At 54.7% G+C, this 66613-nt stretch overlaps 6 protein-coding genes and 1 long non-coding RNA gene across 15 annotated transcripts in view; 2 read left to right on the top strand and 5 right to left on the bottom strand.

Annotated features, from left to right (window-relative positions):
- KEAP1 (kelch like ECH associated protein 1) overlaps window positions 1-8719 on the bottom strand; it is an 8914-nt gene extending 195 nt beyond the window's left edge. Inside the window, exons 1-6 of one of the 2 annotated variants that reach the window (XM_086699110.1) lie at window positions 8456-8719; window positions 5319-6004; window positions 2440-3125; window positions 1155-1360; window positions 702-878; window positions 1-541 (exon numbers count right to left, since the gene is read on the bottom strand). The exon at window positions 1-541 is cut by the window's left edge and continues 195 nt beyond it. In XM_086699110.1, coding sequence (XP_086555236.1) covers window positions 375-541; window positions 702-878; window positions 1155-1360; window positions 2440-3125; window positions 5319-5957 — 1875 coding nt within the window. In that variant the 5' untranslated portion in view covers window positions 5958-6004; window positions 8456-8719 and the 3' untranslated portion in view covers window positions 1-374. Of the gene's footprint in view, window positions 542-701; window positions 879-1154; window positions 1361-2439; window positions 3126-5318; window positions 6005-8072; window positions 8406-8455 lie in introns of those variants that run through there. The other variant, XM_086699109.1, reaches the window with a different exon arrangement.
- A 3818-nt stretch (window positions 8720-12537) lies between these two features.
- S1PR5 (sphingosine-1-phosphate receptor 5) lies at window positions 12538-17555 on the bottom strand. Of its 2 annotated transcripts, XR_015248534.1 has the most exons (3): window positions 17162-17555; window positions 14098-15615; window positions 12538-12805 (listed from the first exon to the last, which is right to left on the bottom strand). XR_015248534.1 is itself a non-coding variant. In XM_086699108.1 (2 exons), the coding sequence occupies exon 2, from the start codon at window positions 15595-15597 to the stop codon at window positions 14413-14415; it is 1185 nt and encodes a 394-aa protein (XP_086555234.1). In that variant the 5' UTR covers window positions 15598-15615; window positions 17162-17555; the 3' UTR covers window positions 13479-14412. The 2 variants fall into 2 exon arrangements, 1 of the variants encoding a protein (XP_086555234.1); XM_086699108.1 differs by lacking the exon at window positions 12538-12805 and having other exon boundaries at window positions 13479-15615.
- Window positions 17556-37319: 19764 nt separating this feature from the next.
- ATG4D (autophagy related 4D cysteine peptidase) lies at window positions 37320-44053 on the top strand. 2 transcript variants are annotated; one of them, XM_086699106.1, is made up of 10 exons: window positions 37324-37927; window positions 38475-38558; window positions 38640-38813; window positions 39110-39386; window positions 39462-39526; window positions 41446-41576; window positions 42459-42537; window positions 42614-42690; window positions 42774-42893; window positions 43490-44053. In XM_086699106.1, exons 1-10 carry the CDS (start codon window positions 37696-37698, stop codon window positions 43670-43672), a joined length of 1422 nt encoding a protein of 473 aa, XP_086555232.1. In that variant the 5' UTR covers window positions 37324-37695; the 3' UTR covers window positions 43673-44053. The 2 variants fall into 2 exon arrangements, with proteins under 2 accessions (XP_086555233.1, XP_086555232.1); XM_086699107.1 differs by lacking the exon at window positions 42459-42537 and having other exon boundaries at window positions 37320-37927; window positions 43490-43653.
- On the bottom strand, window positions 43699-52359 carry KRI1 (KRI1 homolog). Of its 4 annotated transcripts, none has more exons than XM_086699100.1 (19): window positions 52210-52359; window positions 52024-52097; window positions 51142-51247; window positions 50669-50777; window positions 50354-50408; window positions 50228-50277; window positions 49836-49932; window positions 49670-49747; window positions 49277-49407; window positions 48596-48722; window positions 48393-48488; window positions 48133-48303; window positions 47000-47075; window positions 46803-46894; window positions 46597-46723; window positions 46380-46510; window positions 45406-45470; window positions 45181-45279; window positions 43699-44590 (listed from the first exon to the last, which is right to left on the bottom strand). In XM_086699100.1, the coding sequence occupies exons 1-19, from the start codon at window positions 52301-52303 to the stop codon at window positions 44251-44253; spliced, it is 2118 nt and encodes a 705-aa protein (XP_086555226.1). In that variant the 5' UTR covers window positions 52304-52359; the 3' UTR covers window positions 43699-44250. The 4 variants fall into 4 exon arrangements, with proteins under 4 accessions (XP_086555226.1, XP_086555227.1, XP_086555228.1 ...); XM_086699101.1 differs by having other exon boundaries at window positions 46803-46891; XM_086699102.1 differs by having other exon boundaries at window positions 50228-50274.
- Window positions 52360-52787: 428 nt separating this feature from the next.
- CDKN2D (cyclin dependent kinase inhibitor 2D) lies at window positions 52788-55362 on the bottom strand. Its single transcript, XM_025916623.2, has 3 exons — window positions 55243-55362; window positions 54815-54970; window positions 52788-53739 (listed from the first exon to the last, which is right to left on the bottom strand). The coding sequence occupies exons 2-3, from the start codon at window positions 54953-54955 to the stop codon at window positions 53380-53382; spliced, it is 501 nt and encodes a 166-aa protein (XP_025772408.1). The 5' UTR covers window positions 54956-54970; window positions 55243-55362; the 3' UTR covers window positions 52788-53379.
- LOC147583778 (uncharacterized) lies at window positions 55337-65765 on the top strand. Its single transcript, XR_015248535.1, has 3 exons — window positions 55337-55622; window positions 56083-56205; window positions 65626-65765. It is a non-coding gene; the product is annotated as an uncharacterized LOC147583778 (long non-coding RNA).
- AP1M2 (adaptor related protein complex 1 subunit mu 2) lies at window positions 56748-65772 on the bottom strand. Of its 3 annotated transcripts, none has more exons than XM_025916173.2 (12): window positions 65639-65772; window positions 64335-64491; window positions 64038-64105; window positions 62462-62592; window positions 62202-62349; window positions 61973-62099; window positions 61152-61300; window positions 60999-61070; window positions 59012-59170; window positions 58055-58180; window positions 57581-57656; window positions 56748-57155 (listed from the first exon to the last, which is right to left on the bottom strand). In XM_025916173.2, exons 1-12 carry the CDS (start codon window positions 65678-65680, stop codon window positions 57133-57135), a joined length of 1278 nt encoding a protein of 425 aa, XP_025771958.1. In that variant the 5' UTR covers window positions 65681-65772; the 3' UTR covers window positions 56748-57132. The 3 variants fall into 3 exon arrangements, with proteins under 3 accessions (XP_025771958.1, XP_025771959.1, XP_086555231.1); XM_025916174.2 differs by having other exon boundaries at window positions 61152-61294; XM_086699105.1 differs by lacking the exons at window positions 64038-64105; window positions 64335-64491 and having other exon boundaries at window positions 65639-65722.
- Between the last annotated feature and the right edge of the window lie 841 nt (window positions 65773-66613).

The following is a 66613-nucleotide window of genomic DNA, read 5'->3' as shown; positions in this document are numbered from 1 at the left end:
CAAAGACACAAGGAACAAAAACGGGCCGACCTCGGCACCTGCTTTCACCCCGAGGGGAGGTGGCGGCTGCTGGTATGGGCCCCGGGCCTATTCTCAGGTAGAGGGTGCAGGGGCCTCTCTCCTGGGAGCCTGCCCTCATGCCTCCCCTGCCCAGAAAGGCTCTCTTGGACATTCCTGGGACTACTCTGACAGGCTCGTGGGTCCCACTCGGGCCTTCTTTTCTCTCTGCTTGTCATTTTAACACTGAGGCATCTCAGCCTCCCGTCTTGGAGGATAAGCATTTGCTCTGGCGCCTTTTCTTTTGCCCCTGTTTTTGTACAAAAACAACAATACTCTCAATCGGACCGTTTTTTTGCCCAAGAAACAAAAGTGGCTCAACAGGTACAGTTCTGCTGGTCGATCTGCTTTCGGCAGGGTTCCATGGTGACGGCGACACCCACGCCGCTCCGGCCGGATGTCATGTGGGTCACCTCGCTCCAGGTGTCGGTGTCTGGGTCATAACACTCCACACTGTCCAGGAACGTGTGACCGTCGTAGCCTCCTGCAGGGACAGCAGAGGACACAATCACCCCCTCTGAGGGCAGGGGAAAGAAAGAGGGGGAAGGACCCACAAGAAGCCTTCCTGCTGGGATTTGAGCCCACCCCCAAGAGACGGGGCTAATCAGTTTTCTCCACCCAGGTTTCCGCCCCCAGGGCCTCACCCAGAACGTAGATTCTTCCCTGGTGCACAGTAATCCCCAGGGCACTTCGCCGATGCTTCATGGGAGCTACAAAAGTCCACGTTTCTGTCTCCACATCATAGCGCTCCACGCTGTTCAGCTGGTCCTGACCATCGTAGCCCCCCGCAGCATAGATACAGTTGTGCAAGACACAGACTCCTAAACCGTACCATGCAGAGAGGGTGACTCCGGGGCCTGGCATTGGGGGCCTAGCCACCACCTTCTCGGGGGCGCCCTCCCCGCTCCCCTCTCCCGGGAGACCCTTTAGAAACAAAGCCGCGAGAGAAGAGCTTGGACTCGGTCAGAATCTAGCTCTTGTGTGTGTGCCACAGGGTTTGAGATCAAAACAGGAAGCCTTCCCCAGGCCTGGCCGAGTTTCATTCTCAGGAGTGGGAGGGTGTCCCTCCACCGTCCCCTCCCGCAGCCCCCACCCACCTGCCCCGCTTCGGATGGTGTTCATGGGTGCGATCATCCGCCACTCGTTTGTCTCTGGGTAGTAACACTCGGCTGAGTTGAGGCGGTTTGTGCCGTCAAAGCCCCCGACGGCATAGAGCAAACGGTTGAGGACAGCCACTCCCACCCCGATCCTTCGAGTCAGCATTGGGGCCACCAGGTGCCACTCGTCCCGCTCTGGCTCATACCTGCAAAGGAAGGACAGCGACAATGGCAGTCGTAGCTGACCTCGGGGGAACACGTACTGTGACCCGATATTCTGCCAGTTCTGTGGGCACTCGAGCTCTTTCATCCTTCTAGCTATTCTCTGAGGGAAACTGAGGCTCACAGCCATCATCTGTTCAAGGTCACGCGTACGTGTGTTGCATGCTGGTGGCCACACCCTGCCCCATGGCGAGGCCCCGTGCTGTTATGTGTCATCCCACCCAAACCGCACCCAGCCTGTTGGGCAGGTGGTCCCCACTGCCATCTCCCGTCACCTCCGGGTGACAAGATGGAAGCACAGAGGGATGATATGGCATGTCCAGGGTCGCCAAGGACGTGGCGCTGGGGTTTGACCCAGCCTTCTAAGACACCAGAATCCTAACTCTAGCAACTAGGCTACCACGCAGGATGGTTTTTGTCCAAGTGTGGGGCCTACTTAAAATTCCCATTGCCCAGCCTCACTCCGAGCCCACCACCGATGCCAGGTCTCCAGCAGTGGGCTAGGGAGTTTGTTTTAACAAGTGCTCCAGGTGAGAACTGTATCCTGGACCACACTTCTGCAAGAGGAGAGGGCAGAGGACTGGCTGTGCAAAAGCAGAAAGACCAAAATACTCAGCTTCTAAACGCAGGGTCACCATGCAGTTGTGCAGGTTGTGCACTGTACAAGGGTACCATATCCCAGGGGCACCTTCCACACAGAACACCTCGTACATCTGTTTATTATGGCAATTTTGAGGCAGATGGCAGCGAGGTGTCATGGTTTAATAAAATTAGCATTTTACAGTAACTTCAAAATCATAGAACTCTTTCCAGACCTGCAGAAAAAGAGTTGTATGGGTTTGTGACAGCCCTGTAGGCAATTCCCAGGCCCAGACACATCATCCAAGGTCCCTGACCCTACATCTCCCAGGAATTTAGCTTCACCTGGAGGCGTCCACTCCCTGAAGGTAGGGCACAGAGAGACAGGCACTCGACAACAGGGGAAGTCTCCACATCCCAATGGGTTGGGACCCGGTAGCAATGGGACCCTCAGCGTCCACCCACTCCGGGCCCTGCCACTCACCTCTCCACACTGTTGTGGTGGATGCAGCCATGGGAGCCACCCACGGCATAGATGTGCCCGTCGATGACCCCAACCCCAATCCGATTGCGCGGCACGCTCATGGGGGCACAGGGTGACCACTGGTTGGTCATGGGGTTATAGCAGTCCAGGGCACTGGAGTCGGTGTTGCCGTCGGGCGAGTTGTTCCGGCCACCCACGGCATACAGCAGCCCGCCCACGACGCAGCCCGCCAGGCCACTACGAGGCACCTGCAGGTCTGCCAGTCGGAGCCAAGTGCCATCGCTGGGGTTGTAGGCCTCCAGGTAGCTGAGCGACTGGCGGAAGTAGCCGCCGGCGGTGTAGATGAGCCGGCCCACTTTGGGCGCCCGACAGGGCATCACCTGCGTGGGCTTGTGCAAGGTCAGCTCCTGGAAGATCTTGACCAGGTAGTCCTTGCAGCGGGAGTCCGCCTGCAAGATCTCGCACTTCTGCAGCTGCATCTGCAGGAAGCGGGGTGTCAGCGAGTGGCATCGCACAGCCCTGAGCAGCGCCTGCACGTAGAACCGCCGCTGCTCGCAGTCGTACTTGACCCAGTTGATACAGGCGTGGAAGACCTCGGACTCGCAGCGCACGTTCAGATCGTCTCGGCTGATGAGAGTCACCAGCTGGCAGTGGGACAGGTTGAAGAACTCCTCTTGCTTGGCCACCTGCAGAGGGCATTACCGTGGCAGGCTGACTCCCGCGTGCCGCTCCCCTGAGCCCGCCACGGCGGCGCGATCTGGGGGACACGCCTCTCAACCTGCCTCGGACAGTCTCAGTTGCCAGTTTGGTAAAACGGGGATTTGAACGGTATAAACTTCACAGGTCGCGAAGATTAAATGAGCTGGTGCCACACATGCCAGGCATATCAGAAGTAGGCACTCAGGTAAACGGGCAAAGAGACGATGTACCACGTACCTTTTTGTTTCGTTTTGTGCTTGACCTACAAGTTTACCCGTTTGTTGTTTTTTTTAAACAACCTTACTTTTTCTTTGTTTTTAAGTTTCTTTTTTTTATTTGAAGAGAGACAGACAGTGCAAGTGGGGGAGGGGCAGAGAGGGAGAAGGAGACAGAGAATCCCGAGCAGGCTCAACACTGTCCGCGCAGAGCCCGACGCGGGGCTCAAACTCACAAAACCATGAGATCGTGACCTGAGCTGAAACCACGAGTCAGCCGCTTAACCGACCGAGCCATCCAGGCACCTCCGACCTTACTTTTTCAAAAGGGTAGACTGGCTAAAAGGGAAAAAGTAGCAGCACTAGAATGTTCTAGAAAAGTGTAGGCTCTGAAGAAGAAGGCTGAGCTACAATATGGCCCACTACTTTCTAAGTAGGTGACTTGGGCAAATACCTGAAATGCTCCAGGCCTTGGTCTTCTTCCTCTGTAAAGGGGGTTTGTGTTAGCAGCTACCTCACAGCCGGGCGAGGTAGCCAACTATATAGTAGGGTAGACAGGGCCCCAGGCAAGTATTTCTTGTCAGGTACCAGTCTATAAAAGCAATTTCGGTCAGCCCACATCAGCAGGCCCCCAATGCTCTGGTAGGTACCCCAAGCCCATGCAATCCCTTTAAAGAAACATTATGCAAGCCTGTCGGAAAGCCCTGCTCACAGACCACCTTTCTGGAAGCCATAGGCCCTAGGACCAGTGCCAGAGGTCCACAGGGCATCTGGTCAACCCCACATGTGTGGTAGAAGGGAGAACATCTGTCCCTTAAGGGGAGAAATGGAAACCAGGGCACTATCTACCCCGGCTGATCCTAGCCCCTGGAGGAGGGCTTTGAACATTTCCAGGAAGAAGGGGCGCCTGGGTGGCTCAGTTGGTTGAGCCTCCGACTTCGGCTCAGGTCATGACTCACAGTGTGTGAGTTCGAGCCCTGCATCAGGCTCTGTGCTGACGGCTCAGAGCCTGGAGCCTGCTTTGGATTCTGTGTCTCCCTCTCTTTCTGCCCCTCCCCTGCTCACACTCTGTCTCTCTCTCAAAATAAATAAATATTAAAAAATTTTAAAGAGAAAGAGAGAAAGAAAGAAAAAGAGAAAGAAGAGAAAGAAAGAAAGAAAGAAAGAAAGAAAGAAAGAAAGAAAGAAAGAAAGAAAGAAAGGAAGAAAGAAAGAAAAAGAAAGAAAGGAAATTTTCAGGAAGGCACTCTAAACCACAGGACTCTCCAAGGCTTGGGACCTGGGGTACAGCCCTCTTGGGCCAGACCTAGGGGTGGTACTTCCTCTTAAGAGAGTTGAGAAAATCCAACGCTTTGAAGAATGGAAATCACTTAGAACCGGGGTTGGCCCAGCCAGGGCTCAACAAACACTTATGATTATCATCATCCCAAGGGCACAGCCACCAGTGGGTGCCACCCAAGAATTTGGGCTCATCACTGTGATTTTATAAGGAATCTGTCATTTTATGCTCACAACTTCCTCCACTCAAAAACGAAAATGAAACCAAGAACAGTGTAAGGACGACACTACGTCGACCAAAGAAAACTCGTCTAAGGGTCACATCTGAGGTAGGCAGCATGTCACGGGTGTTCCATAAATATCTGCTGACGGCCTGAAGCATCGGGCCCTGCTCCGCGCACCCCAGGGCTGAGCTGCTGTCATGTTCCCTGCATGGGAACGAGCTTCATGGGTCCATCTTCGTGGGTCACTGCCTTCCCTTGACCCCGGAGAAGTCAGTGACCCACGAAGATAGACCCATGAAGCGCTCACCTTCCTCGGCTGTTTCCCAGAGTCACCCCAGGTGTGTAGACTAGGACCCCAGAACCCTGTTTTTCTCCAGCTCCCTGATCTGACCCTTGTCCATCCGTCGCTGGTCCTTCTGATACCGCCCCCAAGCCCTGCCTTACGTCTCCCCCCACCACTCACCTCTCCGAAGTGCATGTAGATGTACTCGCGGGCTCGCTGGTGCAGCTCGGCACAGCCGATCTGTTCGGCGAAGTTGGCAATGCCAATGGCGTTGCTGGGGTCCAGCTGCTGCACCAGGAAGTCGCTGCAGGCGCGGACGACACTGTCGATCTGGTACATGACGGCGCCGTTCATCACGTGGAGCACGCACTTCTCACCCATGGAGATGGAGGCCGTGTAGGCAAACTCAATTAGGCGCTCCATGACCTTGGGGTGGATGCCCTCAATGGACACCACCTCCATGCCCTGCTCCCGCAGCCCGTTGGTGAACATGGCCTTGAAGACAGGGCTAGATGAGGCCAGCACCACCTTGTGAGCCATGAACTGGGCGGCCGGCGCGTCCTCGTATTTGACCTGCAGTGTGACATCACACAGCTGCTGGCTGAGCCGCAGCTCGTTCATGATGCCAAAGGCCTGCTTGGTGTGGTCCTCTAGCGTGTAGCTGAAGGTGCGGTTGCCGTGCTGGGAGGGCGTCACCTCGGCTTTGCACTCGGTGGAGGCGTACATCACCGCGTCCCCTGCCCCCTCGGGGCGCTGTGACCTCAGGGGAAGGAATCGGGTGCGGGCCCCAGCCCCGCTAGGCCTCGGTTCCGGCTGCATGGGGTTCCAGGTGACAAGGGACAACACCACCACGGGCACTCAGAGGCCTGGAGGAGGGAGAGCACAGGGCTGGGGCAGGGCCTGGGGTCGGGCCTCCTTTTATAAGATAAAGCGACTCCTAGACCAGTTTTCCTTCCCAAGCCCAGGTGAAGCAACGTCTGTTTGTGCTAACTGCCACATGGCCCCACCAGCCCAGGATTCCATCTTAAAAACACGGGTCAGGGGCGCCTGGGTGGCTCAGTCGGTTAAGCGGCCGACTTCGGCTCAGGTCATGATCTCGCGGTCCGTGAGTTCGAGCCCCGCGTCGGGCTCTGTGCTGACGGCTCAGAGCCTGGAGCCTGTTTCGGATACTGTGTCTCCCTCTCTCTGACCCTCCCCCGTTCATGCTCTGTCTCTCTCTGTCTCAAAAATAAATAAACGTTAAAAAAAATTAAAAAAAAAAAAAAAAACACGGGTCAGATGATGTCCCTCCCTTGCTCAGAATCCCCCCACAACTCCCCACAGCACAAAGAGTAAAACCAAACTCTTCAATGGCCTCGTAAGCCCTACGCAGTCAGCCTCCGTCCACCTCTCCCCTTGGCTCACTCTGTTCCAGCTTCCCTTCCCTTCCTAGATAGAGCATGTCTATTTTTTTTTATGTTTACTTATTTTTGAAAGAAAGAAAGAGAAAGAGCATGAGCGGTGGAGGGGCAGAGAGGGGGTGGACAGAGGATACGAAGCGGGCTCTGTGCTGACAGCAGAGAGCCCGACACGGGGCTTGAACCCATGGACAGTGAGATCATGAGCCAAAGTCAGTCAGATGGAGCGTGTCTAGCTCCTTCTTTCATTCTCCTCACCAACATTTACTGAGTATCTACTGTGTGCCAGGCGCTGTTCTAAGCACTGGAAACACAGCAGTGAGAAAGGGGCATAAACTGTGCCCCCTTGGAGATGATGAGGGATGGGCCATAAGTAAAATAAGCAAGAGTTGAGTATAAATTATGGTTATTTAAAAACAAACAAACAAAAAAGACAACAGCACTGTGATAGTGTGACTTGGGGCAGTTACTTTAAATCACGTAGTCCAGGGCTCTGTTAGAGCTGAGACCAGAAGGATGTACACACCAAAGGGATGGATGTTCCAGGCACAGGGAAGGGCAAGGGCAAAGGCTCAGAGGCAGGATGAGAGAGACAATCTGGGGACTCGGAGGAGGGTAATGAGACCTACTGACGACTAAAGGGAAGGCTTCCATGAAACCTGTGGAGTCTGGAGGGCCGGGCCATGAGCTGCCCTTCGGAAAGGTCCTTCAGGGAGAAGACGGGGAAATCTGCAAGAGGCTCCCCAGGTTCTCCATTTATCTTTCCCGGGCTCCGCGCACAGTCATCTCCTTCCTGTTTTATTTCCACCGCAGCACTTGTCAGAAACCGAAATGAGCTCCGAGCTCCGAGGCTTGCTCTGACGGATGGCCCAAGCCCCGGGCCCTCAGCCCCAGCGCTTCAGAAGGCAGGGAGCCCTGCGTAGGTCACGGTGGTGCCCACCCTCTCATGTGCCTCCCCCACGGCCTGCCCGGGGCCTGGCACTGCTCAGGGGTCAGTAAGCGAGTGGCTGGCTGACTGCCCGCTTCACTGTGCCTGCCAGAGCACCCTCCTCCACCGGGGCCCAGGGCGCCGCTTGACCGCCTCTCCCCGGCTGAGGCCCCTGCCCTGCCTCCTGGTCTTTGGCCAGTCGGTCAACGGTGCCCCTTGGACACTGGACACTTCCCCCCCAACGAAGCAGATAAGTGGGGGACTGCGCATGCCCTGCCTGAGCCGCCACCGAGGCCTGGAGAAGGGAGGAAGTGACCCCCGCCGCAGCCTTTCGACTGCCAACCCCAGGGCGCAGACCAAGCTCCCCAACGCGCCGCGCTCCCCGGCACCCGGTCCGAGGGGCACTCCCTGGGCCTCTCGCCCGGCTTGCGTAGCTCCCGGGCCACCCCTCGAGTCGCGCCGTCCAACAAAAGGCCAGGACTCGAGCCGCGCCCTCCGCGGGGCCGCGGGAACCCCAAGGCGACCGGGCCCGCGGCGCCCTGTTCCCCGACCCCCGGGGCCCTCCCGGCCCGCGGCGCCCGCAGCCCGGGCGCAGGCCGCCTCACTCACCCCGCCATGGCCGCGCTCGAGCTCCGCCTCCGTCGCCCAGGCCCGGGCGCCTCCATCGCTGCGCGCCGGGGGGAGGCGCGGAGCGCGCGCAGGTCACCATGACTAAGCAGAGCCGGGCGCCGGCCGTGTCAGAATAAAAGTCCCCGCGGCCCCGGGGCCTCGGGCGGCGGGGACGGCAGAGGGGCCGTTCTCCCCGCCCCCGCTCCCGCGGGCGTTGGCGGAGCAGCGCAGCCCCAGCGCGGCGACCACTACGCCCGTCACTACGGCGCGGCGCACCCGGCCGCGTGGTCGGAGCCGCAGTGAATCGGCCCCGGGTTCGAGGCCCGGAGCGCCCCTGCATGCACCGGAGATCGGTGGACAGCCCTCCCGGCCGGCGCGCTCACCTCGGCCCCCGCGTAGCCTCGTAGCTCTCGCCGCGAGGTGGGGATGCCCGGGGCGCCGCGGCGGCTCCGGGCACAGTGGTGCCACCCGCGCGTAGAGCTTCCGGGAAACCCGAGGGTCCGGGGCCCGGCCGGGGCGGCTCCCGCCTAACTTTCGCTGGGGGGGGGGGGGGGCCTGAGGGCGCCTCCGCTGTCGGGGGACCTTGGCTCCGGGGCCGCAAGGCCAGCGGGGTCTTGGACGTCGGGTGGGGGGCGGCCTCGGGAAGGCCTGGAAGGAGGCGGGGAGAGGGCGGGGAGGGCGCGGCGGGGAAGGAGCCGAGATTCCCCGCCCTTCCCGCAGGTGCCCGGCGCCCCTGAGCGAGGAGCGGGCGAGGGCGAGGGTACACGGCCGGGCGGGCGCGGTCCGTCCCCGCTTCGCACTGTCCCTTCCATCCGTCCGATTTCGTCGTCTCAGCGGCGCGGGGCTGCTCTCCCCGACCCGCTCTGCTCTCGCGAGCCCCACACAGCCCAGGCCTCACGGTCCAGCGGCCGCAGGATCCTGCTAGAATTATTTACCTAGTTGGCTTTTCCTTGCCTTTATTTTTTAGTCACCTCCAATCTAGAGGCGCGTGAAGCTCGCCTGCGGGGGTTTGAAGCCCGGCCCCGCCACTCTATCTCTGTAGGGATACTTCCATAACTCAACTTCTCCACTTTTCAGTTTCCTCTGTAAAATGGTTACTAATACTAGCAGCCACGTGAGGACCGAATGCGAATGCTGGTGCCCAATAGATACGAACAATTGTTATTTTTCATGGTAACGGATACTGATTCATCATTTTTGTTGATTATGATATAAAGTTAATTTTTAAATGTATTTTATTTATTTATTTATTTATTTATTTATTTATTTATTTGCACGTGCGCACAGGGGAGGGACAGAGGGGGAGAGAGAATTTTAAGCAGGCTTCGCTCCCAAGAGGGAGCCTGGGCAGAGGGGGCAACCAAAATCAAAAGACAGAGGCTTTAACTGACTGAGCCCTAGGCACCCCTAAATGTACTTATTTTTGAAAGAATCCATCTTGGGGCGCCTGGGTGGCTCAGTTGGTTAAGCATCCAACTGCGATTCAGGTCATGAGCTAATGGTTCATGGTTCATGAGTTCTGGCCCCATATTGGGCTCAGCCCTGATGGTGCAGAGCCTGCTTGGGATTCTCTCTCTCTATGCCCCTCCCCTGCTCTCGCTCTCTCTCAAAAATAAATAAACTTTAAGAGAGTCCATCTAAGCCAAACTATGGAAGGAGCCTAAGTGTCTATCCATAGATGAATGGATAAAGATGTGATATATATATATATATACCTATACACACACACACACACATATATATACCTATACACACACACACACACACATATATATACCTATACACACACACACACAATGGGATATTACTCACCATAGATAAAGAATAAAATCTTGCCATTTGCAGCAACATGCATGGATCTAGAAAGTATTATGCGAAGCGAAACAAGCCAGTCAGAGAAAGACAAATACCATATGATTTCACTCGTGTGGAATTTAAGAAACGAAACAAACAAAGCAAAAGAGACAACCCAAAAAACAGACTCTAAACTATAGAGCACAGTGGTGGTTACCAGAGGGGAGTAGGGTGGGGGGGGGGGGATGGGTGAAAGAGGTGAAGGAGATTAAGGAGTGCACTTATCCTGATGAGCACTGAGTAATGTATAGAATTGTTGAATCACTATATTGGACACCTGAAACGAATATAATACTCTCTTTCTCCTCTCTCTCTCTCTCTCTCTCTGCTCCTCCCCCATTTGCGCTCTCTCAAAGTAAATAAACTTACTGGAGGGGTTGTGGGGGGGAGGATGAGCTAAATGGGTCAGGGGCACTAAGGAATGTACTCCTGAAATCATTGTTGCACTATATGCTAACTAACTTGGATGTAAATTTCAAAATAAAATAAAATCTATATATATATAAACTTTAAAAAAAGAAAACAGAACGATTTTAAAAAAACGAGGTAAACATTCAGCAAATATCTTAATCCTTTTTACTGGCTGCATAGTATCTCACAGTGTGGATGTGCCACAACTTATTACACCAGGATCCTGTAGAGGGCCACGTGGGTTGAGTTCAATCCTTTGCCTTCCTACACAGTACTGCAATACACATCCGTGTTCATGCATCCTCCTGCACGTGTGCAGGTGTACCTTGGATAAAGCTCTCCAAGTGGCACCACTGGCTCACGGGGTCCATAGATTTGATTTTGAGATAGGAGAGATTGCCTTCCGCCACGTTCTAGAGGTTTCCCGTAACCTGGGCCATTCCGTTTATTCGCTGACTATGCTATAGCGCCCCTTCTGGAGCGGCCCAGAACTGCAGCTTCACTCAACAGCACCCCCTTCCACCGTCCTCTGGCTTGGATTTAATCCTAGACAGCAGGGATGTTGAATCTTGAAAATTCACTCCTGGGGCGCCTGGGTGGCGCAGTCGGTTAAGCGTCCGACTTCAGCCAGGTCACGATCTCACGGTCCGTGAGTTCGAGCCCCGCGTCAGGCTCTGGGCTGATGGCTCAGAGCCTGGAGCCTGTTTCCGATTCTGTGTCTCCCTCTCTCTCTCTGCCCCTCCCCCGTTCATGCTCTGTCTCTCTCTGTCCCAAAAATAAAATAAACGTTGAAAAAAAAAAAAAATTAAAAAAAAAAAAAAAAAATTCACTCCTAAGGCTGGCGGAATCTTTTCTTAGACCAACATCTTTTTAGCCTGGCATTTCTTTCCATTATTCACCTAGTTTTCATTGAGATGGACTCTTTTTTTCCTTGTATAAAAGACTTTATATAGAGTATCTTAGGAAGCAAACTTCCCGAGTAGAGTTGAAATTTGAATCAGTTTGTCATCTAGCTTTTCAGGAATGCATGTATATCACATATGGTAAGAATTATTCCTATGAGATACTCGTTTAAAAAAATTGGGGGGGGCAATCTTCAGATTCTGTGTCTCCCTCTCTCTCTGCCCCTCCCCTGCTCGTGTTCTCTCTCTCTCTCTCTCAAAAATAAATACGTTGTTGCACTATATGCTAACTAATTTGGCTGTAAATTTAAAAAACTAAAATTAAAAATAAATAAACATTTACATTTGTTTTAATTTTTTGATTTTTATGAAGCCATTTTTTTGAAAGCTGGAAGTAATGTATCTTTGATTATGTCTTTTCAAAGATATACAGTATTTCTTTTTTTAAGATTATTTTTAGAACTGAATGTGTTAAATTTTATTTATTTAGTTAGTTACTACTTATTTTGAGAGAGAGAGAGAGAGAGAGAGAGAGAGAGAGAGCAAACCAGAGAAGGGCAGAGAGAAATCCAAAGCAGGCTCCACGCTGCCAGGGCAGAGCCCGATACAGGGCTTGAACCCACAAACTGCAAGATCATAACCTGAGCCAAAACTAAGAGTCAGACGCTTAACCCACTGAGCCACCCAGGTGCCCTTACCTTGATTATTTAAAAATGTTTAAATAAGGGACGCCTGGGTGGCTCAGCTGGTTGAGCATCCAACTCTTGATCTCGGCTCGGGTCTTGATCTCAAGGATTGTGAGTTCAAGCTCCCAGCTGGGCTCTGTACCAGTGCAGAGTCTGCTTGGGGTTCTCTCCCTCTTTCTCTGTGTCCCCCCCAAAGAAATAAATTAAAATTTTTTCATGTTTAAATTAAAAAGTGCTAGGGATTGAATTGTGTTACCCCCCCCCCTCCTGACAAAAAAGATATCATATGTTAAATCCCTAATCCCCAGTCTGATGGTATTTAGAGATGGGGCTTTGAGGAGGATGAGGTCATTAGAGGTGGGGCCCCATGATGGGATTAGGGCCCTAATGAGAAGAGACACGAGAGAGCTTTTCTTGATTTCTCCATACCGTGGGGATACAGCAGCAGGAAGGGAGTTAACTGTTACCAGGTCATGCTGGTACCCTCATCTTGGACTTCCAGCCTCCAGAACTGTGAGAAATAAACTTCTGTTGTTTAAACTGCCCAGATAAACGTGTTTGTCATGGCAGCCTGAGCCGACGAAAACAGCAAGACGGCACAAAATCTGTGGGTAGGTGACAATTCCCCCCAAGATCTACTATTCAGTGAACAAAGCAAGGTGCAAAGCAATGCTAGAGTTGTACAAAGAGAGAAAAGTGTTTACACGTCAGCTCATTTATCCGCAGAACAGCTCTGGAACTTTCCAAGGAATCCCTGTGGTGATCACGTCCGAAAAGGGGAACCGGTGCTTTTCAAATTTTGTAAAATTGGAACAAGTGGATAAGTCCCCTATCATCACACTATCAAACAACCCAACGAAGGAGCGAGCTTCAGGTTCCCCTGGAAGATAAAGGAGTCTGGGGTTAGGGGTGCCAGGCCGGGGCAGCGGGAGTTGGTGGGGGGGGGGGGGGAGGATTAGGTCCAGTCCTGGGAGTGTCCAGCCTTGAGTGTGTTTGTGTTCCAGGAAATAGGTTGATTTCCGGTGCGTGTGGCCTTCAGGGACGCCCTGAGCGAAGTCAGCGGGACACTCAGGCCTCCAGGCTGGGTCAGTGGCCCCCAAAAGACACTGCTGTCTTTGTGGCTGCCTGCAGTTGTAGGGTCTCCTGGAGCCCGAAGCTCCCTGCCCCTCCCCTGGGTCAGCAATGTGGCACTAGGGTCGGGAATGCATCTAGGGACATCCTGTGGCCACGGCCAGCAGGCCTGGAGCTTCTTATGGACACAAAGAGGGGCCCCCCCCAGACAAGAATGCAGACCACCGAGGCAGGGAGCGTCTGGCTTTGCCACACCCCTCCACCAGAACCAGACATCAGGCCTGCGCTTCTTAGGGCCCCGGGGCCTGACAGTCTGGGTCAGTATTATCCTAGCCCAGACACCAGGCAAGGTACTCACTGCTTGGAATTTCCTCATCTGTCAAATCAGGGTGAGGAAACCCACTTTGCAGGGTTGCAGTAAGGGTGAGAGGGGCGTCCTGGGCCTCCCACTGTGGGGATGACTAGCCAGACGCAATAAGCTGTAACTGTTCTCCTTATTTTATTATATTTTCATTTTTTTACGAAGGATCTGACACCACGCTCAGAGAAATCCTGTTTCCGAGAGGAACTGGCTGGGTCTCCCACAGCCAAATTTTAGGCCTGCCCTGTCTTTGGTATCCTCTCCTCTAAACCGGGGAGGGAAACTGTCCTTGATTTTTTTCTTTCTCTCACACTCCATTTCTCGGGAATCCTGTCTGCTGTCTCCAAGATCTATTCAGAATCCACATGGTCCGAGTCCCCATCGCTGCTCCCCTGGACCAGTGCGGGCACCTTCACCTTGTTCTAGCTTCTACCTTCACCCTTACAGAGATCTGTGAACAGCTGAAGCACATCAAGTCCGCCCTCTGCCTCTCGCCTCACTCAGAGCAAAACCAAAGTCCTCCAGGGGACCCACAAGGCTCTGCACTGTGGGTCCCATCATCTCCCTGCCTTTGTTTCTCCCACCATCCACCCCCTCCAGCGCTGCTCCAGCCGTGAGGGGATCTTTGCTTTTCATAGAACACGCAGGCATGTTCCAGCCTCAGGGCCTTTGCACTGCTGTTCCTCACCCTGAAATGCTCTTCTTTCAAGTGCCCCCAGGGCAATGACCTCTCAGCTTACATCATATGTCACCACTCCAGCAGAGAAGCATCCCCTGACCACCATCGCATCACGGTATTGCAGCTGGAATTATCTCCATGATTTCCCCACGCCGATATTGCCCGTGCCCCCCATCAGAATGTCAATTCCACAAGGGCCGCGATTCTTGTCTGTTTTGTTTGTTCACTGCTGTGGGGTTTAGCATCCATAAAATACATTTCCCTTCATCTCTTCTGTCTCCACCACCTTCGGCTGCTTTTCCTACAAATTCCTTTATTTAAGAAGAAAAGTCTGCAAAAACAGGTCTTCGGGAGGGCAACGGCGGGCCAGAGGGCGTCAGTCTGCGGCAGGTGCCGGTACCAGGGTCCGGGCGGCTGTGGGCGCACCCGGGCCGCCAGTGTCCGGCCCGTCCCGCTGGGGTGAGGAGCGCTCGGAGCGGCTGGAGCTGCCGTCCAAGCCAGGGGGCAGCGAGCGGCTCAAGCGTCCCGAAGCCCCAGCAGCGCTCTCGGACCCCTGGGAGGCGCCGTGCCCTCTGCTGCAGGGGCAGCGGCCGCGGCGGCCGAGACACAGGAGGGCGTTGCGCAGGTCGCGGTTGGTGAGCGTGTAAATGATCGGGTTCAGAAGCGAGTTGGCCATGGCCAGACCCAGGAAGGGGTCGGCCTGCAGGAGCACGGGGCAGGCGCGCGCTGGGCACGCCACGTCGAGTAAGAGCAGCAGGAAGAGAGGGCCCCAGCACACCACGAAGGCCAGGAGCACCACGCTGAGCGTGCGCAGCAGGGCCAGCGAGCGCGGCGTGTGGCGTGCCCGAGCGGAGGCGCCCCCCGCGGCCCGGGGGCGCTCCCGCAGGCGGCGCGCGTTGGCACGCACCTGGCAGTAGATGCGCGCGTAGAGCGCACAGATGGCGGCCAGGATGCCGAGGAAGGCGAGCACACAGAAGAGCACGTAGGCCTTGGCGTAGAGCGGCAGGACGGTGGAGCAGGCGTCCAGGCGGCCCAGGCAGTTCCAGCCGAGCAAGGGCAGTAGTCCGAGAAGCACCGACACGCCCCAGGCGGCGGCCACCAGCGCCAGCGTGCGTCCCCAACGGGAGGCGGGTGCGGGTCCTCGGCGGGCCATGGTGAGGCGGCGCTCGAGCGCGATGGCCAGGAGGCTCAGCACGGACGCGGCGAGCGCCACGAAGACGCCCCCTTCACGCGCGAACCAGAGCGTGGGCGACAGGCGCAGCGTGAGAGGCCCCGACAGCAGGATGTTGGCGGCATAGAACGCGCCCGCCAGCAGGTCGGACAGCGTAAGGCTGCCCAGGAGCAGGAACATGGGCGCATGGAAGCGCGAGTGGCGCCCCAGCACGATCAGCACCGCCAAGTTCTCCAGCACGATGAGCGCGCACACGGCCAGGAACACGACAGCGTCCGCACGCAGCCCGGCGCCGGGCTGGTAGCGTGCTCCGCGAAGCTTGCCCGTGTAGTTGTAATGCAAGACTATGACCTCGCTCACCGGCGCCGGCCGCAGCAGCCCGGGCTCCATGGGCCGCCCGCCCCAAGGCTGCGGAGAGGTAAGGTGGTGTGTCAGGTGAGGAGGCTGGCAGGGTGGGGCGGGGTTTCGCAGCTCTGGGAAAGGGGCCTTAACCCCCTACCCACCACCGCACACCTCCGCTGGGGCCCAAAGGGAGTTCGGGATGAAAAGGAGGTGGCCGTGGAGACAGGCCGACGCAAAGACACGCAGGGAATATCACGAGGGGACACGGTGACACAGAGTCCCACAGGAAAGGGACACGAAAAATCCCATAATCTGGGCTATCCAGGGGCAGATTCAATCATAAGCAGACAGGAACGCACACAAATACAGTGACACGCTGACAAAGACATGTATACACAGTCACAAAGTAGGGGAAACGTGCACAGTCACACCCCATCAGGGAAACGAGAAAATATATTCACACATGAACAGAGCTACATAGGCACGTTGGGAGACCCGAATTCAGCCACACTCACACAGGTTCTCACGCCCACTCGTATAGGCCACAATTTCACAACCTCCACCCAGGCCCAGCCCGGAGCCCACAGCTCTACAATCTGCCCGCCTCAGCTGCACCCAGTGCCTTTCCCTGCTGAACCCCCGGCTTCCTACTTTGCAAAGACAGAGCCTGAGGGCAGCAGACAGGATCCAGATCTCACAGACAGGCTTTTGCAGAGGGGTGCATGTGTCATTAGGGTATAATAATACTTCCCAGGGGCGCCTGGGTGGCTCAGTTGGTTAAGGGTGGCACTCTCGGCCTAGGCTCAGGTCACGATCTCACGGTTGGGGACTTCCAGCCCCATGGGGGGCTCTGTGCTGACAGTGAGGAGCCTGGAGCCTGCCTCGGATTCAGTGTCTCCCTCTCTCTCTGCCCCACCCCACTTCAAAATAAATAAATGAACTTAAAAAAAATACTAATACTTCCCATTTCACCCTTTAATCCCCCGGACAGCTCTCCCCTTAGTCCCAATTTACAGACAGGAAACTGTCTCAAAAGAAGTACCCCGCATAGAAGGAGACACAAAGGTTCTCACGCAGCTGCGCAAATACAGCTACTCAGAAACGGTCACACAGTCGTGCGAATCCCACTTAATAGATGAGAAAACCGAGGCCTGGGAAGGGGAGCTGACTTATTTGGACGTGGCAGGAACAAATGCATCCCAGACGGCCTCAGCTGCACTCAAGGAACAAGCGCAAATACAAATCCACAGAGAGTCACGGACTCAGCCACGCTGAAGGCGGGGGGGGGGGAGGCATCGAATACAGGCAGACACGGGTTACACTCGCTCTGATGGGGACATCTCCCGCCTCGCCTCGGCTTGCCTGGCAGCAGGACTGAAGTAGCGAAACTTGCAGTGGCATGGCCCGGAGAGGGCGAGGCCAGGGGATTCCAGGCGTCCCCACCCCCATCCCCGGCCCCGCATCCAGCCCGGGAGTCGCCGGCTTCCCCCTGGCCCCCGCCCCAGGCCTCCGGAGAAACCGGAGACACGGAGACCGGGGTAGTGGTCAGGGTAACCCCCTGCGGGCCAGGCTGAGTCCCCGCGCGCCTGGAGACCCAGTGCTGTATACTCACCCCTGCGCCCTGGTCGTGCGCCCCCCGCAGTCGCGCTGCCAGGAGCAGAGTGAGGGGACGCTGCTAATGGGGGCGGGGGGGCGGGGGCGGGGAGCGGGGCTGGAGCTGAGGGGGCGGGCCCGCAACGCGGACCGCTGGCCGTCGCAAGCGGTTGCCCCCTCCCCTTGGCGCCCGGGCACCCAGCCCGTGGCTGCCAGCCTGTGCCACCCGCCGCGGCACCGGAGCGCGCCCCGGCGGCGACTGGCACCGGCGAGCCCTTGGCTGCCCCCTCCGGACCTGAACTTCTTTCCCAGGGACGCTCCGTCGCGGTGGGAGGACCCGGAATCGCGGGAAGGGGAGGTTCTCTGCAGGGGCGGTCGCAGCCTGCGCCTCTTCCCGCCCCACACCAGAGGGGTCCTGTCTGTCCTCTGGGGACTGGACACTGGCCCCTCCCTGTTTCCCGCCTACCTTCCAGCTGAGCCTCCGGGCTGCACCCCAAGAACGCCCCATCGTTGAGAGACCCTGGCAGCGCAGGTTAGGGGGGGGTCTTCAGCAAGAGCAGCGGTGGCCTCAGTGCCCTTTCCCCAGCAGATAGGGACTCGGGGCGCAGCCCCCTCTCCATTTCTCCTATCCCACACCTGGCTTACAGCGAGTTCGGAAGGAGAAGGTGAAGGCAGGATTCTGGTGGGAACCTGCCTCTCTCCAAATGAGAAAGGTCTGGCTCCTAAGCCCTCCTGCCCTCCCCCCCCCCCCCTTATTGCTTCCAACACTGTGATTTACTCATTTAACGTGTTTCTGGGCTGTGTCCCCATCAGACTGTCAGTCCCCATGGAGGCAGGGATTTGCATCTGTCGTGAGCACTGCTGGGACACAGCCCAGGCCCTATAAATTAACCGATGAGTGAGTGAATGAATGAATGTTTCCCTCGCTTTCTGTGTGTGTATCTCTTTCATTGGGTCTCCCAGGGTGGGTCTCTTTCAGTCGTTGGCTGTGTCTTTGTGTCACTCTCCCACGCCTCTCCCAGGCCTCCAGCGGGCCAGTCTCAGCTGGCCCCACGCCCCCTCTCCCAGTTCCCAGGAGCTTCCTGGCCAGGCCCAGCTCCCGCACCCTCAGACCAGAGGCTACAGGCAGGAAAGAGGCTGGGCCCGGTGGCCGTGGACCTTCTCCAGGATGGTGCCCTTTGACTTGGCCTCTGCTCGGGCTCTGCCAGCAGCGGGTGGGGTGAGGGCGTCCCAGGGGCGCTGAATCAGAGGCTGGGGGTAAAGGATCTCGAGGGGCACCCAGGCCTGGTTGCGTCTCCAGGTAGCTCCTTGGGAATCCTGGTGGCTTCTGCCGGCCGTGTTCCTTGGGGAGGCAGAACAGTTCCTTCTAGCTCCAACCAAAGATGCCAGAGACACATGCGAGGTAGTGCAGTCAGTGGGGCCAGAGGAAAGGGATGGGTAATGCTTTAGTGCTGGTGCCCCACAGCCTTGCCCTCCAAGCCCTGAAGATTCCCCAAAAGCTGTGGGGCCACACAGGCCTGGATACATGAATGACCCTTTTCTGTAAAGGGGAAGCCACATCCCCTGTGGGAAGGTGGCCTCTTCACACCCCCAGGCGTCAATCTCACCTCCTTGGGGCTTGAAGCTGTGAAGGGAGGCTCTTCCGGCCTCCCTCCAGGGCCTCCAACCCTCCCTGCCTCCTGCCACCTCCTGTGCCTCTTTTCTCTAGACTGGGACCCTGACTTCTCCAGAAGATGTCAGGAGACTGGACGCCTCTGTGCGTCCACCTCGACCCGCCATTCCACACCTGTGGTACAGTTCTTAACACTCAGCTCAGGTCCCTCTCCTGCTCTAAATTCTCCCATGGCTCCCTAGGTCACTCAGAGGAAACGCCAGTCCTCACCACGGTCCACGTGGCCCTGCTTGGTGTCTCCTCTTTACTTACTCCCTGCCTTACTGCCCTCCAGCCCCACTGGCCTCCTCCCAATTCTTCACACAATTTAGGACCTTTGTACTTGGGGATAGGTTTCCCTGGAGACCTCCCTTCTTCCAACCCTTCCCAGTTGGTCACCTCCTCAGAGAGGCCTCCATTAATCTGTCCCTCTCCTCCCCAAGCTCGCACAGCATTTGGCACCATCTGAAATTACCTTGATTATTTATTCATGTGGCCTATCATTCCCAGATCCAGGAAGGCAGACTCTTGTCTGTTCCTCCGCCCAGAGGTCATATAAAGATCAAGGGTTCAGAGTCTGTTGCCAGGCTCAGTGACTTTGTAGTCTAAGACTATGGGCAAAGGATATCCTCTCTGAGCCTCGGTGGCCTCATCTGTGAAATGGAGTCAATAACAGTATCCACTCTAAGGGATATCGTTGAGGGTGAAAGGTATGATTTAGAACAGAACAAGGATATACAGGGAAAGCGCAATAAATGTTGGGGATTATTGGTCACCACTGTATCCCCAAGGAGGAATTAGGGGACTCCGTTCAGATCCCATGGGCCTCAGGCACCACCCCCCCCAGCCCATTCCCACTGGGGAAGGGCGCCCACCCTTCCCTCCCCCACTCCTGCCAAGGCTGCTTTCTTCCCAGGGGAAGGGCATCCCTGGCCTCCCAGCTCCTGCCACAGCCCGCCCACCTGATGCATGCCTGGGCGGGCTCACCCACCAAGCAGGTTCTGCCACCAGAGCCCTCGCACACGGGGGCCACCCCACCCTGGTCTGCACCCACTCTCAAAGCAGAGTCAGTGCCTGGGACGGACAAAATGCCTAATATGGTCCCTCCTTCTTCTTCTTTTTTTAAATGTTTATTTTTGAGAGAGGGTGCGCGCACAAGCCGGAGAGGGGCAGAGAGAGGGGGAGATAGAGAATCCGAAGCCAGCATCCGAGCTGTCAGCGCAGAGCCCGATGTGGGGCTCGAACTCACGAACCGTGAGATCATGACCTGAGCCGAAGCCGGACACTCAACTGACGAAGCCACCCAGGCGCCCCTGACACAGTCCCTTCTGACCCCCACCCACCTAGAGAATAGGAGGACCACAGCAGCGTTCTCTTTCTGCCCTCTCCACCCCCTTCAGACCAATCCTGAGGCGTGAATGTGGCTGCAGGGGGTGCAAACTGACAGCTTTCCCGTGGCTGGAGACCAGAGCAGTCATGGTTTGGGGGGATCTCAAAATGGAGGCTCGAGGACCACCTCTGTCCCACAACCACACTCTCGTTTTGCTTAGCGGAGAGGCTTCCCAAACAACTGTCTAAACAGTTTGCGCCTTCGTTGGCAAATCTGTTGGTCACAGGGGTCCAGGTTAACAATTCCAGAACTGTGTATGTGCTAGGGTTGAACACATAAGTTCACATTGTAGATATGGACAGCCAGGTTTCATGCTGCTGCAGAAGGAAGTTACAAATGAGCAATGTGGCTCAGTTCATGGAGCGTAAGACTCTCGATTGCAGGGTTGTGGGTTTGAGCCCCACCTTGGGTGTAGCGATTACTTGAAAATAAAAATCTAAAAAAAACAAAAACAAAAAACAAGCAATGTGGTGCTGGGCTGAGGTTAGGTTAACAGTATGACATGTTTATTTTAATAGATAGATATAAAAATAAATATCAATGTGTGTATCCATGGGTTAGTTCACATATTTCCTAGATCTGTCTGCTGAAGGTTCAGAAGCATTGACATTCTAGAAAAAGCACCAGTACACTCAGCACCCAGGTCTTGATTTCTTACAAAAGAAATTTATTGGGGTGCCTGGGTGGCTCAGTCTGACTCTTGATTTCAGCTCAGGTCATGATCTCACGGTTTGTGGGTTTGAGCCCTACCCAGGTGCCCCTTAAGGCTTTTTCTTTTTTTCTTTTAATGTTTATTTATTTTTGAGAGAGAGAGCGTGAGCAGGAGGGGAGCAGAGAGAGGGAGACAGAGAATCCCAAGCAGGTTCCATGCTGTCGGCCCAATATGGAGCTTGAACTTGGGAAAGGTGAGATCGTGACCTGAGCTGAAGTTGGACGCTCAACCAACTGAGCCGCCCAGGCGCCCCTGCATTCGTGTAGTTCTTATTAAAGGTTCTAAAAGGTTCCCAGAAGAGACTTTCAATTGGTGGGGAAAGGGAGCAGAAGGGAGCTTGGTGGTGGGGCCTCACCTTGTGCCAAGATGGTGGGCAGGACTTGGGCAGAGCCACACGTCTCTCTCCTCACCTGCTCACCCCAGGCCTGGCGAACTGCCCAGGGGAAAAGCTGACCTCATCCTCTTTTGGCATGTGGCCCCAGCTACAGCTTGGGTTAAATTCAGGCCAAGGACTTCTAAAGTGGTTAATGAGGGTTGGGATCCAAGTCCCCAGGAGACAGAGGAGGCAGGCCCTGGTCTTCCCCCTCCAGGCAGTCCCCCTAGGTGCCCTAACTGCCTGCAACTCTCACTTCCCAAACCCTAGGCTTGGAAACTGGGAGTCAGCACCTCCTCTTTCTTGCCCCCTCACACTTAGACATTCATTTTATAGGCTAGGCAGGAGGGAAGGGGGAAAGAACAGCTGGGCAGAGGGAGTCAATCAGCACATGCAAAGGCCCGGGGGCTGCAAAGAGTGTGGTGGGTAAAAGAAACTAGAATCAGTCAGTTGGTTAGGAGCTTGGCTTAGGAGGAGGGAAGTACAGGGAAGGTGGGGGTGGGTTGGGGGTGAGAGAAGGGTCAGGTCTGGTGGCCTGAAATGCCAAGCCTCTGCTATCTGACCACCACCTCACTATATAACTTGCCAAACCTCTCTCTGATCTGTTTCTGCATCTGTAAAATGGAGCCTTTCTCACCGTGATCTTGTGAATACGAATGCAGTCATTGGTGCAAAGTGTTAACACCTCACCTGGCAGAGCAAACCACTCTGTAAATGTCAAATATTATGTTTTAACAGCTTTATTGAGATGCTAATTTGCATGCCGTACAATTCACCCATTTAAAGTGTATATTTCTCTGCTTCGTAGTGTATCATAGAGTGTATAAGTACAACCACAACGAATTTTATTTTATTTTATTTTTAATTTATTTTTTAAAGTTTCTTTCTTTTTTTTTTTTAACGTTTATTTTATTTATTTATTTATTTTGAGACAGAGAGAGACAGAGAATGAACGGGGGAGGGTCAGAGAGAGAGGGAGACACAGAATCCAAAACAGGCCCCAGGCTCTGAGCTGTCGGCACAGAGCCTGACGCGGGGCTCGAACTCACAGATCGTGAGATCATGACCCGAGCCGAAGTCGGACGCTCAACCGACTGAGCCACCCAGGCGCCCCTAAAGTTTATTTCGTTATTTTGAGAGAGAGAGAGAAAGGGAGAGAGCACATGGGTGAGGGGCAGAGAGAGAGGGAGAGAGAATCCCAAACAGGCTCTGCACCATCAGCACCAAGCCCCACACGGGGTTCAGTCCCATGAACCCGTGACATCATGACCCGAACCGAAATCGAGAGCTGGACGCTTAACCTACTGAGCCACCCAGGCAGCCCTAGAACCAATTTTAGAATAATCTATCACTCAAAAAGGAAACTCCAGGGGCGCCTGGGTGGCTAGTCAGTTGAGCTTCTGACTTCAGCTCAGGTCATGATCTCACAGTTCGTGCGTTCGAGCCCTGCGTCAGGCTCTGTGCCGACAGCTCGGAGCCTGGAGCCTGTTTCGGTTTCTGTGTCTCCCTCTCTCTCTGCCCCTCCCTCGCTTGCGCTCTGTCTCTCACTGTCTCAAAAATAAACTTAAAAATTTTTTTAAAAAAAGGAAACTCCAGGGGCGCCTGGGTGGCGCAGTCGGTTAAGCATCCGACTTCAGCCAGGTCACGATCTCGCGGTCCGGGAGTTCGAGCCCCGCGTCGGGCTCTGGGCTGATGGCTCAGAGCCTGGAGCCTGTTTCCGATTCTGTGTCTCCCTCTCTCTCTGCCCCTCCCCCATTCATGCTCTGACTCTCTCTGTCCCAAAAATAAATAAAGGTTGAAAAAAAAATTAAAAAAAAAAAAAAAGGAAACTCCATACACATTGCCAATATTCTCATTTCTCCCCTCCTCCCACCCCCTGGAAACCACTAATCTACTCTCTATCTCCAAGGATTTGTCTCTTCTTGGCATTTCATGTGCAGGGAGTCATACACTATTTGATATTTTGTGTCTGGCTGCTTCTTTCACTCAGCATAACGTTTTTTTGTTTCTTTATTTTTATGTTTTAAATGTATTTATTTTGAGAGAGAGAGAGAGAGAGCACAAACAGGGGAGGGGCATAGAGGAGAGACGGAGCCCCAACATGCTCCTTGCCATCAGTGCACAGCCCGATGCAGGGCTCGAACTCACAAACTGTGAGATCATGATCTGAGCCGAGATCAAGAGCCGTTCACCTACCCAACTGCACCACCCAGGCGCCCCACGCTTTTCATCCATGTCGTGGCATGAATCAGTACATCATCCCTTTTTATGGCTGAATAGGATGTCGTTGTATAGATACGCAATATTTTTTCTGTTCAACTCATGGAACTTGGGTTGTTTCTGCCTTTTTGGCTAGCTAGGAAAAAAATGCTACGAATCTTCGTGTATAGGCTTTTTGTGTGGATGTATATTTTTATTTCTCCTGCAAGGGACAGAGTGCAAGCAGTGGAGAGGCAGACAGAGGGAGACACAGAATCCGAAGCAGACTTCAGGCCCCGAGCTGTCAGCACAGAGCCCGACATGGGGCTCGAACTCACAAACTGACAGATCATGACCTGAGCAGAAGGCGAGAGCTGGATGCTCAACGGACCGAGCCACCCAGGCACCCCTTTTTTGTTACTATTTTTAATGATCCGTTGTTCACCCTGCAGTCCACCTTTCCTCCGGTCCTCCTGCTCACAACCCTCCATTCCTCCTTGGTGCTCTTTGAAGAAAGTTCAAAGAGTCCTGGCCTTTGGCATCTGGCTCTTTCCCCTTCACCCCACAGCATAGTTCTTGCCTCTGAATCTCCAAATCTGGCAACTTCTCCTCATGGTCAAACGGAGGCAGGCTTTGGGGTCAGACAGGCAGGGGCTGGAATCCTGGCTCTGATGATCTTGGGTGGATGGATTCACCTCTGTGAGCCTCAATTTGCTCATCAGTTAAATGGGCATCAGATTATTCCCTCTCTCATAGGGTTCAACAAAACAGTTCATGTCAACTCTTTTTTTTTTTAAACAATTTTTTAATGTTTATTTCTGAGACAGAGAGACACAGAGCATGAGTGGGGGAGGGGCAGAGAGAGAGAGGGAGACACAGAATCCGAAGCTGGCTCCAGGCTCACAGCTGTCAGCACAGAGCCCGACGCGGGGCTCGAACTCACGAACTGCGAGATCATGACCTGAGCCGAAGTCGGACCCTCAACCGACTGAGCCACTCAGGCGCCCCTTGACTTTTTTTTTAAATAATTTTTTATGTTTATTTATTTATTTTGAGAGAAACAGAGTCATTGTGAGTAGGGGAGGAAGAGAGAAAGAGAGAGAGAGAGAGAGAGAGAGAGAGAGAGAGAGAATCCCAAGCAGGCTTCACGCTGCCAATGCGGAGCCTGACACAGTCCGAACCCATGAAACCGCGAGATCACGACCTGAGCCGAAACCCAGAGTCAGAAAGACGCCCGACAGATCGAGCCACCTAGGCGCCCCAAGTTCATGCCAACTCTTTAGTGCAATGTCTAGCATTGAGTAGGGGCTATATTTATCAGGATGTGCTTAGTTGGAAGTTCCAGGAAAAAAAAAAAACAAAAACAAAACTGAGTTCCACTAAAAAACAGCTCATATTCGTGTGAGGAAAAGGAAAGAAATGAATAGGCTGCTGTAACTGAAAATCTAGGGGTCTAGGAGTCGCAGTGACTTTAGGCGGAGCTGGATCAAGAAGCTCCAGGGTCCGTCGGAATCTAACTTGCTGTCTCTTGGCTCAATGAGGTTTTCATCTCATCAGGTTCCCCTTTGGGTGGCAGAGACGCTGTCGGGCACCCTGGATCCATTATTTCCACACGGCAGCCCCTTGGAAAGAGACGTCTCTCCTTCATTGGTCCAGCTAGGATCACATGACACAACCAAACCAATCACCAGGCCTAGGGGATGGACTGCTCTGATTGGCCAGGTTGGAGGGGCGGAGTCATCCCAGATTTGTATGGACACCTCCATTTAAGCCACTGAGAGTCCTCAAGCCTTGGTAGGTTGGTTTCAGGCATCCGAGATGCCAAGGCCCCCGAGCGTCAGAAAGCTCAGGAGTTACATTTGTGGAGTTCAGTTTATTCCAGTGGAGTCCGAGATGCCTCCCAGCCATCACGTGGTGCCCTGAGTCATCAACTGGATCCGAGACACGCATTCACCTGGTGTCTCGGTGGCTCACATTCTTTTTATTGCTTTTTATGGAAATGTAATTTCATTTCCCTTTGAAGGATACAATTGGAAAGTGTAATTATTGTGATGTATAATTAATCCATCTGGAGATAATTACCTATTTCTTTCTTGCTTTTTTTTTTCCTTCTTGGATGTTCTGGCAATACACCTCAATTCAGCTTTCCAAATGATCGCGTCTTCCAGATAATGTATCTATAGGTAGAATTCTGTTTTCTTCCTGGGTTCTTTGTGCTGGAGAATTTCTCCTGCCCCTGTCCCAGGAATTATTTTCATGTCCTATATTGGGACACCCGTTTCCTCACTCTTGTGTCTTCCTTTTTTTCTTGGTTTGCCCCCTTGGTTTTGGTGGAGTGCATCCTGCAATAATTTTCTAAGACTATAAGAACGTGGGAGATAACATTTTTGAACGCTTCCAGGTTTTGAAATGTCTTTACTGGCTCCTCACACTTGATCACTGTTTTGGCTGGAAATAGTGGTCTGGGTAAAAAATCCTTCTCTATCAGAATTTTGGAGCTGTAGACCTACTGTCTCTTTATTTCCGGTGTCTTTGAATTTGCTATTTGTGCTGGGGAATGCATTTCCTTCCTTTCTTTTTTCTGGCTAATTCCTCCACATCCTTTACATCCCATGATGGACTTTTGTAGGGTAAACCAATAACAATTGACTGAGAACGTCCATTCAATTCAGTGACTGCATTGACTAATTTTGGCCACTGAAATGCAAGTGGAAATGAAATACATCACTTCCGGGGAGCCTGGATAGCTCAGTCGGCTAAGCGTCAGACTTTGGCTCCGGTCATGATCTCATAATCTGTGAGTTCGAGTTCCGCATCAGGCTCTGTGCTGACAATTCAGAGTCTGGATCTGCTTCAGGTTGTGTCTCCCTCTCTCTGCCCCTCCCCTGCTCATGCTCTGCCAGCCCCCCCCCCCAATAAAATAAAACATTAAAAAAAATTTTAGGGGCACCTGGGTGGCTCAAGTCAGTTAATCGTCTGACTTTGGCTCAGGTCATGATCTCACAGTTCATGAGTTCAAGCCCCACATGTGGCTCTGCACTGAAAGCTTGGAGCCTGAAGCCTGCTTCAGATTCTGTGTCTCCCTCTGTCTCTCTGTTCCTCCACTGCTTGCTCTCTCTCTCTCTCTCTCAAAAATAAACATTAAAAAATAATAATAGGGGCGCCTGGGTGGCTCAGTAGGTTAAGCATCTGACTTTAACTCAGGTCATGGTCTCATGGTTAGTGGGTTCGAGCCCCATGTCAGGCTCTGTGCCGACAGCTCAGAGCCTGGGGCCCGTTTTGGATTCTGTGTCTCCCTCTGTCTCTGTCCCTCCCCTGCTCATGCTCTGTCTCTGTCGCTTGAAAACAAATAAATGTTTAAAAAAATTTCTTTTTTATATAATAATAAAGGGGCACCTGGGTGGCTCAGTCGGTTGAGCGGCCAACTTTGGCTCAGGTCGTGATCTCCTGGTTCATGAGTTTGAGCCCCGCATCAGGCTCTATGCCGACAGCTCAGAGCCTGGAACCTGCTTAGGATTCTGTGTCTCCCTCTCTCTCTGCCCCTCCCCCCCCCCCCCCCCCCCCCCGCTCACACTCTGTCTCTCTCTGTCTCAAAAAAATAAGTTAACATTAAAAAAAATTTTTTAACAGTAAAATAAAACAAAATAAAATAAAAATTAAGGGGTTCATGGGCGGCTCAGTCAGTTAAGTGTCAGAGTCTTGACTTCGGCTCAGGTCACGATCGCATGGTTCGTGAGTTTGAGTTCCACATAGGGCTCTGAGCTGACAGCGTGGAGCCTGCCTGAGATTCTGTTTCCCTCTCTCTCTCTACCCCTGTCTCGCTTGCTCTCTCTCTCTGTCTCAAAATAAAAATAAACTAAATATATATATATATATATTTAAAATTTGTCTTAAAAATAAAAAATAAATAAATGAAATACATCACTTCTATACGTCGGTCACTGCTGACCAGCGGCATTGGAAAGCCCCCCGCCCCCCACCTCTCTAGTCTCCCTCTTGTCCCTGTAGCAGCTGAGGCAGTGAGTTCAACATGGTGTGGCCACAGGATGGTGGGTGCCTCCTCAGCTCGAGTCCCTGCATGACCATGCGGAGCCGAGCCCCTGCCAGCTGATACAGAATGAGTAACACGAGGGAGAGACAAACTTTGGTTCCCTTAAACTACTGTGCTTCGGACTTCTTTGTTACCGCAACGAAACTTGACCTATACTAATATAAAGCCCGACTTAAATGTGTCTTCCTCAGAGAGGTCCTCCCGGATCATAGCCCCTAAACCAGATAACTAGATCGCTTCCTTTCCCAGATTGTAAGCTTGTATTTTCCTACACGACCCTTACTGCAATCATAACTGTGAAGTTCTTTGTGCAATGAGTTCATCACCAATCTCCCGCGTCCCACCTCCGAGACCCCGGGACAGAGCCTGGCCCGCAGTAGATGTTTGGGATACATTTGTTGAATGAAAGAAGAATGTTAACCTCCTTTCAGCCAAAAAGGCAGCAACGATCAGAGCTTTCTAGAGCATTTTCTCACACAGCTCCGGACAGTAGCAGTGGCGTGAGAGTCAGCACCGGAAGCACGGCACAGCACAAGGAAGCAGGGATGTTTGACAAAGGAGAGTGATCTATGGTGAGAAAGCATCTATCCGCAGATGTAGTTTTCTTCAAGAGTGTGTAATTTATTCTAGCAACTGCTCCAGCCTGGGAGGGATTTCCGGGGCATGATGTATTTCACGAAGGGGCATGGGAACGGGGTGGAGAGGCACGGAGGCATCCTTGGAATTGCTGAGAGGCCCACGAGAAGATTCATGCACTGACACCAAAATACAGTCACCGGAAGACAATCCTACCTCACTGAATTCCACTCAGGGGCCATCTTGTGCCCTAATGTGACCATACTGATTTGTTCCTTCGACTTTACTGAGATGTCAGTGACATACAACACGCGGCATGTAAGTTACATGTTCCTGTTCCCCTGCGTCTTCTCCAGCACTGGGTCTGGGCAGTCTCTTTCATCTGCACCCTTCTGATGGGTTTGTAGTGTTATCTGGCTGTCATGTTGTTTTGCGTTTACCTGATGGCCAATGACATTGAGATGCTTCTGTGTGCTTATTGGCATCCATTTATCTGCTTTTGTGAAGAGCCTGTTGAAATCTTTTTGCCAGTGTATTTATTGGGCTGTTTTCTAAATTGTCAATGCCTGGGGACTATGAAGATTATCCCTGGGGATAATCTGTATGACCTCTATTCCCAAGAGCCTCTATTTCCTCATCTGCAAAAGGGGGATAATAAGTGTACCTGCTTCATAGGGTAGCACTGAGTGTTAAGTGAGTTAAGACAGGTAAAGTCAGTAGGGAATTGATCTGGAACCTTGGAGAAGCCAGCTCTGCAGACTCAGAAACAGCTGGGAGGAGGCTTTGAGGATGGCTAAGTTCTGTGATCGTTTAGTCGTTCAACAAATAGTTACTGCGAATCAGTCGTGTCCCAACACTAGAGACACGAGGGAGTGGGGTTGTCTGGTTTTCTCTCGTTGTCCTTGCTAGCTCTGGGGGCAGGCACGTGGCAAGGGATGATGGATATTCTTGAAAGAAGAGTCAGGACAGTCATAGCTCCTGTCTCCGGGGGGCTTTTGCTCTCACAGGGCACCAGAATTAATGAGCAATGACACAGCCAATGAGGAATGATTACAGTTGTGGTCAAAGGGGGACTGAGAACACATGAAGGGCCCTAGACCAGTGGAGGTGAGGACAGGCCTCAGAACAGATGATGTGCAAACTGAGGCCTGAAGGGGAGAGGTACCAACAGGCTGTATTAGTTTCCCATGGCCACTGTAATAAATAACAAACAGGGTGGCTTGAAATGGAAATGGCTCCTCCCACAGTTCTGGGAGCTAGGAGTTCAAAGCCAAGGTGTCAGCAGGGCCGTGCTCTCTCAGAAGGCCCCAGGGGAGAGGAGAGACTCGTTCCTTGCCTCTTCCCTAGCATCTGGCTGTTGCTGGCATTGTTTGGTTTGTAGGTGAAGAACTCCAATGGCCGCCTCTATGGTCACATGACCTTCTCCCTGGTGTCTATGTCTCTCTGTCTCATCATCTTCTTTTTTTCAACGTGCATTTATTTTTGAGAGGGAGAGGGAGACAGAGAATCTGAAGCAGGCTCCATGCTATCAGCGCAAAGCCCAACATGGGGCTCAAACCCACAAACCGTGAGATCGCGACCTGAGCCAAAGTCAGACACTCAACCGAGCCCCGCCCCCCCACCAGGCGCCCCTGTGTCTCCTCTTCTTATAGGGACACTGGTTGTCTTGCATCCAGGGCCCGCCCTAATCCAGTATGACTGTATCTTCACTAATTACACCTGCCAAGACCCTCGTTCCAAATAAAGTCATAGCCACAGGTGCCTGGGTTTAGGATTTCAAAATATCTTTCTGGGAGAGACAATACGGCCCAGAAGGCAGACTGGCCTCTGACAATGCTAGCATTTGGAGTCTGAGGCGGTGGCCACAGTTGGAACCAGACTAGTCCGGGGTGGCCCAGTGGAGGGTTCCTGGGGTTCGGGTGCCTGGCGACTGACTTAAGGGGATGGGAGCTTGCGGGAGGAGGGCAGAGGCAGAGAGGAGAAGAAGGAGTTCAAAGAGCAGGGCCAGCACGGATGGAGATACAGAGTGGGCGCGGAACAGCTCGATGTGGTCATCCCTGAATCAGGCAGAGGTGATCCGTGGACACGAGGGAAGGACCCAGGAGACCAACTGGTTATAGTTCCTTCACTGTCCAGTACAGTAGCGACCGGCCACATGGGGCTGGTGAACACCTGAAATATGGCCAGTCCGTACTGAGATGTGCTAAGGGTGTAAAATACACAGCGGATTTTGAAGGCAGTACCAAAAAAGGTAAAATAGATCAATAATATTTTTTTATACTGAGTACATGCTGAAATGATAATATTTTGTGTATACCGGCTAAAATAAAAGGTATTATTATGTAAGACAATTGTTTAAATGTTTATTTAATTTTGAGAGAGAGAGGGAGACAGAGCGCGAGCAGCAGAGGGACAGAGAGAGAGAGAGGGAGACACAGAATCCGAAGCCGGCTCCAGGCTCTGAGCTGTCAGCACAGAGCCCGACGCGGGGCTCGAACCCACAAACCGCGAGATCATGACCTGAGCCGAAGTCCACCAGGCGCCTCTAAAACGTATTATTAAAATTAATTTTACCTGGGGCACCCGACTGGCTCAGTCAGTAGAGCACGTGGCTCTTGATCTTGGGGTTGTGAGTTTGAGCCCCACACTGGGTATAGAGATTACTTAAAAATAAAATTTTAAAAATAATAATTTGGAGGCACCTGGGTGGCTCAGTCAGTTAAGCATCTGACTTCGGCTCAGGTCATGATCTCACGGTTGGTGAATTTGAATCCTGCATTGGGTGAGCCCAAGCCCCTCATCGGGTGAACCCTGCTTCTCTCTCTCTCTCACCTCGCCCTTGCTCACTTGCGCCCTCTGTCTCTCAATAAAAAAACTAATTTTATCTGTTTCTTTTTATTTGTTTTTATTGAGATATAATGGACATATAACATTGTATTAGTTTCAAGTGTACAACATAATGAATTGATATTTGTATATATTGCCAAATCATTAGCACACTAAATTTACTTAATATCCTTCACCTCACATAGTTACAAATTCTTTTTGTTATGATGACAACTTTTAAGATAGCAACTTACAAATAGATAATATAGTGTTGTTTTTTATTTTTTAAGGTTGTTTACTTTTAAGAGAGACAGAGAGAGAGAGACAGATGTGAGTGGGGAGGGACAGAGAGAGAGAATCCCAAGCAGGCTCCGAGCTGTCAGTACAGAGCCCGACATGGGGCTCGATCCCACGAACTGTGAGCTCACGACCTGAGCCGAAATCAAGAGTCGGTTGCTTAACTGACTGAGCCAGCCAGGCGCCCCTACAGTATTGTTAACTGTATTCACCATGCTGTACATTACATCCCCCAGGAAATTATTTATCTTATAACTGGAAGTTTGTACCATTTGACTCCCTTGACACATTTCCTCACCCCTACCCTTTGCCTCCGGCAATTACCAGTCTGTTTTCTGTATCTATGATCTCATTTTGTTGTTGTTTCTTTCTTTGTTGTTCAGGCTTTTGTTTTTCATTGTTTTAAATTTTCTTTAGAGAGAGAGAGAGAGCATTAGTGGGGGAGAGGGGCAGAGCAGGAGACAGAGAGAATCTCAAGCTAGCTCAGTCTCAACTCCTGGATCATGACCTGAGCCACAATCAACAAGAATCGAACGCTCAACTGACTGAGCCACCCAGCCACCCCTTAAGGCTTTTTTTTGTTTTGTTTTTTAGGATTTTTTTTTTTTAATTTTTAAGCAATCTGTATACCCACATGGGGCTCAAACTTACAACCCCGAGATCAAGAGTCTCATGCTCCACTGACTGAGCCCGCCAGGTGCCCCATGTTTGGTCTTTTTTCAGATTCCCCATATAAGGGAGATCATATGCAGTATTTGTTTTTCTCAGTCTGATTTAGTTCACTTAGCATAATGACCTCAGGGTCTATCCATGTTGTTTCAAAAGGCAGGATTAAGGCTGAGTAATGTTCCATTATTTGTGTAGAAACACCACATTTTTCTTCTGTCTTCAACCACGAAGGGACAGTTAGATTGTTTCCAGGTCTTTTTTTTTTTTTTTTTAATTTTTTTTTTCAACATTTATTTATTTTTGGGACAGAGAGAGACAGAGCATGAACGGGGGAGGGGCAGAGAGAGAGGGAGACACAGAATCCGAAACAGGCTCCAGGCTCTGAGCTGTCAGCCCAGAGCCCGACGCGGGGCTCGAACTCATGGACCGCGAGATCGTGACCTGGTTGAAGTCGGAGGCTTAACCGACTGCGCCACCCAGGCGCCCCTCCAGGTCTTGACTACTATAAATAATCCCACAGTGACAGGGAGTGCAGAGATCTCTTCGAGATCTTGTTCGCATTTCCTTTGGATAAATACCCAGAAGTGGGATTGCTGGGTCAGCTGGTAGCTTATGTCTTAATTTTTTGAGGATCCTCAATACTGGTTTCCAGAGCGGCTGCCCCAACATAACATTCCCACCCACAGTGCATGAGGGTTCCCTTTTATCTACAACCTCACCAACCCTTGTTACCTTTTTTTTTTTTAATGTTTATTTTTGAGAGAGACAGAAAGACAGAGACAGAGACAGAGTGTGAGCAGGGGAGGGGCAGAGAGAGGGAGACACGGAATCTGAGCTGTCAGCACAGAGCCTGATGAGGGGCTTGAACTCATGAACCACGAGACCATGACCTGAGCCAAAGTCGGCCGCTTAACTGACTGAGCCATCCGAGAGCCCCTTGTTATCCTTTTTATAATAGCCATTATTGTTTGTTTTTTTTTTAATTTTTTTTTCAATGTTTATTTATTTTTGGGACAGAGAGAGACAGAGCATGAACGGGGGAGGGGCAGAGAGAGAGGGAGACACAGAATCGGAAACAGGCTCCAGGCTCCGAGCCATCAGCCCAGAGCCTGACGCGGGGCTCGAACTCACGGACCGCGAGATCGTGACCTGGCTGAAGTCGGACGCTTAACCGACTGCGCCACCCAGGCGCCCCAGCCATTATTGTTTTTAATAAGATTTTATACTTTAAGTAATGTCTACACCCAATGTGGGGCTCAAACTCACAGCCCTGAGATCAAGAGTCGCGTGCTCTACTGACTGAGCAAGCCGGATGCCCCTATAATAGCCATTCTAACAAGTGTGAGGTGATATCTCATTGTGGTTTTGATTTGCGTTTCCCTTACGATTAATGGTGTTGGGTGCCTTTTCATGTACCTGTTGGCCATTTGTATGTCTTCTTTGGAAAAATATCTATTGAGATCCTGTGTCCATTTTTATTATTTTTTTTAATGTTTATTTATTATTTTAAGAGAGAGAGTGTGAGCGGGAGAGGGGAAGAGAGAGAGGGAGACACAGAATCCGAAGCAGGTTCCAGGCTCTGAGCTGTCAGCACAGAGCCGGACATGGGGCTTGAACTCACGAAACATGAGATCATGACCTGAGCTGAAGTTGGCCGCTTAACCGACTAGCTACCCAGGTGCCCCAAGCATCCAACTCTTGATTTTGGCTCAGGTCATGATCTCATGGTTCATCAGATGGAGCCCTGTGTCGGGCTCTACACTGACAGCACAGCCTGCTTGGGATTCTCTCTCTCTCTCTCTCTCTCTCTCTCTCTCTCTCTCTCTCTCCCTCTCTTTCTCTCTCTCTCTCTGCCCTTCCCCTGCTTGTGATCTGTCTCTCTCTCAAAATAAATAAATAAACTTAAGAAAAATATCTTGGGACACCTGAGTGGCTCAATCGGATGGGTGTCCAACTTCAGCCAAAGTCATGATCTCCTGGTGTGTGAGTTCGAGCCCCACATGCGCTCACCGCTGTCCGCCTGGAGCCTGCTTCGGATCCTCTGTCCCCCTTTCTCTCTGCCCCTCCCCTGCTTGCTCTCTGTCAAAAAATAAACAAAACATTAAAAAAATAACTTGAGGGGGCCTGGGTGGCGCAGTCGGTTAAACGTCCGACTTCAGCCAGGTCACGATCTTGCGGTCCGTGAGTTCGAGCCCCGCGTCAGGCTCTGGGCTGATGGCTCAGAGCCTGGAGCCTGTTTCCGATTCTGTGTCTCCCTCTCTCTCTGCCCCTCGCCTGTTCATGCTCTGTCTCTCTCTGTCCCAAAAATAAAATAAAAACGTTGAAAAAAAATTAAAAAAAAAAAACTTGATAAATAGATAGGTTCTTCTAGCTGTTGTGGAGACTAGAGGAGTCAGAATTGGCCTGTGGACACTTGGTGATGGGGGCCAGACGTGGGAGGGCAGTGATGAATAAGAATGACAATAGCGGAGGCCCCTGGGTGGTTCGGTTGGTTGAGTGTCTGACTCTTGATTTCAGCTCTGGTCATGATCCCAGGGCCGCGTGACCCAGCCCTGAGTGCGCTGAGTGTGGAGCCTGCTTGCGATTTCCTCTTTTTTCCCTGCCCTTTCCCTGCTAAAAAAAAAAAAAAAAAAAGGACAATAGCAACAGTTCACACTGAAGTGGTGGCTGCTGTGAGCCAGTTCTTTTCTTTTTTTTTTTTTTTAATATTTATTTATTTGGGGGAGACAGAGAGACAGAGTGCAAGCAGGGGAGGGGCAGAGGGAGAGAGAGAATCGGAAGCAGGCTCCAGGCTCCGAGCTGTCAGCACAGAGCCAGACGCGGGGCTCGAACCCACAAAGGGGGGTTTCATGACCTGGGCTGAACTCAGATGCTTAAAGGACTGAGCCACCCAGGTGCTCCTGCTGTGAGCCAGTTCCTAGCATTCTGCATATTCATTTCATCCTTCTCCAATACCCTAGGAATTAGGGACTATTACTAGCCCATTTGGCAGATGAGGAAACTGAGGTGTTGAGAGGCGAGGTCACACTGCAGCATCTGCCTAGGTGGCCATGACTATTGTGCTGCTTTGGGAGTATGAGGACAACTGAAGACAGATTATGAAGTGGACTGACAGATCCTGGTAAGGGAGGTGATGGAGGCTGCGGGTGGGGGTGGGGCAAGGGTATGGGAGGAAAAGCCAGTGCGAGTGAAATGCAGGGTCAATTAGGGACACACAGAACCTGGGGAGCCTGAGAGACATTCCAAGGGGCACAGATGTGGAGGCTGGCCCCCAGGATGGGGACAGAGACCCAGGCAGGGAGATGATGTGGTGGTACTCATTGGGAAGGGGGATGAGGGCAAGGAATCGAGGGCCACACCATAAAACACCCCCCTCCTCCAAGGAACCGGCTTGGGGGTGGTCAGGCACCAGATCAAACAGAAGGGGGTCACCTGTAGCCCCACAACCCAGCCGTCCCCCACAACAAGTTCTCCTTTCTTTTTTTTTTTTAACTTTTTTTTTTTAATTTTTTTTTTCCAATGTTTATTTATTTTTGGGACAGAGAGAGACAGAGCATGAACGGGGGAGGGGCAGAGAGAGAGGGAGACACAGAATCGGAAACAGGCTCCAGGCTCTGAGCCATCAGCCCAGAGCCCCACGCGGGGCTCGAACTCACGGACCGCGAGATCGTGACCTGGCTGAAGTCGGACGCTTAACCGACTGCGCCACCCAGGCGCCCCAAGTTCTCCTTTCCATTCCACGTTATTTGTTGCACTTTCTGTGTTGTTGAGCCCTGTTGTGTACCAGGCCACATGCTAAGTGTTGAGGGGCCAGCAGTGAACAAGATGGACAGAGACCCATGGCCTCGTGGCACGGTGGGGACAGAGGTCTATACTATACTATATCTATATCTATATCTATATCTATATCTATATCTATATCTATATCTATATCTATATCTATATCTATATCTATATCATCAGTGCTATGGGCTGAATGTTTGTGCCCCTCTGCCCAATGCATAGATTGAAACTCTAACCCCCAGTGGGATGGCATTGGGGAGTGGGGCCTTTGGGAGGTGATCAGGGGTTAGATGAGGTCTTAAGGGTGGAGACTCCATGATGGGATTAATACTCTTATACAAACGTAGAAGAGACAAGATCTCTCTCTCTCTCTCTCTCTCTCTCTGCACAGCACCATGATCTCACATTTCCATCCTCCAGAATCGTGAGAAAGGAATGTTTATTGTTTAAGCCACCCAGTCTGCAGCATTTGTTACAGCAGCCTGAGCTGACTCAGTCAGGTTGTGGTAGCTGCTCTGGAAAAAAATAGAATGGAGAATGGGAAAAGAGCCTAAAGGTGGGCGTGGGGTAGATTTTGAGCACAGTCAGCCTGCTGGGATGACATCTGAATAAATTCCTGAAAGAGGTCCAGGAGGAGCCATGCAGATACCCAGGATGAGAGAACTAGGCGGGCAGGGGGAATGGCAGAGCAAAGGTCCTGGGGTGGGATTGCACATGTTTGAGAAAGGAGGCAGGTGTGACTGAAGGCAGGTGTAGTTACAGAAGAGGGGAGGGACAGTCAGGGAGGGGACTGTCTTTTTTCGTGCTGTTTATGTCCCACGCCCTCGGCCAAATCTTCATCGTACTTCCTTCAGCCTGCTGGGGACAGGGCCCTTGGACTGGCCACTAGAGGCCACCCTCCCTGCGGTTCACAGGGTCACTCCGCTGTCATCTGCCTTTGAGGTCGCGATCGGTTTTCACTGAGCCCTGACTGTGCCTCAAATGTCATGCTAAAGTGCTTTACACGGATGAACTCAGCTGATCCTCCTAACACTCCTGAGTCAGACGCATTGAAATTTTTTTTACAACTTTATTGAGGTATAACTGACATACATCATACCACACACCTTTCAAGTGTTCAATCCGATGAGTTTCACATCCTGAAAACCAGCACCGGGATCAAGATACTAAACACATCCACCACCTCAAAAAGTATATTCTAGCCCTTTTTGGTCCCTCCCTCTAGCCTCTCGCCACCCCACCCCACCCCCAGACACCCCGAAACTGATCTGCTTTCGGTTACTAGAGATGAAGTTGCATTTTCTGGAGTTTTATATACATGGGACCAGAGAGTATATACCTTCTTTTTTTATCTGGCTTCTTTCCCTCCGCAGGATTATCACGAAGATTCGCCAATGTTGTTGTGTGTATTTGAGGCCCTTTTTTGCTCCTAAGGAAACTGAGGCACACAGAGGTGTAGTTTGGGGGAGTGAGGAGGAGGCGTCACACGGGTTTGGCCCCACAGCAAGGCGGGTCTCGGATGCGCAGGCCGCGGAGGGGCGCTCTGGCGGGTGGGACGCGGGCAGGTGCACACACGCGCGGAGGCCGCGCCTGGACCGCCTTTCCCGGCGCGCCGTCGGGGGCGGGGCCGGGGCGGGCCCGGGGCGGGGCTTCCCGACTCTGGAGCCTCCGATAAGGGCCTGCGGGGGGCTCGGACGCGCCTGGGCGCTGCGATAGGGTGGCGGGGCGTGCTCGTGGGGCGCCGCGGGGAGGCGCCGCGGCCCGAGGTCCCGGTGCGGCCACCCGGAACCGGGGCCGGGCGGGGCGGGGCGTCCGGCCGTGTCGCGCCCGCCCGGCTCCCGGGGCCAGGGCCGCTAAAATGGCGGCGGCGGCGGCGGAGGTGACAGCGTCCCGCGCCGGGCCCGGGGGCCTGGCCGCCGCGTCGGGGGCCGACTAGCGCCTTCCTGGGCGCCGCGGCCCGGCCCCCACCCCGGGCGCTCGCGCGCGGCCCCCACCTGGGCCCTCCGTCCGCCCTCCCGGCGCGCCCATGAACTCCGTGTCGCCGGCCGCCGCGCAATACCGGAGCGGGAGCCCGGAGGACGCGCGCCGCCCCGAGGGCCGCAGGCCGCGGGGCCCCCGAGTCCCGGACCCCAACGGCCTGGGGCCCTCTGGAGCCAGCGGCCCAGCTCTTGGCTCGCCCGGGACCGCCCCTGGGGAGCCGGACGAGGTGGACAAGTTTAAGGCGAAGTTCCTGACGGCCTGGAACAACGTCAAGTACGGTGAGGAGGGGGCGGGCCCGGGGGTTGTGTTCTGAGATAGGAGCCAGCCGGGGGTTGGGCTTGGCGGGGGAGGGGGGGGGTGCTCGAGGTCGGTGGGAGTCCAGGAGAACCAGACGCTGGCCCTCCGAGTGTTCCACCCTTTGCTCGCCTCTTGTGAGTCACCTGTGGGTCCCCCGCCCTGTCCTGTCCTGCCCTGCCCCGGGCGGACCTGCAGCAGGTCCAAAAGGAATGTGTTTTCAAGTCTCCATTCCCGTGTGACCTTGGGCAAGGTTTCTTTGCTCTGCTGTGCCTTCATTTTTCCCCTCTGTAAAACGGATACAATAATCAGAACTGCTTTATTCGTCCCGAATTAATGGCAAACACTCACGTGGCCGTTACTACGGTCCCTGCCTCCCTCCGAGAGGAGTGTGGCATGGATTTCCCCGTGCCAGCCCTGAGATAGGACCTAGGATGGTCTCCGTTTCACAGACCGGGGAGTAGAAGCGCTGTTGCTGTGAAGCAGGTGCTTCAAGTCGCTGGGTGCTGCCCCACCCACGTCTCCCCCCAGGCTGGGCAGTCAAAAGCCGGACCAGCTTTAGCAAGATCTCCAGCGTCCACCTCTGTGGCCGCCGCTACCGCTTCGAGAGCGAGGGTGAGCTGGTGGCCCCGGTCCGCGGTTGAGGGAGGCCCCCAAGGCTGTTCCTGACGGCAGCTGACAAGCCTGCTCTCGCAGGTGACATCCAGCGTTTCCAGCGGGATTTCATGTCCCGCCTGTGGCTCACCTACCGCCGGGACTTCCCGCCCCTCGCTGGAGGCTGCCTGACCTCGGACTGTGGCTGGGGATGCATGCTTCGCAGCGGGCAGATGATGCTGGCACAGGGCCTGCTGCTGCACTTCCTGCCCAGAGGTGAGTGGGGGAAGGGAAGGGCCCCCTCAGAGTGCAGCGCCAAGGGCACAGGGCGGCACAGGGCAGCGGTGTTGGGCTTGTTTGTAAACAAGTTTACAGTTAAGTTAGATTGTGTGCCGAGTAAGTTTTGAGGGGGGTGTGAGAGTTTATCAAATAAGTTGCAGGAATGGGAAAATTGTTGGGAAACGTGGCGTCTCGGGAGCCTTAGAATTGTACGTAAAGCATGAGCTGATGGGAAACTTGCCCCCCTCTGGCCCCCACTGGCACCGTCTGACTGTGTACTCCATCCCCACCAGACTGGACGTGGTCCGAGGCCTCAGGCCTGGGCCCCTCTGAGCCATCAGGGTTGGCCTCTCCCAACCGTTACCGCGGGCCTGCACGCTGGATGCCCCCCCGCTGGGCCCAGGGCACCCCCGAGCTGGAGCAGGAACGTCGGCACCGGCAGATAGTGTCCTGGTTCGCCGACCACCCCCAGGCCCCCTTTGGTCTACACCGGCTGGTGGAGCTTGGGCAGAGCTCAGGCAAGAAGGCGGGTGACTGGTATGGGCCATCTCTGGTGGCACACATACTCAGGTGAGGGCCGCTGCAGGGGACACGGGAACCACTGGGTTTCCCCCCAGGAACTCAGGCCTTCCCTCTCACCCCCAGGAAAGCTGTGGAGAGCTGCTCAGAGGTCACCCGCCTGGTGGTGTATGTTTCTCAGGACTGCACAGGTAAGAGACCGGAAACCACGGTCACAGAGTTCTCACCCTGAGCCAGTCGCTAGGACTTAACCTGCCTCAGAGGCTGAAACCAGTTCTGGGGCAGAGGGACCCTTGGAAAGGATTCAAGGCCCACACAGTGGAAGGTCTTCAGGATCCCTCCACTCCCTCTGGAACCAGGAGAGGAAACTTTAGGGGCTTCTCTACAAGTGATAGAATAAAGGACATAAGGACTTCCCTCCATCAGGCCCAATTTACTCCTACTCTGTAAATAATTCTTAAAGAATTATTTTTTTTAATTAATTTTTTAATGTTTATTTATTTTTGAGAGACAGAGTGCAAGTGGGAGAGGGGCAGAGAGAGAGGCAGACACAGAATCTGAGCAGGCTCCAGGCTCTGAGCTGTCAGCACACAGCCTGACGTGGGGCTCTAACTCACCAACCTGACCTGAGCTGAAGTTAGCCACTTAATTGACTGAGCCACCCAGGCGCCCTCCTCCAAATCAGTTTAGATAGGGCTTTTATTAATAGGAGCCTCTGTGGATTGGTATCAGGGAATCTACAAAACCTATACGTTTTTATGCAGAATTGTAGAGATTTGGGCAACGTTTGATTTTCACGGACAACCCCGATCTTACTCTGTTTGGGCTGTTATAACAGAAGTGCCACAGACTATAGAGGCTTCTAAATAACGGGAATTTATTTTCATAGTTCTGGGGGCTGGGAAGTCCAAGATCAGGACATCAGCAGATTCAGTGTCTGGTGGGCACCCACTTCCTGGTTCATTTTGCTGTGTCCACATGGTGGAAGGGGCTCTCTCAGGTCTTTTTTATAAAGACACTAATCCCATTCATGAGGATTCCACCTTCATGACCTAGTCGCCTCCCAAAGGCCCCACCTCTTAATACCACCGCCTTAGGGATTAGAATTTCTTCTCCGTCTTTGTCTTCTTCTTCTTTTTTTTTTTTAATGTTTATTTTATTTTTTAAGAGAGAGAGACAGAGCGCAAGCAGGGGAGGGGCAGAGAGAGAGGGAGACACAGAATCGGAAGCAGGCTCCAGGCTCTGAGCTGACAGCACAAAGCCCGATGCGGGGCTCAAACCCACGAGCCGTAAGATCATGACCCGGGTTGAAGTCAGATGCTTAACCCACTGAGCCACCCAGGCACCCCCCCCCCAACTTTTTTTAATGTTTATTTTTGACAGAGAATGCATGTGTGTGTGCGAGTGGGGGAGGGGCAGAGAGACTAGAGAGAGAATCCCAAGCAGGCTCACCGTGTCAGCACGGAACCTGATGCATGACTCTATCCCATGACTGCAAGATCATGACCCGAGCTGAAATCAAGAGCTGGACGCTCAACCGACTGAGCCACCCAGGCGCTCTGGGGATTAGAATTTCAACATCTGAATTTTGGAGGGGGGAGACACAAGCATTCAGACCACAGCAGCTGCGTTTCCAGAAGGGTCGAATCCACTTTTCTGGGAGCCAGGCAGGGGCTTACTTAGCAGTAAGGGAGGAAGTGGGAGAATGGGGGCCAGCGGATTGGACTCGAGGAGGAGGGACACACAGGGACATTCAGCTGAGGGGCAGTCTGCTCGGTGTTGCCATTTCCATTTGGGCAAACCCATGCTCTGAGTAAGTAAAGACTAACCAGGCCTGGAACTGGGGAGGTGCTCTGCCTCCTCCTGGTTTTCTGTTCTTCATCGAAACCTCAGGGCCTCAATTGCCCTGTCTGTAAAATGGGGATGTTGACACCTACCCGGAGGCCCTAGGATTGTCTGGGGGAATTTGCGGTGGGTGGGGCGCCAGAAAGACATCCTTTTCTGCCGGTGACGGGAGTAGGACCCTGAGAGGCTGCGTAGGCTTCGGGAGGGCCGCACTCTGAGGCTTGCAGGGTGGGCGAGAACGTGACTTAGCGCGCCGTCCTTCCAGTGTACAAGGCAGATGTGGCACGCCTGGTGGCCAGGCCGGACCCCACAGCTGAGTGGAAGTCTGTGGTCATCTTGGTGCCGGTGCGGCTGGGTGGCGAGACGCTCAACCCTGTGTATGTGCCCTGCGTGAAGGTAGGTTCCACCGAGCCTCCCCTGGGAACTGCCCCGGCTTCGTTAGCTCGGCTTGGGTGTTTCTGCTTCCCCCATCTCTATCTGTTGCTTCAGTGGTTGCGAGCACCTACTATGTGCCGAGCACCGTCCCAGCTGCTGGGGACTTGGAGGCCAACAGGCAAACGTTCGTGCCCTCTGGGAGTGGGGAAGGTCAGACAGTGGATCTGAAACCACACCGACAGCTGTGGCATTACGCCGTAGATTCTAGAGGGACTAAAACTAACACTGAAGGGCAGACGGGGGTGGCTGCAGCCTAGGAAAGCCCCTCTCCAGCCAGGGCAGGAGAGGAGGCAGAGGCGTGCTCTAGGCAAAAGGAATGGCAAGGCCGGAAAAACCCTGGTGTTTTCACTCCGAATGAAGGCCAGAATTGTCCCTACAGCCTGCAAGGCTTTGCACTGTGTCCCTGTTCCTTGACCTCATCTGCCCCCACTCTCCTTCTCAGTTCACTCTGCCCCAACCACACAGGCCTTCCCCACTGTTCTCAGAACACACCTGCCCCAGGGCCTTTGCACTCACTTCCATCTGCTTGGAGGGCTCTTTGTGTAGAGATACACTCCTAACTCCCTCTCTTACTTCGTTCAGGTCTTTGCTGAAACGGCACCTTTTAGTGAGGCCGTTCTGATTCCCCTTATTTCAAATTGCAAAGCCCTCTTTCATCCTTTATTCTCCCAGTGTTACTGCCCGCTGAGGCGACAGAACTTACTCATCTTGTTCCTTGTTCGTCTCCTACAGTAGGTCTGCTCCATGAGAACAGGCTGGGGCTTTTGCTAAGTGTTTCTCAAGGGACTGTCTCTGACAGCACCTGCCCAAAGCACACTCCTCCACCCCCTTTCCTCCCTGCAGGAGCTCCTGCGTTCAGAGCTGTGCCTGGGCATCATGGGGGGCAAGCCACGGCATTCACTGTACTTCATCGGCTACCAGGGTAGGCCCACCCCTTCCCACTCCATCCTGCCCCACCTTACCCCTCCCCAGCCCCTCTCATGCCTCCACCCTTGCAGATGACTTCCTGCTCTACCTGGACCCCCACTACTGCCAGCCCACTGTGGATGTCAGTCAGGCTGACTTCCCCCTGGAGGTGAGGAGGCTGGGATCCCTGGGGTGGGGCTGGGGAACGTGGAGGGAGCCGGGGCCCTAAGCTTCCCACGTCTTGTGCCCCAGTCCTTCCACTGCACCTCACCCCGAAAGATGGCCTTTGCCAAGATGGACCCAAGCTGTACGGTGGGGTTCTATGCTGGAGACCGGAAGGAGTTTGAGACGCTCTGCTCAGAGCTGACCAGGGTGAGCGAGGAGGGGAGGGTGGGGGGCAAGGGGCAAGGAGGGAGTGGAAGAGGAACAGAGATCTTGAGTCCAGCAGACACGGGCGGGGCAGGGGGCGCTGCTTGCAGGCTGTGTTGTCAAGATGGTTATCCTGTCCCCAAGCTACTAACGCCCAGCTATGACCAATTAGACAAAAGAAGGGCATAAAAGGAGAAGTGAGGAGCATTGTTGCCGGAGCTGCCCCCGTGAGCTCAAGTGGTGGGGCCTCTCCCCATCCCCTGGCTCTGCAGCCCCATCAGGGCTTTACCCTTATAATAGTGTCAAAAGGTAGCCACCGGCCTTCCTGGGCACCCACCTCCCAGTTCAGTGGAAAGGAAGCCTCACTTTCCCAGCAGATGCAGCAAAAATCGCAGGGTTGCCGTTCATTGGTTACACTGGGCCATATATCCATCACTGGGCCAATCACTGGGGCCAGGGAATGGATGGTGCTGATTGGCTGGCCTGGGTCATTGCCTGGAGGGATGGGAGCTGAGCTCAGGAAGCACCTACCTATTGGGATAATTATAGGATAATTAACATGGTTTGGAGCTAAGCCACTCTCTCTCTCTTCCCTCCAGGTCCTCAGCTGCTCCTCAGCCACAGAGCGGTACCCCATGTTCACCCTGGCCGAGGGCCATGCTCAGGACCACAGCCTGGATGACCTCTGCTCCCAGCTCTCCCAGCCGACGCTGCGGCTCCCTCGCACGGGGCGGCTCCTCAAGGCCAAACGCCCAAGTTCTGACGACTTTGTGTTTTTATGACGGGTGGGGTTGGGGGAGAAGATGTGCACTATTTATTTTTTTATTTATGTCATGCTGGGTGTGGGAGCTTGACATCGGGAGGTGATGATGGGTCTTCCCCTTCTCACTCCCTTGACAAGCGCAGCTGAGACCAGTCCAGGAAAGCTCTGGACTGGGGCCATTCAGACAATGGGCCTCCCGCCAGCTGGGCCCTCCTCACAGGGCAGGGAGGGAGAGCTTCCGGACACCCACTCAGGGCCTGACTCAAGTACTGTAGTTTGCACTGGACCACCCATGCCCCTCACTGGTCCCAAAGCCCCTACCCTGCTAAGGACGGGGGGGTAGGGGAGGGGGGGGAACTGTGGCCACTGGGGGCTAATAAAGCCGTTTAATTTGACTGTGGCTATGGCTGGGCCCAGCATTTAAGGGATGGGGTCCAAGGGGTCCGAGGCGTGTCTCAAGGTGAGATGCTGGGGGAAGCGTGTTAGGTAGGCCTCACTTCCACAACTTCTTCGGCCACAGGCAGACACCAGGTCTACACGGTCCCCAAGCTTGATTGGAGGGAAGGAACCCCAGGGCCCCTGCCTGCTCCCCGGAGCTCAGGGACCGCTCTTGGGACCCTGTTGCTTCCTCCGCTGCCGGCCCAGCTGCCGGAAGTGCAGCCGTTTGGGGTTCAGGCCAAAGGCCTGCAGTCTCTGGCGGCTAAACTCACGGCCACCCAGGGTCACGGTGGGGCCCAGGAGACGCGCCTTCTTGCCCCTCCTCCGCCTGTGGGGGACTGGCTTCTGGGTGGGAGACACAGGACCCGCCTCTTCCTGTGCTGGGGGGCTCCCAGGCTGGGGCCGCTGCCCACAGGCCCCATCAGGTGCTAGCAGCTGCCCTGGAGGGTCGGCTTTGTCTCTCTGTGGCTTCCCTGTGGCTTCCGTGAGTGTCTCCGTCCTGAGGAGAAAAGCAGGGGCTCAGCCCAAGCCTGGCAGGCCTGTTCCTGAGCACACATCTCCCATTTTACAGATGAGGAAAGGAGAGGTTCAGAGAAGCAAGGCAGCAAATCAGAGGCCTGCCTCAGATTCAAACCCAAGTCTGACACCAAAACTGGGGCTTTTCTACTGAAGTCGGAGGCTGGACTGTATTGCTGATAATTCTGGTACCTGGGCTTATTTCAGCTTTAAATCAACTCTGTGAGCTCCTATCACCCCTGCTTTATAGATCAGGAAATAACGGTCTTAATACTACCACTACCTACACAGCACTTACTCTGTTTTAAACGCTTCAAATGAATGAATTCACTTAATCCTCAAAAAGAAATGAGCCATGTTTACCCCCATTTTCAAAATGAGGAAACAGGCCCAGAAAAGGCAAGTGCCTTGCCCAAGGTCACACAGCTGTGGCCCAGTCAGAATTTGAACCCAGGTATCAGAGAAAGGAAGCCCCATTCCCAGGGCCATGCAGCAAAATGGCTGACGGAGCAAGACTCGAACCCAGGCCCAGCTGGCTCCTGAGCCCGCCCTCCTCCAGCCAGTGACACTCACCCCTCTGGGCAAAGTGACTTGAAGATCTGCCTCTTCTTCCAGGAGTTCTGGGCCTTCTGGCTGTATGCCCTCTTGTCCTGCAACTCCTCTTGCTCTGACCTGCGGATGCCCAGCAGACAGGCCTATTGCCCGACGCTCTGGGAGGGACCCGTGCCTGCTCACCTGCCTGCCTGCCCCCCCCCCCCCCCCCCGCCCCGGACACCCGGCCCAGCCCCGACCTGTCACCTGTACATGCAGGTCTTCTTCAGGGAACACCACCGGTTCAGCTCTTTGTCATCAGCAGCGAGGATCTACACAGGGAGGGAGGGTGGGGTCCTGCTGTTTGAGCCCTGGGTCGGGGGGTGTAGGCGGCCTGGCTCTCTCGGAGCCTTAGCCACCTCACTGTTCAAAGCAGGGTAACGCTCCTCCCAAGTTCAGCAGGATGTCACCATAGCGGGAGAGGACTGATTTCTGCGGAGGCCACCAGAGGTCTTTGGCAGGGGACATCAGATGGGGAAACTGAGGCCCATCAAGGAGATCCTTGCCGTAGTCACACGGCCACGGAGTGGCTGATTTAAGATCCCAGTTTGGGGGTCCAGGGGTCCCAGCAGCCTCAGAACAGGGCAAGGGTCTCTGCTAATGACCGGGTGTGCAAATTATAGATGAGGCCCAGCCTCCCAGCTCCAGGCCTCGGTTTCCTCATCTACAAGGTGGGCAAGCCCCTTAGAAACTATTCAGATTGAGTAAATGCAGATGGTATGAGCTCCATAAACGTTGGCTTTGCGGGCCGTGCACAGTCAAGCACCCACAGCCACATGGCTGAGGGACAAATGCCATTCCGAGAGCCACACACGTTCATTTCACCTCCGTAGCCACAAGGTGGGGCTGTTATTAGGCCCGTTTTAAGTGGGGAAACTGAGGCACGGCGTTCTAGGTCACGCAGCTGGTGAGTGACCAAAGCAAGATTTGAATCCAGGCCATCTGTTTCCAGGGCCACCCAACTGCAGACATACGGTGACAGAATGGAAAGTACTATTTACAGGGGTGTCTGTGGGCACAGCTGCTGGAGGCAGGTGACATTACTCGTGTTGTTAGCGCTAACACTCCTCTTGTTTTCAAGGTGAGGGAGCAGGGGTGTTGCAACCTCTGCGGGGTCCACACTCCCTCTTGCCCCCGGGGCACCCCCTGCCCCTGTGCCGGGCACCCCTCTGGGGCCTCACCTCCTCGGTGCTCAGCCCGAAGTCGCAGGGAACCACGGTGCGGTACTTAAAGCGACAGGGCAGGTCATCAATGATGTCCTCATAGTCCAACCGGTAATACTCATCCAGGTACTCCTCGAACGTCTTGTCTCCTGTGAGGGGAGGGAGCCAGGCTGCCAGGGTGTGCCGGGCCCCGCGGAGCCCCTGCCCGCCCCCCCGCCAGCAGCCCGGGCCTCACCAGGGTTGAACACGGGCTTTTCCTGCCCCACTGCTGTGGCGAAGGGTGACTTGCGCTTCTTCTTGCCTGTCAAGGGGGCCTCGCACCGCTTTTTCCGCGGCTGGCTGGGGTCGTAGTCAGCATCCATCTGCCAAGATGCAAAAGTCAGGCCAGCCCCCGGGGGGACCCCACACACCCCCAGGTCCCCCTCCACCCTGGGCACCTACATTGAAGTCGGGGTCCTCGCAGTGCGGTTCCTGCTGGCTCCAAGCTCCACCCTGCTCGGGCCCAGCCCATGTGTCCCAGTTCCAGTCATCTGCTTCCAAAGGAGACAGGGTAGGGGGGTCAGGGTGGGACTTTGGACTTGAGACCCAGCCACTCCCCCAGCTGGTGCCCCCCCCCCCCCCCCCCCCCGTGACCTCACCTTCAAGCCCTTCCTCTTCCTCAAATTGCGGCTTCTCCTCCTCCGTGGTGCCATAGTACTCGTCCCCAAAACATCTCTGTGGGGTCAGAGCCAGGAGGGATCAGTAAGTCCTCTCCCCCCAGACAGTTTCATTCCTGCACCTTACATGGCTCCCAGCACCCTCAAGGCCTAGCTGCTGCCTGTGTGCCCAGGCCCCTCCAGGCCCCAATCCCCCTGATTCTGTTCCAACGAGCTGCGGTTCTTTCCCTCCCACAGGCCTTTGCGCCTGCAGTACCCCCTCCCCGGCTGCCTAACTGCTGCTCAGGCCTCCGGTCTCCGCTGCCTGCCCTCAACCCGCTCACCACCACACCTGCCAAAGCCGATCAGGGACTCCCTGAATACCCCACCTCCCCCTGCACACCGTCCATCACCACTCTGATCCCTGGGGGCACTCACTGTACAGTTAAGTGCCTGTCATCAGACTGGGAGCTCTGGGAGAGCAGCGACCACTATGTCGCCTGATGCTCAGTGACCATCAGACTGGCTCTCGCCGTTACATGAGCTCCGAGGCCGTTGGGCCCTTGCTGGAACCCCAGCACCCAGTGGGCACCTGGCAAAGGCAGGTATTGCTTACGGCGTCACTTATTAAGCCCCTACTGTATGCCCAATGCTGGGCTGCATCTTGCTGCATTCTCACAAACACCCCAAGGGACAGAAACTACCTCCATTCTACTGAGGAAACTGAAGCCTACGCGTCCTCAGTCTCCTTCCCTGGCCTCCGAGGCTTGGTCAGGGGCCTCTTTGGGGCTCCCGGGGTCCCCACTGCTTTCCTCATAAGGCCCTATCGCCTGTTTCCATGGCCTGACAGACACTATGTCCCCTCTAACCCAACAATAAACATCAATGGCAACAAGACGGAAGGAAACACAGCTACCCCGTTCCTTGAGCATTACCAATGTTTACACGTACTCCTCTTAGGCTGTCGCTACAACAGCCCTGAGGTAGACAGTACAGCTGAGCTCACTTTGCAGACAGGGACACACGCTCAGAGAGATCGAGTCACTTCTCAGAGGTCACACAGCCGGGAAACAACCACTGATTCCAGAGCCCTGTCCCAAGCACTGCGTGGCGGGGGTGGGGTGCAGGGGCCGCACCTGCATGAGCTGGTCATGCTGGGTAGGATCGAAGTCGTCCTCCAGGTCCTTCTCCTCGAAGCCCAGTGTCTCATTGCCTGTGACCTGCCGCAGCCTCTCCAGCTTGGCCAGGATCTCCTTCCTCTTCAGGTTCTTCAGCTGCTTGAGCTCCTCCTGCTTCTTCGCTTTCTCCTGCGGGCGACAGGCCAGGGAGAGAGGGAGGGCGTGGGCTCTCCCCGCAGGGCTGGCAGCCCTCCCCAGCCTGACAGCCCCACACTCACCCTCTTCTTTCGCTCCCTTGTCTCCTCTCTCCGCTCCTTCCTGCGCTCGTCCTTGCGGCGCACAGAGGACGCGATGCTTCGAGGGTAGGTCTTGACCTGTGGGCAGCGAGGGAGCCCAGAAAGGGCCACAGAGATGACTCTGGGCTCTCCCGGCCTGGGCCCCAAGGTCCGGGTCCTGCTCGGCGCCCGCCCTGGCCACGCACCAAGGCCGAGTCCGGCTCCTCGAAGCGGAAGTTGTACTTGTGCTCAAAGTCCTCCTGCTTCTTCAGAAACAGCTCCCCCTCATCCGAGGAATCATCCACGGCCAGCTGGACGGGGAGGCTGGGGCCCCTGAGGGACGAGATGGGGCAGGGCTGGGGGGTCAGCCGAGCCCCTGCACTCCTGTGTACTAGCTGTGTGAACTCACTGCCTTCTCCTAAGAACCCCACTCTTGGGGCACCAGGGTGGTTTGGTTGGTTAAGCGTCCGACTCTTGATTTCGGCTCAGGTCAATGATCTTACGGTTCGTGAGTTCGAGCCCCACATCGGGCTCTGTGCTGACAGCGCAGAACCGGCTTAGGAACCTCTCTCAATCCCTCTGTCTGCCCCTCTGCTGCCTGTGTGCACACTCTCTCCCTCTCCCTCTCTCTCTCTCCTCTCTCAAAATAAATAAACCAACTTAAAAAAAGATCCCTGCTTTCGAGGCACCCCCATTTGACAGATGGGGAACCCGGGGACAATGTCTAACGACAAGGCCACCTAGCTCCAGACCCCATGCCCCTCGCCCCACCGCTCTTCCTCACAGAACAAGACCTCTGCTACCGTCTGTGCAAAAAAGTAAACAGCCGGTGCCCTTTGCTTTCTGGCTGGCTTGGCTCCAGGCCCCTGGGGGACATGGTTACTCACGCTTCCTCCTCCTCCTCTTCTTCCTCCTCGCCCTCCTCCTCCTCCTCATAGTGTTTGTTAAGAATATAATCTCGCAGGAACCGCTCGCCTTCATCTAGCTCTGGGTCGTTCCAATATTCTTTGAGGTGGGTCTGGGGGGGGTGGGGGGCAGACAGGACACAGGTCAGGGACTTGCGGGCCGGGAAGGAGGTAGGCATGGACACCATGTAGATTTAAGTAACTGACACTTCACGGCCAGCCTATAAACTAGAGGGGATAATCCCCATTTTATAGAAATAGAAACTGGCACCCAGAGAGGGGCACACCCCACCTTCAGACTAGGTGCTCTTGACTACTCCCTCAAGGATTCGTTTCCAGAAAAAGGCTGGAAACGGTATAGACACGAGAACTCACCAGTTCTTGCAGGGTATCAGTGTTGTGAATCTCCTTCTGCCCCTTCAGCCACTCCACGTAGTCCGCATCCTCCTGGGCCTGAGGGTAGGCCAGCACGGAGGGTCTGGGGACCCCTTCCTGTCAGCAGCACCCCCCCACCTCGGTCCATCCAGGCCCCAGCACTTACCTTCTCCTCCCTGGTTTTAGCGCGTTTCTGCAGCAACCCGGAGCCACCCTCCCCGGCACTGTCCTCACTCTCGCTGTCTTCCACAAAAGCCCGGAAGCTGCCCACGTGAGAGAATAAGCCTCAGGATATGCAGGCTGGTCTCTGCCCACAGTCCCAGCATTAACCCCATTTACGGAGTCCTGAGCCCTCCACAACAAGCTCAGAGCAGTACTGTGACCCAGGGAGCATCGTCAACCCCATTTAACAGATGGAGAAACGGAGGCACGGAAAGACTAAGTGACGTGCCCAAGGGCACACAGCCATGAAGTACCACAGCTGGATTTGAACCCAGGCCTGTCCGATCCTGTGGCCTCAGTCCTATCCATTTGGCCATTCAATCCGCCCAGGCTCACCTTTCCTTGAGCTGTTTCTGCTCTTCTGCGTAACTTTTTGACGAGATCTGCTGCAGAGAGAGTGACACAGGCCTCAGGCCCAGCCCCAAGCCCCTCAGCCCCCGACCAGGCCTCCACCCCACCTACCTGGAATCTCTGATTGGAGGTCTCCTCATCTGAATTTTCCTCATCGATATATTTGCTGCGCAAGGAAGAATGGGGCTTTCAGAACAGACTCCCCATGGCTCGTCTGTCCCTATGGGGCAGGCAGCTGTTAGAGCAGCAGTTGGGGGGCAGTGGGGTACAGGTGAGTCACTGACGATGCTGTTCTCTGGGGTTCCCTCAATCCTGGTGAGTCTCCGCCAGCTTCTTTCCACCCTTGCTTCTAAGACTCCCATGTGCCTGTCTGCCTGCCCTGGGAAGACTGTGGGGGGACGGTGGGGAGTCAAGGTCTCTCCTCACCCTTCTTTCTCCAAGATAACCTTCCTTTCGTAGTCCTTCAGGTACATGGGCCGCATCTTCTTTTGTTTCTCCTTGGCTGCTGGCGCTTCCTCACTCTCCGAGGAGGATACTATCGGGTTGCCAGAGACATCTGCCATCACCCACAGCCCCCTTCCTTTCCCAGGCAGAGAATCTCACAGGGCTTGGGCCAGGACACCCCCAAGGTTTCAAATCCCCGAGCCACCAGTTCCCAGCTGTGAGACAGGTATCACACTTATACTACATCAGTAGTAGCTGGCTACGCTCATTCAGTGAGTAATTCATGCTCTGAACAGTGCTAAGCACACAGTTGTTATTAACAGCAAGTAATAACTTAAAACACTCTGCTATGCACTGTAGACCTAGAACATATAACATATAAGGGTTCATTAAGTATTCACAAAAGCCAGTAAGGCAGTGGGGAGCCTGGGCCGTAGGGATGAGCAGCCCCAGACCTGTTCTCTGATAGAAGGTGGCATCTTTCTGGTAAATGCGGGGGTCCTTCTTCTTCAACAGGGAGAGAGTCCTGTAAAAGTCACGTTCTTGCTGGGGATCAAATTCCTAAGGCATGGAAAGGATCAGGAACAGACTTCAGAAAGGAGATGGGGAGAGACTTGGTGGAGGCTAGGGGACACTAAATAAGAGGGGCAGGTGGGCTGTGAGCCTGTGGAAATTAGGGTGGAGGGAGGGGTATACATTAGGAGGCTGGAGAAGGGATCCAGCTGGACAGAGGCAGGTAGGGGGCTCCAGGGTGGGTATGAGGGGAGGTCGGAAGACAGCAAAGAGGTGGAGGAGGAAGAGGGCGCCTTTTGGGGGTGGGCAGGGGCAGGCCACACAGGTACAGGATCTGAAACAGGGGAAGGGGGCGGGCAAGGGGAGGATACTTCCTGAGGACAAAGGATTGACAGCGGGGCAGGTGAGCAGAGAGGGCGCATGTGTGGGACAGCAAGCAGGGGCTGGGTTGCACAGCGAGGCCCCGAAGATCAGGGCTGATGTGAGAGGCCGAGCGTCCCATGTGGCAAAGAGATGTCCCACTTCGGGGACTGACAAATGGTTAAATTCTTGGGGATGAGGAAATGGACACAGCCGTCGCTCCTCACATCAGGATGGGCAGGTGGATCGTGCGTGGCGAGAGAGAGGAAGTAGGGGGGCATTGGGCCACCCCGTGGGGATGGGGAGGGCGCTGTGTGTCGTCCATGGGATTAGAAAAAGGAGGTTGGACGCTCCCGTAGGGTGGAAGGGGGCTGGAGACTAGCCACCCTCTGCATATCAGGATAGGGGTGCGGTGGGGAGCTTGGATCTTCCCGAAAGTACGGGGCCGAAGTGAGAAAGCTCACCACGCGCTCGTCGCCAGAGTCGGACTCAGAGCTGGAGTCGCCGCCGCTGTCTCGGTCCCCGTAGCGATCTTTAACTGCGGGGCAGATGAGAGCCCCTCACAGATCAGCTTGGAAGACCAGATCAATCCCCGCTTCCCGACGGCCCTGTCCGCGCCGCCGCCCCGCGCGCATGCGCCCCGCACTCACGCCGCTGCAGCTCCTCGCGCTCCCGGTAGCGGCCGTACCGCGCGGCAAACGCCGCGTTTACCCGAAGGGGTGACGACCCGCGCGGTTCCGGCATGGCGGCTCTGCGACCCACTGCGCACGCGTGTGGCGAGTGTCCCAAGGGGGTGGGGCTACCCTCAGCCCCAGCCTCGGCAGGCCCTGAAGGAGGCGGAGCCTCGCAGGCCGCCCCTAATCCCTCCCCCAGTCTTTCCGGGATCCCTTACGCCACCCGACCGCAGTCCCCGCCCGCGGGTCACGCCTCTGTGGGTCAGACTACAGCCATCGCCCCCCCTCCCCCCCCCACCACTCTGGGGCTCCCGGCACCCAGCTGACATCTGGGGGCCCTTTCTCCACTCGCGGTTTCCTGCCTCCCTTCCGTTCCGACAGCGTAAACCGCTGCCCCACCCAGCACACTCACCTCTGTCACCCTGGGAATTACCACTCTCTCCCCTCCCCCAAAGTATCCACGATATGCGACCCCCGTGCCCACCCCCCACAAACATACTGGACGTGCGACTCTCCATCGCAGACTCAAAAATCAGAAGCCACCAGCTCTGTGATCATGCACAAGTCTTAATTTAATGGGTAAAAACATTAAATTATCACACAACAATATTTTTCCATAAAGCTTAATAAATAGAATCTTTTTTTAACGCTGTACAAGAGACTGAAAAACAAGTTTCCAACAAAATATGAACTCATACTACCCTTCTATTGATTTTAAACACTCCCCCCTCCCCCCATGCTTGAAAGCAGTGTGCACATTTGAGGTCTGTCTCTGGGTACAGCTAGCCAAGGTCGCCAGGTTCCAGGAGCCCTGGAAGCGATGACCTCACTCGGGCTGGGGCTTTAAACGCTCTGCCCTTGGGCGTCTGCAGCCCCAGCAATCTGAGGCGCAGAGAAAACTGAACCGTTTAGACGGCTGTTGCCTGCAGGAGCCCTTCTCTGCCCAACACATCAAAAGGGGTGAGAAAAACAAATGAGAAATGTCCCTCAAACACACACACCCCACAAATCAACACCAACAAGCCACAAACTGGTGCTCCTCCCCTTTTGACAGGGGGCAGAAGGAGTGAGGGGAGAAAGTGTTTCTTTCCTCCTCTTTTGACACAGAACCCTGTTGGGTCCGGTTGCTGCAGTGGGCGCCCCGGGTCACAGCAGTACCACCGAGTGCCCCTGCAGTATGTCCATGAGATCCTGGGCCCCTATCCCCTGTGCCAGCTCCAGGGGTGTGAGCCCCCTGGCGTCCCTGTGATGGAGATCAGACTCAGAAGCCAGGAAGCTGACCACAGCGGTGTGGCCCTCTCGCACCGCCAGATGGATGGGGAGTGCCCCGGTGCCGTCAGGCACGTTGACATCAGCACCATGCTCTACCAAAACCTTCAGGGTGTCCAGGAATCCAGTGCGTGCCGCATCATGGGCTGGAGTGGTGCCGGAGGTGTCCTGGACATTGGGGCTGGCACCTTGCTTGAGAAGTTCCAACGCAATGGTGGAGCTTCCAAACATCATGACCTGTGTGGGGGCAGAGAGTGAGGGGTCCTCAAGGGAGAGGTTCCAGGAAAAGGGGTCACTGTAGAGAGGGGTCATTCAAGAATAGGGAACACTAGAGCTTTTCTAAAGAATGGGGACACACCAGGGAACACAAGCTCTCAGGCGGTTGTTTGATACCCCAGAGAAAGACGTCTCCTTGGAATAGGGACCCCGAAGAAACTGGTCACCCCCCTAAGGATAAGAAAACCACGTAGGGAATAGCCTCCAAGGAAACGTTCGAGAAACCTAAGACCCTCCCCAAGGAAGCAGAGATATGCCCCATCCCATATGGGAAATCGCTAGGAAATATGACCCCTCCCCCACCCCCAGAAATAGGCCTCTTAGAATGAGAACTGCTCCAAAGAACTTGGATAGCAAACTCAAGGGAAGATGCCCAGGGAATTTGAAACCCCAGGGTACTTGCCCTGAAGAAATAGGGTTCCCCCTGTAAAATGCCCCCCAGGGAATAAGGATGCCCATGCAACGTGTAACTGTGCCCCACTTACGACTTCCCTTAATATACTAGGAATCTGGAAACAAACACACACACACACACACACACACACACACACACACACACACACACACAAAACCCAAAACAGGAATGGAGAGTTACCCCAATAACTGGATACATCTCAGAGAACCCTCCAGAAAATAGGGAACCCCTGGAAACATGAATCCCTCCTTCCAGTGATTGGATCCCCCCACAGAAGTTCCAAGAAACAAGAGCCAGTCCTATGAAGCCGGGATCCAAAGAAGCTGCTCTCACATCGCGGAATAAGAACCTCCCCAGGGAAAATTAATCCTCTGCACCCAGAAAACAAGAAATCCTCCAGAGAAGATGGAAAGTCCTCCCCTCCCCCAACCTAACTCCATCCACCACCCACCCACGAAAGTAGACATCAAGGAGCAACAGCGCCCCAGGGGGAAAGGACCGAGCCCCCGAGCCCCCCCCCCCCCCCCCCCCCCCAGTCAGCCACCACCGCGGTCAAGGAGACTTGAGGGAAAGGGTCTGGGGTCCCAGCCTCGCCGTCGCTCCCGGCCAGCCGGGCCTCACCTGCAGCGCCGTCTTGCCGAAGCGGTTCAGGGCATCGGGGTGCACCAGCTCACGGTGCAGAAGGCGGCGCACCTCCTGCACGTCGCCTCGGGCCGCGGCCCCGCTTAGCCTGTCGCCTGCGCGGACCTCCTCCAGCAGCATGTCGACGCTGGCAACCTGCGAAGCCCCCCGCCCCACGCCGGCGCGGTCAGTGTGGGGAAATCCACTGGCGCTGGCCCTAAGATCTCCCCCGAGGTGCACCTGGCCTGCGCGACGCTCCCAGCCCAGCACACGAGTCGGCCCTCTGCGCGACCCCCGCCCTGCCGGCGGGCTCCTCCCCCTGTCGGCCAGCGGGTCGCCAGGGGCTGGGAGCCGGGCCCAACCCTCCGCGGCTCGCAGGGCCCGGCCCGGCGCCCGCCCCTTGGGGGCCGGGTCTCCCCCCAACTCACCCTCCCTCCTCCTCCTCGACGGGCGGGGTCTGTTCTGAGCCGCCGCCGCTGCCGCCGCTGAGCTGGCCGCCAGGGGGCGGAGATAGCGCGCTTGAGGCCCCGCCCCGAACGCTGCGGATTTGTTTTCTTACGAACTCGCTACACTGTAGCCCAGCCGCGTTGCCCGGCGCGCGACCCGGCAGCGCCCCGCCCATGCGGCCAGGGCAACCAATGGCAACGCGTCGCCGGGGGGAGATTTACGCTCCGGCCTGGGCGGTGCCTATCCTGATTGGCTGAGCCTCGGCGACCGGTGGACCGCCGGCAATGGCGGGGTTTTCGGTTTTCAAACTCGCCAGGCGGGCGGGAAAGACAAGCCGGTTTAACTGACCCGCGGGAGAAAGGTCAGGGGCAGGGTAGCGCGGGTTGCTTCGGGACCTCGGCACCTCGGGGAGGAAGGGAGGCAAGGCTGGGGCAGCCCAGTTCGGGGTTCCACCGTTCAGTCACGCGATAAGCATTTATTAGCCCTTACTATGTTCAGAGTGTTTTATTTCATTCACTCACCCAGTGTGTGCCGGTACCGTTTTCGGCGCTGGGGAGCGTACACTCTGGCAACTACATAATTTTAAAGAGCGTTAAGCACCTCCGAGAAAATAAAACGGGGAAATGGGGTGGGTGAGAAGGACTCACGTTCTGGCTCAGAGTGAGCCAAACCCGGCACAGCAAAGGCCGGGGCGAAGGCAAATTCACGCTGCAGCCGCGGCCGCCACGTGGACGAGCCAGGGAGGCGAGAGAGCTGAGGTCGGAGGCGACTCTTGCAAATGCTTGCGTTGAAACATTTACTGAGCACCGTCTGTGTACTAGGCGCCCAGCTGGAGAGCGGGCCAGCCAGGTGGTTCCTGCTGCGGGACCCCCACCATTTAGGCTGGGAGAAGACAGGAATTAAATCTTTTCAGAATGGTAAACTCCGTGGAGGTGATAAAACGGGTAAGTTATAGTCTCTTGGGAAAAGAAGGCCGTTGAAATAGGTCAGGGAGGGCCTCCCTGAGGTGACGTGTGCGACCTGAAAGGGAAGGAGCCATGTGACTATCTGGGGAAAAGCATGCCAGGTGAAGGGCATTAGAGCCACAAAGGCCCAGGTGGGAGCGCACTTGTGCACAGGAAGCGTGAGGTCTAGAGGAGGAGAGTGGGAGAAGGTGAAGGCAGCTAAGTGAGGAGGAGGGGTAGCGCAGATCAGGCTCGGGTACTGCGGCGAGCGCTTGACTTTTACTTTTAACACAGGAAGCTTGTGGGAGGGTTCTGAGACCCACGAGCTGACTTAGAAGTTAACAGGCGCCCTCTGGCGGCCGCAAGAGGAACTGACGGTGGTGTGGGAGCCGGGTTGGAGCCTGGGCCCAAGGAGAGAGTTGGGCAGATGCCACGTCGGGGGCTAGGGAGTGGATGTGTGTTGCCCATCCCCATCCCGGCACTTCGGGGGGGGGGGGTGTCCCTGGCATTCCCAGTCCCCAGTCAGTAATATACACAGCAGCCAGATTCATTCTTTTTAATACCATCCTAAAACTCAGGGTGGGCCAGGGTGGCCTCTGGGCTCAGCAGCTGTGAAGGAGGGGCCCCGACACCCCTAAGGCAGGTCACTGCAAGAAGGCACTCATGAGGGGGGCTTCAAGACCCTCCTCTATTCTTCATATAAAATTGGAGGAGTGGGGAGCCCGGAGGCAGAGGGAGGTGGGGAGACTGTTCCTCCTAGCCCGTGGGTAGAGAGAAAGGCAGGGAGGATGCCGGGTGCTGGGAGCAAGAAACGGCTAAGTCAGGGGCCTTCCCTCACACACATCCCCCATCTTCCTCCCAGGAAGTCTACAGTCCCAGCCTGGGGAGAGGGAAGGCCCCACATCTAGGCCCCACCTCTTCTCTCTCCTAGCTTGTACGAAGTTGATAATCTGCAGGGAAACAATGAGCAGAGACCATCTCAGAACTGGGGAAAGGAAACAGACAGAAAGCCCTCCCCACAACCTATCCCCCACCCCAGTGCTCATGATCAACCCATGGATGTGTAACAAGGACAAGAATGGGGTTGTAACACAGGGATAGTAACCATAGCAACAAGCTTGTTTCCAGGTGCAGATGGGGGTACTATGCGTTCACTCCCTTGCCCAAACCCGATCAGTGCCCTAGAACTGCAGCTGCCCCCATTTTAAAGATGGGCCAAACTGAGGCCCAGGGTGGCACAGGGATAAAGACAGGATAGGCCTGGGGCCAGGTCTGTTGAATTTTGGTGCCCTCCAAGCCAGAGCGTAGTCAAAGCCCCGAGACCATCCTTTTGATCTCCTTGACCCCAGCGTCCCAGGGAGCCCGGCTGCCTTACCGCCACTCTGGGTGATGTAGCGAACCCATGGCAGGGCCTGGTAACCGCTTTTCTCAATGATCTTCATGTATCGGACCTGAAACGGAATAGAAAGAGGTGGCCCAGGTGGTGGGGACAGGCTGGCTGTGGCGAGGGTACCGTGTGGAACACAACTCGGGGGATTATGCTGGCACGGTTGGGGAGTCATGAGGGGACATGGCTTGTGTCAAAAGTTTGGCACGTGCAGTGGGAGTAGGGGAAGGGGGAGGCAGCACAGGAGAGTGGGAAAGAGCACGGTGTAAGGGAACAGACACGATGTGGTTTTGGGGGGACGAGGCGACACAGGCCAAGGGAACGGTATGGTTTGCGGGTGGGTGAAGACACAGTGAACATACTAGTGGGGAACAAGATGGCACAGACCGGCTGCGGAGGTGAGGTGATACCGGCTAGGGAAGGAGCCCAGGGGTAGGAGAATGGGGAGCCCACTGCACTCACCTGGATCCCGGAGACAGTGAAGTAGGGGATCTCAAACTTGACCCCAATAGGGGGCCGGCCCTCCACCTCTTCCTTCTCCACGCTGGGGAGGCCAAAGTGGGCGCGCATCAGGTACTCCTTGCCCCCCTGAGGGCACATGGGGGCGTCAGATACACCAAGAGGCCTCTACACGCCCCACACTATCCTCACAGTGGCCCCCAAGCAGGCTCTGCTCTCGGTCCCTTTCTGACAAGACAGTAAAAGCTCCTGGCCAAGATTCACAGCTGAAGGTTTTTGTTTGTTTTTTTAATGTTTATTTATTTTGGCGGGGGGGGGGGGAGGAGAGAGAGAGGACGCAGGAACAGGGGAGGGGCAGGGAGAGACAGAGAATCCCAACCAGGCTCCAAGGTCAGCTCAGAGCTTGAACCCACAGACCGTGAGATCATGTCCCGAGCTGAAATCAAGAGTTGGACGCTTAACCGACTTAGCCGGCCAGGTGCCCCTCACAGCTGAAGTTTCTAACGACACAGTCTGGTCAGAGTGCTTCTCATGACCATCTCCCATTTTCCAGTCCCCTGATGAGCCCTTGCCACCCCCCACCCCCCCAACCCCCCACCCCCCCACCCTCCCCACCCCTGCCCGCCAGATCCCCGGGGTCTGATCGAATCCTCCGGCAGCCCCAGGATGGGGTATCGTGATCCTGTCTATTTCACAGATGAGCAAACAGAGGTTCCGTGGAGGGAAGTGGGTTTCCAAAGGCTGTCTAGCTCAGGGAGGCAAGGGTGGAGAACTTGAACCCAGGGCTGGTGTCCTCAAGACCTGGGAGGCAGGGACCTGCCGGCCTGGTTTCCAGCTTTATTACCCCTAAAGGATAACCATGTGCATGCATACATGGGTCTCCAGTTTATTCTCCGCCTCTCGCGAGCAGCAGGGGCAGGCGCCTCAGGCCCCACCCCGTACTCAGTACCCAGTACTCACCGGGAAGGACTTAATACTCCAAATAACGACATTCTTTTCGGGCACGTACTTGGCACTGCCTACACTGGTCTTGAAGCGCGGGGAGTCGGCATCGCTGGGCACGGGCACGGATATCTCCACGCCGTTGGCCACCGACTGCTTCTTAAACTGCCCCTTGGCCTGTCCGGGGAGAGGGTGGGGCGTGAAGAACTCACTCCTGCATTCTGCCAATGTTCAGCAAGCCCTTTCCCCACAGTACCTCACAGAGAGCCTCCCCAACCCCGAGGTGGGTACGAACGACCATCCTGCCCATTTCACAGGCGAGGAAATGGAGACGCCGGGAAGCTGCGGCAGTTGCTCACAGACACACAGCCAACAAGTGGCAGAGCCGGGATTCACACCCACACGAGACTCCAGAAACCCCGTTCTTGGTGCCTTCCATTTAGACCTTTCGCTGGTCTAAAATGATGCCCCTTAGCCCATCACACAGGAGTTTTCATTTGATAGCTAGCATTTTTTTTTTAATTGTTTAATGTTTATTTATTTTTGAGAGAGAAAGAGGGAGACAGAATCCGAAGCAGGCTCCAGGCTGAGCCGTCAGCACAGAGCCTGACGCGGGGCTCGAACTCACGAACCGTGAGATCATGACCTGAGCTGGTCAGATGCTTAACTGACTGAGCCACCCAGGTGCTCCTATTTATTTTTATTTAAAAAAAAAATTTTTTTTTTAATTTATTTGAGAGAGACAGAGCATCTGTGTGCATGGACACCTGGGAGCTCACCCACAAGCTGAGGAGGGGCAGAGAGAGAGAACCCCAAGCAGGCTCAGCACTGTCAGCACAGAGCCTGACGCGGGGCCCCATCTCATGAACTGTGAGGTCATGACCTGAGCCGACATCAAGAATCGGACACTTAACTGAGCCACCCAGGTGCCCCAAAGATTTTATTTTTAAGTAATCTCTACACCCAGGAAGGAGTTAGAACCCAGAACCCTGAGATCAAGAGTCATATTCTCCACCAACTGAGGCAGCCAGGTGTCCCAAGGAGTTGAAATTTTAAATAAGGAAATCAGGAAAGGCCTCTGAAGAGGTGACATTTAGCAAAAAATTGAGGGAGATCAGGGAAGGAGCCACGTGGAAATCTGGGGCAGGGAGGGGCTGTGATCCAAGGAAAGGGAACAACCAGTGTAAAGGCCCTGAGGTAGGACCTTGCTTGGTGTGAACAAAGAGGAAGCCAATATAGCTGGAATGGAGTGAGAGAGGGAGACCGTGGAAGGACACAAAGGTGACAGCAGATGGCCGTAGGGTCTAGTGGGCTGCCAGGACTTTGGCTTTTCCTCTCAGTGAAGTGGGAGCCATGGAAGGTTCTGGGCAGAAGAGAGACACGCAGCCAGACTCAAGTGTTCACGGGTGTCCTTTAGAGGAACAGTGGGGGGCAAGGGCAGGAGCTGGGAGACCAGGGTAGATGTGGTGGAGGGAGTGCAAAGTGGGCAGATGAGGGATCTATTCTGACAGTACTTGCTGATGGTTTGTCTGTGTCCCCCAGGTAGCAAGCTCCCTGAGGGCAGCATATCTTTTATTTCTTCCCTCTTGTCCCTTAGTTCCCTTACAAAGTAGAGGCTCAGTTAAAACCACAATGTGAATAGTTGAGATTTGTGCGTCGTTTAGACGTTATTGGGAACTTACTATGTTCTTACTGGGGAAAAGAAATCCACACTGGAGTAGATGCAGTACTGACGCAGGTCAGTAGAGCAGAGGCCAGAGGAGGTGAGAGGGTGGGGAGCCAACACCGTGGGCCCGGCTGCTGGAACAGCAGCCCAAGTAGGAGGAACAGCCAGTGCAAAACCCCCACAGGGAACTGTGCCTGACATGTCTGAGAACCAGCCGGGAGCCCCTTGTGGCCGGAGGGGAGTGAGGAGCCAGGGAGGGTGAGAGAGAAGGTTAGGGTGGAGATTGTGGGGAGGGGCAGATCAAACACCGTAAGTAAGTAATTGTTCCCCTGGGCCTACCTTGACCATGATCTCCACACGGCTGTGGGAGAACTTCTCAATGACGGACTCAATCCAGATCAACGGCTTGACCTACAGGCGGCAGAAGAGGGGGCTGTTGGAGGTTCTGGGGTCACCTCTCACCCCCTCCAGGGGGCCTCTCCCCTGCTTCACCTGGGTGCTGAGGCGGTAGGACATGAGCTCAAAGTCGCCGTCGGGTGGGATGAAGGAGATAGTGCGGTCATTGTCAAAGCGAGACAGCCGCACACACTGGTGGAATTTGACGTCTTCCAGTTCCACAGACTTGTTCTTGCTTCCTGAAACTCGGAGCCAAGCAGGCAGGTGACCCTGGGGGTCTGGGACAGGGTCTTTAGCCCTATCTTCCCTGCCTACCACTTACCATTACTTCTGTTTTAGAGATAAGGAAACTGAGGCCCAGAGAGGACAAGGAATTTGCCCAGGGTCACTGAGCTGGCCAGGGGCAGAGCTAGGATCTGAACCCAGGGAATCTGGCTCTTGCTGTCAGGTTTTTTTTTTTTTTTTTAAATTTAAGTTTATTTTGAGAGAGAGAGAGTGAGCAGGGGAGGGGCAGAGAGAGGGAGAGAGAATCCCCAGCAGGCTAAACACTGTCAACGTGGAGCCCGATGCGGGGCTTGAACTCACGTACCGTGAGATCATGACCTGAGCCAAAACCAAGAGTTGGACACTCAACCAACTGAGCCACCCAGGCGCCCTGCTATCAGGTTTTTCAATATGATGTTCTTCTGTCTCCTACTCCCACTGAAATGTCAGCGCCAAGGGCAGGGATTGGTCTTTTTCTCTATTGTATTTGTGCCAGGCAGTATCCACTTTTGGCACCAGTGAACCAGCAGCCGCAGCACCGGCTGTGACCAGCAGAGGGCACGCGAGTGCTTATTTCAGAGCCGGTTGCGATTCTCTGGGTCCCCAGATGGGGTAGGGTCAGCTCCCTCGCGCGCCCCCCTCCAGATGCTTACGGCCAGTGAGCTCAAAGAGCACACGGTCGTTGAGGCCAAGCCGCAGCTCTGGCATTCCCGACAGAAACACCTTGAGCTTGATGGTACCCACGATCTCGCTCAGCAGGACGCTGCCGTTGGCATTGACCTGAGGGTGCACATGACACAGGACGGGGTGTCAACGGGCATAGAGCCTCCTCTCCTGCCCCCAGGCCATGGAAGGAGAGGGGTAGAGGTGTGGGGGGCTCACCAGCAGGTTGACAGACTCTATGACATCAATGAACACCTCATTCTTCTTGTACTTGATGCCCTCAGAGCGCCAGGACACAGCATTGGTGACAGTGGGTGGCACTCTAGATTTGCCGGTCTCCAGCTTGTTGCCCTGCTGTGTGATGTACCTGTCAGGAAGGCAGGGGCGACAAGCAGCTGGACCCAGGGACACTTCCCTGACCCTCCCCGACTTCCTTCCATTAGTGGTTCACTCCGTGGCCGCCCCCGTGGCCCACTCACTCCTGCAGGATCTTGCTGTCAGTGGTCTGTGGGAAGCCGAAGTCCATGAGCTCGTCCAGCAGCTCGTAGACGATGACGAAGTTGTCTCGGATGCTCTCCTCCTCCAGCTCCTTGAAGTATTCAGAGAATACCTGGGGGTGTGGGGAAACAGACACCAACAGAGGCGTGGCTGTGGTGTACCTGGGGCCGTGGACTGCGGCCCCACTCATCCAGCCGTCAATTCAACAAGCAACTGTTGGGTGTCTACCATATACCAGTGCTGGAACATTAATGGTGAATGGAGTCAACAATGTCCGTGCCTCCGTGGAATAGTCTAGCGAGGGAAATGGACTGGTAACAGAACCAACACGATACAACGTGCTGAGTGCAAAAAATGAGGAAACCACAAAGTGGGAACCCTGAGGCATGAGGTCCAGGAAGCCTTCCTGGAGGAGGGATTGGAAGGGCTCAGAACTATTTTGTGTGCGTGTGTGTGTGTGTGTGTGTGTGTGTGTGTGTGTGTACCACGAAACACTGTGTATCTGGTGCTGTTTATGGAGTAAGGTTTCCAATACATAAAATATACATGACAAGGGAAACCCATTATACAGAAATACATCTAAGCTCGTGGATTCCCTGAATTCTATCCACAGGGCTTTAGGGGTTTGGGGACCCCAAGTCCAGAGCCTCTGGGGATTAGGAGGCGTGACCTCAGCAGAGAGCCTGTCAGTCATCTGACATTTGAAAAACCCTCCGTGTCTCACTCTGTTCCAGCCCCGTTGGCCTTCTTTCTGTTCTCACCTCAGAGCCTTCACATATGCTGTCCCCTCTGCCCGGGACATTCTTGCCATTCAGGCCTCAGCTCCAATATCACCTCCTCAGTGAAGACACCACCATCCCTCCTGCCCCCTTGAGTATCAAGGTGAGTCTAGCACCCTCATCACTGGTTCTCCTAATGTCCTGTTGAATCACCTTCATGTCCTTTAACTCCTCAGGACAGGCAGGGACTGTGCCTCTCTTATGCAGAGCTGCTCCCCTCTCTGCCTGGCAGGAGGCAAGTCAATACATATTTCTTGTTGGTTGGAAAGTATTTACCAAGCACCTTCTCAGTCATTGAAAATGGCATAGGGGTGCCTGGGTGGCTCAGTTGGTTGAGCTTCCAACTTCAGCTCAGGTCGTGATCTCCCAGCTCATGGGTTCAAGCCCCACATCTGGGTCTGTGCTGACAGCTCAGAGCCTGGAGCCTGCTTCAGATTCGGTGTCTCCCTCCCTCTGCCCCTCCCCCATTCATGCTCTGTCTCTGTCTCTCTCAAAAATGAATAAACATTAACAAAACTTTTTTTTAGGAAAAGGGGGCACTGGGATTGGAACCCGGTTTTCTCTGGCTCAGATTTGAGTAGTATACCCTCTTGGGACCTCTTTGGTCCTCGCCCTATAGGGAGAGATGATCCCACAGCAGCTAATGAGAACACAGAGATAGATGGGGCTTCCATGGGGCGAGGTCAGGGAAAACTTCCTAGGAAAGATGGATCCTGAAAGACAAGGGCGAGACAGGTAGACAGACAGACCAGCCGGCCAATGGGAAGCCAGAACTTACCTCCACCGTCTTGTAGAGGAAGGAGTACACGAGGGAGGCGTTGGCGTTCTTCAGCGTGGTGGCTACCACTATGGGCAGCAAGGTTAAGGAAAAGGTGCCATTTTGGAGGTCTCAAATGGAGCACGGACCCTAAAACCTCACCCTGTCCTCCCACCCTCATCTCACCTCTGTCCACCCACCCCCTGCCCCCAACCTGAACCACTGATGTGCTGTGCAACTTCTGTCCTCAGTCCACCCTCTCTGGACCTGAGCTCCCAACATCCCAGGCCTCCAGGGACCCAGCCAGAGTCTGGATACAATAGAGGTTGCTGTGTTTGATCCACAAAAAGTGGACCCGGCCATGGCTCAGCAGTGGGGCCAAGGCACCCTCCTCCTCCCGCTGCATGAGCAGAGGCATGAAGTTCTCAATCTCACTCATGGCCACATCGCCCTTGTAGTTGCGGCTGATCAGGGGCTAAGCGTGAGCAGAGAAGGCCCGGTCACTGCTGGGATCTGGGACCCTTCATCCGGGGGCATCAGAGTGCCTGGTTCTGACCCTAATTCCTGAGTGAAGGGCAGGGGCAAGACTCTGCTACTCTGTGCCTCAGTTTCCTCTTCTGTAAAATGGGTGCACGATAACAACAGCAAACATGTCTGGAGTCCTCCAGGAGGACCAGGCCGTGTCCTACTAAAGACTGGATGTTTGCTAACTGATTTTGTTCTCACTACAATCTGCAGGGGGTGTGCCATCACCCTCTTCATTTGAAGGATGGGGAAACTGAGGTGTGAACCAGGTGTGTAACAGCTGGGGAGACTGGGAATTGAACCAAGACACCCTGGATCCAGAATTCCCGCTCTTGCCCAGGGCTTCAGAGGCACCAAATTGGTGAGGTAGGGATGACAGGAGGGAAGGGGGAAGGAGGAAGGGAAGGGAGGGAAGGCGGGAAGGCAGGAAGGAAGGAAAAAACAAAGCTTATAGGAAGAAAGATAGATTATATAGCTCCCGTTAGCTCATATACCTCTGTCTGGCAGGAAATAAGCAGTCAATAATAATAGTACCTACTTCCTAAGGTGGTTTAGTCCAGTGTTTAGAACCAGAATGGCACAGGGCTGGTCCTCAAACACCCTAGGTTTCACCACCACCGTTTTTGTTGATATTAAATGACAAGATGAATGAGAGGGGGCTTCAGAAAGGGAGAGCCCCAAAAGGGAATGAGGGCCTCCTGCCCCTGCCATCTTCCCCAAATATTAATAACGTGGATGATGAAGGTGACAGAAATAACTTCAATCGACTGAACGCCTAATGTTTGGAGCAGGGCTACTGTGCTAAGTAGTTTACATTCATCGGGTTATATTAATTCCTATTGGGTGGGGACCTGTTATTCCCATTTTTACGGGTAGGGAGACTGAGGCTCGGAGAGGCAAAGCCCCTAGCCCCGGCTCCTGGTTGGGAAACAGTGGAGGTGGGATTCGACCCGCGACTTCCAGGGATTGGGGGAGGGGTGTACCCGCTCTCCCGGAGCTTTCTGGAGCCTCCCGGCCTGCGCGGAGGGGCCGCCCCTGGCTCCAGGGGAGCGCAGCCTCACCTGTCCTTCCCCCGTATCCCCAGCTCCCGGCCTTACCTTGCCCTTGACGTCGAGGATGAAGACAGCCGAGGCGGACATTGTGGCGGCCGGCGGACCTGGGAGGCGGGGAGGGAGCGCCGGGAGGCGACGGCGGCGCCGCTTCCTTCTTCCTGCGGAAGCGCCGGCGCGCAGGTGAGAGCCCAGGTGAGTGCGTCTTAAAGGGGAGGCCTCCAGGTGAGCGGCGCGGTTGGCCGACGCGAAGACTGCTGCAGGGCGGAGCTTTGGAGGGGTGCGCTGCCCCGCCTCACTTTCCCTCTGCACCCAGGAGTGCTGATGGGAGGAGTCTCCAGACCAACCATCCATCCATTCGTCCACCCAGCCAGCAAGCCGGCCAGCCATCCGCCCACTCACCTGTCCATCTACCCCCCTACTCATTCATCCACCCATCCGTCCATCCACCTACTCACACATCCCTCCACTCAACCCACCCATCCATCCCTCCACTCAACCCACCCATCCACCCACCCCCCACCCACCATCCGCCCATCCATCCACCCACCTATCCATCTATTCACCAATCCCACCCACCCACCCATCCACCCACTACCCACACATCCATCCACCTACTCACACATCCCTCCACTCACCCCACCCATCCATCCACCCATTCACCTCCATCCATCCACCCACCCACCCACCCATCCATCCCTCCACTCAACCCACTCATCCACCCACCCCCCACCCACCATCCGCCCATCCATCCACCCACCTATCCATCTATTCACCAATCCCACCCACCCACCCATCCATCCACCTACTCACACATCCCTTCACTCAACCCACACATTCATCCTCATCCACCCATCCATCTACCCACCTACTCATCCACCCATTCACCTGCCCGCCCATCTATCCATCCACCCACCCATCCACCCATTCATTCATTCATCTTGTTTCTCCTCCATCTTGTTATCACCCCCATGCATATCAGCCCCATTAGGGCAGAGATTTTGTCCTGTTCATCTCTGTGTC

Source organism: Puma concolor, chromosome A2 (assembly GCF_028749965.1).
Source record: "Puma concolor isolate L17-30 chromosome A2, mPumCon1.1.hap2, whole genome shotgun sequence".
Lineage (NCBI taxonomy): Eukaryota > Metazoa > Chordata > Mammalia > Carnivora > Felidae > Puma > Puma concolor.
Note: the sequence above shows the minus strand (reverse complement) of the source record. Positions and strands in the feature narration are given on the sequence as shown.

Bases quoted from the DNA above. Each gene is read 5' to 3' on its own strand.
- ATG4D (XM_086699106.1), top strand. From the start codon at position 37,696: ATGAACTCCGTGTCGCCGGCCGCCGCGCAATACCGGAGCGGGAGCCCG. The intron at 42,691-42,773 runs GTGAGGAGGCTG...CTTGTGCCCCAG, and splicing joins AGGCTGACTTCCCCCTGGAG to TCCTTCCACTGCACCTCACC. The intron at 42,894-43,489 runs GTGAGCGAGGAG...TCTTCCCTCCAG, and splicing joins TCTGCTCAGAGCTGACCAGG to GTCCTCAGCTGCTCCTCAGC.
- AP1M2 (XM_025916173.2), bottom strand. From the start codon at position 65,680: ATGTCCGCCTCGGCTGTCTTCATCCTCGACGTCAAGGGCAAG. The intron at 62,100-62,201 runs GTGAGCCCCCCA...GTGCACCCTCAG, and splicing joins TAGAGTCTGTCAACCTGCTG to GTCAATGCCAACGGCAGCGT. The intron at 59,171-60,998 runs GTAGGCCCAGGG...CTCCCCGGACAG, and splicing joins GTGTGGAGATCATGGTCAAG to GCCAAGGGGCAGTTTAAGAA.
- KRI1 (XM_086699100.1), bottom strand. From the start codon at position 52,303: ATGCCGGAACCGCGCGGGTCGTCACCCCTTCGGGTAAACGCGGCGTTT. The intron at 52,098-52,209 runs GTGAGTGCGGGG...TCTGCCCCGCAG, and splicing joins GCGCGAGGAGCTGCAGCGGC to TTAAAGATCGCTACGGGGAC. The intron at 48,489-48,595 runs GTGCGTGGCCAG...CGCTGCCCACAG, and splicing joins AGGAGCCGGACTCGGCCTTG to GTCAAGACCTACCCTCGAAG.
- CDKN2D (XM_025916623.2), bottom strand. From the start codon at position 54,955: ATGCTGCTGGAGGAGGTCCGCGCAGGCGACAGGCTAAGCGGGGCCGCG. The intron at 53,740-54,814 runs GTGAGGCCCGGC...GCCCCCACACAG, and splicing joins TCGGCAAGACGGCGCTGCAG to GTCATGATGTTTGGAAGCTC.
- S1PR5 (XM_086699108.1), bottom strand. From the start codon at position 15,597: ATGGAGCCCGGGCTGCTGCGGCCGGCGCCGGTGAGCGAGGTCATAGTC.